Below are 72,089 nucleotides of genomic sequence, written 5' to 3' on the forward strand. Positions count from 1 at the left end.
TAAGATGCAAAAATTAAAACTAATATAGTAGCGTTGCCTCCTGGACAACAAAGCCAACAACTTGATCGCCTCTCAATGTAATAATGTCAAGAGTACGAATACTGCTACTAAAAATAGGGAATTGAGGCGATGTCTGCAAGTATACAAGTCAAGTTGTAATATAATTTTACAACGGATTCGGTAAGTACTCCAATGATCGTACCAAAGGGAGGCGAGTACTAAATTAATATTAACCTAAACGTAAATATATTTAATTATTAATTTAAATAAATTATAGTACGATGAACATAAAGTGAAAAATATTTGTTTTTATAAGAAAAGAACTAAACTTGAATAAAATAATAAAACTGGAGAACTAATATGTCATTCAATCAAATCTAACCATGGGTGATTAGCTTGCTTCAGTAGTCATAACTAATTCCTACTTCGATTTCTAATCAATCAACTAGTCACTAACCTAGCAGGATCTCTCGATCTTCCATTAAACTAATAAGCTGATAAGAACTACTTATCTCTCGACCTCAAAGTCTAGACCGGATTAGGGTAAGGAGTTTACGAATAAGCAATACCAATTTTAGGTTAATTCCCACCTATATGACTTTCTAAGGTTGCCAGGTTTATCAGTATTTCCACTAAGAAGCCCTACATAGAAATTAATTAATCACACGTCCACTCAGTAATCCCTTACAAGAGGATTAGTTTCTCATGGATCCCTTAAACAATATAAGCTTGATGAAGAAAATAAACATAAAGAACGAATCAAGAGTAAAAGTTAAAGAAGAATCCTAAATTGTATTTGAATGAAGTGTAGAAATCCACAAAGAGTTGCTTTGAATGCACAAGTCAGATTCTCTAAAGCACGCAAATGGAAAATAAACTGAAAACAAATCCTAAGTGCAAAGGAAACTAAAAACTAAACAGAAAATTCTAAGTTATAGAAAATATGATCTCTCAAGTCTTTAATGAGCCTATTTATAATATTAGGGTTGGCTATCATCCTTAAACCTAGTTTGGCTAACTTTTTACATTAAATTTCATTATGTGGACCAAAACACACTCAACTCGTTACCAGTGTCGAGATATCCACTGCCTATGTCGCGACACTGAAAACAGTTTGCTTAGCTTAGGTTCAACTTTAGGGGTGTGTCGGGACATCCCCTGTTATGTCTTGACACCAAAGAAAGACTTAGTATTTTGGGTTCTTGTTCACGATGTTGCAACATCGAACCGCTATGTTGCAACATGGCGACCAGTCTCGAGTTCTCCTGCCTCTGAATGGTGTCCTACACATTCACTAAACGGTTAGCCTTCCCTTAGGCCCACTTTGACCCTTAAGGTCATATAAACGGCTCAGATCAAACTTTTTATTAATTGAAAGCTAATATTGAAAAACTAAATAAAATATAATAAATTTGCTTATATTCAAGCTTCATAAGCATGAAAACTAGTTTAATTTGCTACAACGAATTAGATAAAAGTTCATAAAACTATAGAAAGTAATCCATAACATAATAAATTGTTTGGCATATACAAGTAGAAAGTACTTCACAATGCATAGTTCATAAAACTTTAATTGATCTTTCAAGGTAATATTCTTTTAAAGAATGTAAACAATAAGAATTGAAATATATAGATAAAAAATAAGGGCATAATAATTTTTTTATATCTTCAGACCTAAGAGCTCGGGGGTAGCGGGCTTTCTTAAAATTATACGGAATAAGTATATTTTACACTAAATTTGAGGGGTAGATGTCTTTAACCCTATCACTTAATCTCCAACTCTTTTTTATCTTTGTTTTTCTATCATGTGCAACAATTTATCAATTTTGAAACTAGATTAAGGGCTAATGTTATGTTTTGTGAATCAAATACCTTTAAAAATATTACATTATCTAAGAAAAAGTTGGGTTAAGATTGATTTCATTATTTTTTCATTCATTAATATCCAATACAATGATCATCACCTTTCAAATGTGTAAAACCCATGTAAAATTTATCTATTAAATGTGAAAAAAAATTAAAACCAACTTATGAATAATGATTAAAAATATATTAAATATTAATAAATGAAAAATTAATAAAATAAAGTGAAACCGATAATAAAATTATATTTATATTATCAAATCTTAAAACTATTAAAAAATTAAAACACATGCTTAAAGTATTATTCAAAATTCAAACAAAGACCACCGTAGCAAATGCGTGCATATTATTTTTCATAAAGTTATTAATGATAAAAGTACAATACATGTATTTTTATTAGGATTTACGTTACATTTTGTTTTCTCTACTCAAAAAATAAAAAATAGTTTTTATATGTTAGATTAAAAAGTAAATTGATTATTTTTTTAAAAATCATCCATTAGTACTATTAAAATTGATGTGGATGACAAAATAATCAAACAATGACATGTGGTATGCTACGTGTACTTCATACTAACATGTATGAATCAATTTTAATAGTAGAAATATATGAAAATTTTAATAGAATAACTAACTTACTCTTTGCAAAGACTAATTTACCAATTTTTGAAATAAATGAATAATAATTTAATTTAATTTTTAATTAAAAATTTGGATAAATTTGAAGAATATGCTAAATTTTTTTAAATTAGGCCTTTAGGCCATTTTAAATTTTAATTAGGGAAATAAGTCATTTTTAGGAGAGAGAAAGTGAAATTCTCTCTTCAAGGTTAAGACTTTTTATTTTTTAGGGTTGGGGTTTTTAAGGGTTTTAGTTTTTTAGGTTTTGGGATATTTTGAAAGTGTTTAGGGTTTTTGACTGAAACGGTGGAAGTTCTTAGGTAGTTATGAGGGGTCGAGGATATGTTAACGTGCCTCAGCACTTATACATTTCATATGTCATGGCGGGATAGGACCATCACCCTAGAAACCCATCATAGGGAAATCAGGTTTCAAGGTAATAATGTTTGATACGATCAGGGGTCGAAGTCTAGGTGGAGATCCCAGCAACCGGTTGTGATGTGGTCACGGGTTCGAGTATAACCAAGGGGCTAGGTGACAGCCGTTACGCGATCAGGAGCTCAAGCTTTTTGGATACCCGTAAACAAAGCCTTATATATACCATACATAAGATTGATGTCATAATCATACAGAAAAACTCTGGGAACTTCCAATGTAATCAATGTATTTTTTTTCTCTACTTCCAAGTAGCTACTATCTTTAACCTTTCATTCTTGTCTGAAGGTTGACATCGAGGTGGACACAAGAGGGCTCTCAGGTGGAGAGTGGATGTTCTGACATAGTAGATGTCAAACTCAGGTCAGCACGATAGCAGTTGTAGTCATTAATGGGTTATGTAACAATGAAAATTGTCGTCACCCTGAAAGGAGCATCACCTTTACTACATCTCTACAACTGCTCTCCGCTTGAGAGTCCTCTTGTGTCAAGGGCCAAAGTGCAAAGCCCATGACCAACGCAAAAGATGCGCCCTGTGGAGATCTATTGATTAGATGGGGAACATTTAGCCCACGAAAACTAGCCTGATTCAAAGAACTATTGGAAAAGCCTATCAGATTAAAGCCTGGTTGGCCCGATAATGAAGATATGGCAACTTAGGCTATTTTCAGTAAGTAGGGGAATCATATCTTGTAGATTTGATTTGATATGATGTAATCTTGTAAATCCCTAAAATCAACGGATAGGCTAATCTCATCTGTCAATGTAATTTGATCTTGACCGTCGGTTTTTGGGGAGCTCAACTATAAATAAAGAGCCTCCCTCTCATTTTTATCTCATCCATTGTATGTTGAACTCTTAAGAGTAATACAATTCTTTGAGCATTTACTCAAACACTTTGTGTGTATTCTTTCTTTGGCTTTTTGTTGTTCATTTGTAGCTTCCTTTGGCACAATCGTTTCTGCTATACAAATTGATGCCTTAGAGGAATTCTAAAAGAATCATCACTTTTGGGTGTAAAGGCTGACTTAAGCGAGTTTAAAGCAAACGAATTGCCTAAGGGCTCACGGATCGCGAGATAAAAGATCTAGCCCCGTGACACTTACATTTACGACGATGTTAGCCTTTGAATAAGAAGAAAGGTTAAAGGTATCGGTTGCTTGGAAATGGAGGAAAAAATTACATCGATTATAGCAGGAAGCCACTAAGTTTTTCCGTATGAATATGCCATCAAACATCTATATGGTATTATAAGGCATCATTTTCGGGTATTCGAAAGGATTGAGCTCGTGGCCGCGTAACGGTCGTTAACTGGCTCCCCTGTTATACCCTGATCCATTACCACATAACAATCATTGATTAAGACCACTATGTGGACTTCCACCCTTTACCATAGAAAGCTAAATCACCCTATAATCGAATTCCCTAAGATAGGCTTTAGAGGAAATGGTCCCATCTCGACATGATATATGAAATGTGTGTGGCTTAGAGCGATATCGCATCACCGACAACTCAAAAATACCTAAAACATAAATGAAATATTTTTAGTGACCAATTTTTCTATGATCAAGAAATGGTTTATAGCGGAGGAATAGAGAGGAGTGGGGAGAAATTATATGACTACGGGATAATGAAACTTGGTGTGTAAGAACCTTTTCATAGCCGCAAGGAAGGGTTTGTTTACAAAGAAAAACCTTGAAAGCACGCTGTAGGAGTGATGATTATATTCTAAACATGTTTAAAGTGACTGAATTATTCGAAGCATTAGTCTTTTCACGTTAGGGAATAGGAAATTTGTTAGAGAAAGCTTCCCCAGCTCAGTAGGAAAACTCCCCCAGCTAGGCAAGCTTCCTCTAACAAATTTCCTTTCTTATGAGAGTGAAAGTACCTTTTCAGATACTTGTAGAGCACGTTATGCAGTGCATAATCTCTCGGGAGCACAGGCATGATGAAATTATATGAGTTCTGAACACGTTTTGAAAATTTTTTTCACCAAACAATATGCAACAAATGTGTGCATTCATAAACGAAATTCAAAGCACGTATTCTCTTTCTCCGTACATAATTCTCTCATAAAAGGGGCCTAATTTTCATAACATTGACATGCATCAAGTTAATATCAAACAAAACAACCTTGTGTTGTGAGAGTTGTGTGTATTCCTTTGGACAATTTGGACAACTCTCTACTTATTTTCTATATTTGTTCATCCAAGTTGTGACCGACATTGAAATGAGTCGACGAGTGAAATCCATTATATACTACAATGATCAAATCTATAATACAGAGGTCGGGTGGTGTTTGTAGGAGTGAAGCCTATGGAATTTGCGTCAATAGTATCATTCAAAGTATGAGCTAAGGACCAGATTTAAGAGGAAAGTCAGCGGATCGACCCAGGGAAGAAATTGAGCATGCACAACATTTGACGGTAATACTGCAAATTTTGTGCGAGAAACTGTTATTTGCTAAATTTAGTAAATGTGAGTTCTAGCTTCAAGAAGTTGGATTTTTGGGACATGTTATATCAGCGAATGGAATTAGAGTGGATCCAAGTAAAATATCTGCAATTATAGACTCGAAGCCTCCGAGAAATGTCTCAAAGATCAGAAGTTTCCTTGGTTTAGCTGGGTAATATTGGAGATTTGTTAATGGGTTTTCAATGAATACTACACCATTAACAAAGATACTCCAGAAAGACGTTAAGCTTGAATGGTCTGAAAGATGTCACTAAAGTTTTGATCAGTTGGAAGTATTATTGACCGAAGCCCTTATGTTGATTCAGCCAGAGTCTGGCAAAGAATTCGTGATCTATAACAATGTTGCACTTAATGGTTTAGGTCGCATCTTGATATAGGAAGGCAAGCTGGTAGCTTATGCTTCTTGTCAATTGAAACCGCATAAGAGAAATTACCCGATTCATGATTTGCAACTTGCAGCTATTGTGTTTGCTTTAAAGATCTGGTGGCATTATTTGTATGGGAAAAATTGTCACATCTTCATGGATCACAAAAGCTTGAAGTATTTGATGTTACAAAAAGAACTAAATTTACGACAGCGTGGATGGTTGGAACTGCTAAAAAATTACAATTTGGTCATCGATTATCATTCAGGAAAACCTAATGTTATTGTTGACCCTTTAAGTAGAAAAAATTTATTTACTTTGTGAGATTTGAATACTCGATTAATGTTGATTGATCATGATTCCATTTTACCTTAATTAAAAGCTAAACTGACATTTCTACAACAGATTTGTGAAGCTCAGAAAAGTGATTCCGAGTTGATTGCTAAATGAGAAAAAATTGAAAAGACATTTGATTTAGAATTTCATATAAGTTTTGATGGTAGTTTATATTTTTGAAACAGAATTTGTGTTTCGAGAAATTCTGATATTATATAGAAGATTTTACAAGAAGTTCATAGTAGTAATTATTCAATACACCCTGGTAGTAACAAAATGTATAGTGATTTGAAACAAATGTATTGGTGGCCAGGTATGAAACGTGAAATTTCAGAGTTTGTATCTAAATGTTTGATTTGTCAGCAAGTCAAAGCCAAGCATCAAGTACCTTCTAGACTACTACAGCATGTTATGATTCCAAAATGGAAATGGAAATAGGTTATAATGGATTTTGTGTCAAGGTTACCCTTGTCTCCACAGAAGAAAAATACTATTTGGGTTATTATTGATCGTTTAACTAAATCGGCATTTCATTCCAATATGTACGAATTATTCACTTGAAAAGTTGGTAGAATTATACGTTTATGATATTGTTAGACTACATGGTATTTCAGTGTCTATTCTTTTCGATAGAGATCCATAGTTTACTTCTAGGTTTTGGAGTAAATTACATGAAGCTTTGGGTACTCGACTACATTTCAATACAGCATTCCATTCACAGACCGATGGCCAGTTTGAAAAAGTGATACAGATACTCGAGGGCATGCTCCGTTGTTGTATTTTAGAGCTTGAAGGTAGATGGGAGAAATTTCTTCTGCTGGTTGAGTTTGCATATATTAATAATTACCAAGTGAGTATTAAAATGGCGTCGTATGAACCCCTGTATGGTAAAAAATATAGAACTCTGTTATATTGGACTGAATTGAGTAAGAGAAAACTTTTCGGTGTTGACTTGATATGAGAAACTGAAGAAAAAGTTAAAGTTATTTGTGATTATTTGAAAGCTACTTCTAATCATCAGAAATCTTATGCGAATTTGAAAAGAAAAGATATTGAATTTCAAATTGGCGATAGAGTGTTCTTAAAAAGTGTTGCCTTAGAGAAAAGTTCTCCATTTGGCCAAAAATGGAAGTTTAGTCCACGATTCATCGGGCCGTATGAGATCATCGAGAGACCGTTTAGCTTTACCATCTGAATTAGAGAAAATTTACATCGTGTTTCATGTATCGATGTTACGACGGTATCGATCTAACCCTTCACATGTGATTTCTCCTGTTGATGTAGAAATTCAACCATATATGTCATATAGTGAAGAACCAATTAGATTTGTAGCTCGGGAAGTTAAAGAATTAAGGAATAAGCATATAGCTTTGGTTAAAGTTCTCTAGCATCACCATGGGGTCGAGAAAGCTACCTAGGAACCAAAAAAAGCTATGAAAGTGCAATACCCGAACCTATTTTTTGGTAAGATTTTTGGGGACAAAAATTCCTTCATAGGGGAGAGTTGTAATAGCCCAATTTTAGTGGTGTAGGAAACAATGGTTTCGAGACCACGACTCTGACAAGTGAGTTATTATTTTAATATTTATTTAATGTTTATAGGGTTAATTTAAGGTAGTTTTAAATTTTTGTTAAGAAATTTTGAAGTTTAAATGGTTAATTAGGTAAAAAGGACTAAATTGTAAATGATGCCAAAGTTGAATTCTATTAGCTTTGGCTACATATATGGCATTTATGTGCAAGATTTTTGAGTATCCGTTAATATTCCGAATGTTCAAAGGGAATGTCAAAGTTGAGAAAGACTATGGTTATGTTGCGAGTTGGTATAGGTATGTACGTAAATCTCATACGTAATGAGCTCGATATATGACCCTTGGTAAAGTTGTGATTAAGTAAGTTATGACCATAAGATTTTAATAAGCTTTATAACTTACTCCCCTTCCTTTCCTTTGTCTTATAGTGTAACCAAGCTAGCTCAAGGATTAGAGATCATCAGAGATCCACTCACACTATCAACAATTATTTTGGTATCAATGAATTCAACGTTTTGATTTATGGCATGTATAAGGGACTTGGTCATTTTGTTATGTGTCATAATTGATTTGGCCAAATATGTTGGCTTATATTGGTTAAAATTTCATTTTGTATAAGGCCATTTGAAATTGGCTAATATTGGTATAAGTATATGCATATGATGATGCCCTTCATGAATGTGGAAACTTGCATGATTTGAGTTGATAAGTATTTGATGTTTATGTATGATAGATGTAGCATGTGAATGATGTGTGGATGTCTTGGTTGTGGATGTTTTGGTTGTATGAAAATGCCTGGATTGGTGCTATGTTATATTGAGTAGGTGTGTTCAATAAAGGGTGGCAAAATGCCTTGGTAAATAACTTTATTTTTTTCCATGCGAGTCGGCACACAGACGTGTGTCTAGGTCGTGTGTGACACACGGTCTGCCCATGGGCATGTGTTCCGGCCGTGTATCCCCTGCACCTTAATTTTGAGAAATAGAATACTTAGAATTGAGCACATGGGAAGAGACACGGGCATGTGTCTTAGTGTGTGGACGGCACGGCCTCAAACACGGGTGTGTGCCCTGGTCGTGTGAAGTCTGCACCTATTTAATGAAAAAAATCATAAATTTTAAATCGACCACACAGCCTAGCACACGGGCGTGTGACTTGGCCGTGTGTCTTCAATTTGTTCTTGGGTGACAAATAGAGAGTTACACAGGTTCAAGACACAGGCGTGTGTGACCACACGGCCTGCCCATACGGGCGTGTCCATATCCACACGGGCGTGTGACCTCTGTTTAGTGAAAAATTTTCTAAGTTTTGTAAAAATTTCTAAAGTTCTCAGTTTAGTCTCGAACCACTTCCAAAGTATGTTTTGAGCCTCATAGGCTCGTATTAGGGACTTTATGATTGAATGCAAAACGTTTTAATTTGGACGCAAATTGATGACTCGAAATTATATGTAAGTTTGTGTGATAAGTCCGGTAATGCCTCGTACCCTGTTCCAGCATCGAATATGGGTAAGAGATGTTATAGCAAAAATCAAGAAACAATTTTGAAGCATCAAGGAGAATTAATTTTTCAGCCTAAGACAGTCCAAATTATGTGTATTAATTCATGATATAATTAATTTTAATTTATATTAAATTTAATTTGGGTTAAATAAATTATTATTAATTAATTATGAAAAAGGGCCCATTGAGTTTGAATCGAGAAATGCCGAACTGACTGAGTATTGGGTATCCCAAAATCGTCCCACATGCTGACCTAATCAGCTTACTTGGCTGATTAATTAGCTTGCAAAATGGCCCTTAAGAATTTTTCAAATTGCAAACAAACCCCTCCACTATTTGTGCCTTTCTAGATTTGCCCCATACTTAATATAGCAAGTTTGAAAACTTCAAACTTGCCACATGTGTGGCCGGCCATGGGAGGGCTCTTTGGCTGCTTATTTTGGCTATTTTTAGCAGCCCTCTCACCCTATAAAACCCCCCCATTGGCTGCTCATTTCAACACATCTCAACTTTCTCATCTCATCTCTTCTCTTCTCTTTCAACTTTCTCTCTTTATTTTTCAATCCGTTTTCCTTTGTCCTCTTGCCAATTTCACCTTTTGAAAAAGAGTCATTCGTCCATCATTTGGAGCAGCATTCAAGTGTTCATAAAAGCCTTGGTTCGACAAGAACAAGTAAGAAGGAAGAGTGGAGCAACCTAGTCAAGCCACGGAGAAACATCGGATTTGCTTCTTGTTCCTTATCTTTTTTAATTCTGTTGTTGTTACGATGAACATGTCTATGAATATTTATGTTGATATGATTAATTTAATTAATTTAGCTTAAATTTAATTCGTGTTAGTTTGATTGTATTTTGTCTTCTTAATTTATTAAAATTGTGTTTGTGTTGTTATAGGCCTCAGTAAGATGTTTGATTAAGTAAAATCATGACTAAGTTATTCTTGCATTACAATTGTAAGGTAACTATGAATTAATTATTTAAACGGATTGAAATTGTAATTAATTGACACGATACTTAATCAGTACATGTTTAATCATCTAAGGTAGCTAAGGGTTAAATTAGCAACGGTATCGAGCGATACAATTGCCTTGCATAACTTGCAAGATTATTGTGATTAAACTATTTCAAGGTAGAAATACATTGTTACCTCACGTAATCTTTTATGTGCTTAAGTGATTAAATTAATTGTTTGAATTGGCATAGAGATATGTACAAGAGATTATTTTAATTTTATAAGTATGTATGTGCATTAACACATTTGCCTATTAAAGTTTGTTTAATCAGTTGAATTGACATAGAAATATAGTCGAGAGATAAATGGATTTTGGTAGGTGAGTATGTTCATAAGTTAGCAAATTACCGAGTTGCCGTAAACATGAGTTTAATAATTCTAAGTTAAGAAATATAATTAATCTAACACAATTATGTTATCTTGATTAAATCAGCTTTCGACATCGTGCATTAAAACTTTATTTTATTTTATTTATTTACTTTGTTTACTAGTTTTTAATCACTTTTCAAATCAAAATATTTTTTTTTCTTCACCAAAGTGTTTTAAATTGCATTCATAAATAATTCTTTTCACAGTCCCTATAGGTACGATAACTCGGCATTTACTTGTCACTTTATTACTTATTGCGATTGTGTACACTTTCACATTTATGTCGTTCTAGTTCTCGAGTGTGATTGTACACTTGCCACATGGAAGGTGGACAATGTGTGTTTCAGGCCTCCATCTTTCCACCAATGCATTGATTAGTATGGGATCAAGTTTCCAACCTCCTTGCATGTGAGACGCATGCAAGAATCTAGCCTATTCCAGGTACCCCACGAATTTCACGGATTGAAGGCTCCCCTGCATTATGTATAAACGCCTCCAACACATGATCATTCGCCTATTTGTAACATAAAATATTTATAACATAATAATATTTATATTTATAAAAAAATTTAACAAATTAAAAAAAATGAAATTTTAAATTTCATATTATCATTGCTAATTGGGCGGCAAAAATATAGTTGTCGTTGAAGCAAAGAAGAGAGGCTTCCTTTTTTAAGAAATCGATTCGAACGAATACTGTAACAAGCCAATTTTATCCAACCCAACTGAAACAAATAAACCAAACAAATAAATAAAAACCCTAAGGCCCAAATACACCAACCCAAGCCCAAAATCTAAAAAATTTTAGAAACCCTAAAAACTAACAGCTTCAGTGCCACCGCCGCTCTTGCCACATCAACAGGCACGCTCTCTAGAGTTACCCACGCCCTGAGGTTTGCTTCTTCTGTTGTTTCACCAAAATGGTCAGGGGCACATCTCCCCACCATGGTTGACCGAAAAGCCTTTGCCACTGTTGTGAAATACTTGCAAAAAAGAAAGCAGAAGATAGAGCAGAGAAACAGAAAAGAAACAAAAAATAAATATTATAGTTTGGCTATAAAAGCCACAGCCATCACATGTAACAAAAAAAAAGGGAAATTCAATAGAGAAATAAAAAAGAACAAGTTACAAAGGTGGTTTTTTTATCTTTTCGTAAATAACATAAAAAAATAGAAACAAGATTTAAAGAAAACTTACCTCGCCAAAAAAAGGGAAACTGAAATGTTTCTACCCCTTTTGTCGAGGTTCGACTGAGTTTTTCGGGTTAAAAATCCCAGATCAACATCCCATGTGAGAAAATGAGTCAAAGGGGAGCGTTTTGGGTATTTTTCAACCACCGGAGGCGACGGTCGCCATCGCCGATGACCAGTGGTTGTAGCGACCCTTGGGATCAGAAGGGGGATGGATTTTTGAGAGAAAAAAGAAAAAATAAGATTTTTTTTAAAACATAGAGAGGAAATGAATTTTTTTAGTCCTTTTAACTTATATAAAAGGACCATACGACGACGTTTTGGAGTGTAGCTTAAAATGCCCAAAACGGTGTCGTTTTGAAGCGTAACCCAGTGACCCAATTCGGATCAATCTAGGATCCATGTGTTTTCAAATGGGAGGGTCTATTTGCAACTTTGGTCCTTCTGCCTTTTTGCTCCTTTCTAATTTCGTCTGATGCCTTTTATTTATTTTATTTTTTACCTCGCAATTTTAATTTCCTTGTAAGTGGGTCCTTTGACCCACTGTCGGCTTAAGGGAATGACATAAGGTTCGGAAAATAACCCTTTGGGTCCTTGTTTATTTTATTTTATTTTAATTTGACCCTTTATTTTTTTTAAAATTTTACACTTTAAATTTCATTAAATATTCAATTCAGTCCTTAGATTATCAACCTTTTAAGGAATGACATGTACTGGGTTTAGGTTATTTACCCTTTTGATCCCTACCTTTTATTGTTTCTTTATTTTAACCCTTTAATTTTTTCTTAAGGTTCTATCACAATTTCAATTTAGCCCCCTATTCATTTAATTAAGTCCATGTATTTACTCTTTTTTTGCCATCAAATTTCTCAATTATTTCATTTTGGTCTTTTATTTTAATTATTGATATTATTAATATTATTAAGTAATCACTGCTTTTAATTAATATTAGTTTTGTTAAAATTAGCTCAAAGGATCAATATTTTATGAATGTAACTATATTATTATCATACATTTTATATTATTTCACTATTAGTATTATTATAAATATTATTAATCGAATATTTTATTATTTATTTCATTATTTTATTTGTACTCATTATATTATTGTCATTTTATTTTATTATTTATGTTGTTTATTTTTTCATTGTCATAATTTTGCCATCATCGTGTATTGTCAATATTGCTACATATGTTCATCTTTTTTTTTTTGCACAAACGCATAAGAAATAATTTAAAACCGAGGCAATATTCTTTATTTGGGGAATCTGAGAGGTTGTGCTCCCAACTTACGAAGTACGATTTTCTCTTTGAACCTAAGTAATTGAATATCCTATGTAATAGCCTGTTTTCAGTCAAATCAGATTAGTGGTTTTGGGACCACAAATCCAATGTCAAAATATTTATTTTATTATTATTTTAGTGTCTACAGCATGTTAATTGAGTCATATGAACATTTCGTTAAGAAATTTTACCGTTTGCATGCTTAATTTGATAAAAAGGACTAAATCGCATAAAGTGTAAAAGTTGTGTTCTAATAGGTAAAGGTGTCTAATAGCTATAGAATTTTAAATTGGAAGTCCTTATGTGGTAATTAGACCATTAGTGTATTAGTGAACATTTATGAGTTTGGTTTTATGGAAATTATTAAGATTTTTAAAGGTTATAAAGGTAAATTAGTAATTAATGATAAAAATTAACTAAAATCAAAGTACCATCTTCTTCATTTCACCAAATTTCAGCTGAATTTCACCATAGGAGGAGAGCTTAGGTTCGGTCAAGCCATTTTCATGCATGTAAGTGCAATTTTGCTTGATTTTTAATGATTTCTATGTTTTTTGAGTCGTTGTAACTTAATCTAGCTAACCCAGGGACTAATTTGTAAAATTGTTAAAAGTATAGGGTTTGACCATTGATGAATGTGGATGTGTTTTGATGTTTGATGATAGAAAATAAATGGTTGTTGTTAGATAAACAACATTTGTTAAGTTATTTTGGTTGAAATTGCAAATTTAGGATTTATTTGTAAAATATGTAAAATTCATGGTGAAATATGTCGTATAATGAAATATATGGGCTATTATGGATATATATAATTCGGCTAGCATGGGTGTGGGTTAAATTGCATGAATTTGTATTCTTGTGAGCTAGGAACCAAATTGTAAAGAATTTAAAGTTTAAGGGGCAAAAGTGTAATTTTGCCACAATATGATTTTTGGGTTACAATGAATAGAATGATATTTAAATAAGTTAAATTTGATTATATATAGATCAAGAAAAGCAACGTTCGGATTTAGATCCGGGGAAAAACAAAATAGTGGATTGATAGCTCGATTCTTTCCGTATAAATTCGAGGTAAGTTCATAGGTTAATAAACATTAATGTAATTTTTTTAAATGCTTTATTATTACATTATTGATAAATACGACTTCACGGAAATATTCGACAAAGATTTAGCGACATGTGAAATCCTGGTTGAACTTTAGGAATAGATAGGATACAAATGACATGTCATTAGGGGTTATTGTGTTTTGGGTGTTGGTCTGTACGTTCTACTAGTAGGTGAGTTTTTTGACATGCGTTGCGGTTACTCATCAACTTGTGTGAGCAGCACCGTGTAACTATGTTTTGACTTTCAGCTTGTGTGAGTAGACCTAGTGATAGCTCAAGATGAGCATTTATATATGAGATATGAGATTAAGATGGTTTCGACCATGTATTGGCAATTAGGGTGTGAGATTCCCAAGTATCATATATTATTCCAAATGGTTCAACCGGTATGTTGATGGTATGAAAGAATAATTGTTTGATACGTATCATAACATGTGTGTATGTGAATTATATAAGCTTTAAGTCTATGAAACTTGTGAATTACATATCTAACCTTATGAATGAATATGTGATAAGTTTGTGGATCAATATGAGTTATATTATGATATGTTTGATTACTTAAATTATGTTCATATGGTAAGTTGAGTTTATTGTTATACGAACTTACTAAGCTTAATAGTTTACTCTGTTTACTTTTCCGTATTTTATAGTGATTTATAAGCTTACTCGGATTGGGAGTTGTCGGAGATCTCATCACACAATCCAAACGTTGATTTGGTACTTTTGAACTTGTGTACTTGGTTATATGGCATGTATAGGAGTTGTAGTTAATATGGTCTATATGTTTGTAATGTTGATAACCAATTGATTTGGCTTGTAAATGATATATGTTTTTGGTTATGTGTTTAGCCATGTGACTTGGCTTATTTTGGTATACTTGGTTATGTATATATGTGTAAATGGCCTTTGATATTTGGTTTATAATTGCCATGTGAATGCCTTATTGTGAATTGGTATTTGGAGCACAAAATGTTTAATTTGAGAATATGGTATGCTTGTTGATGTAGGCACAAAGTCTAATAGGTGAATTTGATCATTTAGGTGATTTTTGGATATGAATTTGGTATGAATTTGAATGGCTATTTGGGATGCTTAAGAGCATTTTGGTTGTTGGTATTGGTAGTATATGATTTTGGGCTGAAATTGGTTGGTTATAAGTGCCTATTTATGCATTGGTTGTTTGTGCATTGTTGAATCTAGGCTGACAACATTTTGGGTGAGAAATGTGGCTTAAAACATAGCCTATTTTTGTCCACGCGAGCAAAGACATGGGTGTGTGTCTCAGTCGTGTGTGACATACGGCAAGGTGACACAGCTGTGTGTCCCCTGGTACTTATTTAGAAATAAAGTCAGTAGCTTCACACGGATGTGTTGCTTGGTCGTGTGGCATAAGTCAGTATACCCTTCAATTTTCACACGACCTAGCACATAGCCTAGCACATGGTGTGTGAGGCCATTTCGAAAGGTACACAAGCTAGTCACACGGGCATATGGTTGGCTGTGTAACCCAAGTCAGTGAGTTACACGAGGTAAGACACAGGTTGGGACACAGCCATATGATCCTATTTCGAATGTCCACGTGGCCTATGACACAGACGCCACACGGGCAGTATCCCCTGTATTTTGAAAATTTTCTATATTTTTCCAAAATTTCCCTAAGTTATTGGTTTAGTCCCTAGCTACTTCTAATGTTTATTTTAGGCCACGAGGGCTCATATTAGGGACAACATGATTGATTATGAATGACTTTTATTTGGTTATGAAAAATGTATGTGAAATGAAATGTATGTTTGTTTAAGTAAGAAGTTTGATAATGCTTCGTAACCCTATTCCGGCGATGGATACGGGTTAGGGATGTTACATCTTATCTAAAATGGAAACACATAGGATTTAAGTAATAATCAAATGGCGATTATTCTTGTTATCGAGGATTCGAGACATTGTGCCCTAATTTACAGGGTGTGATCTTTTCTTCTCGATTAACTCAAAATAAAACCTTTTTTTCCACAAAATTTAATTTAGTTAACGATATTTTAATCAAATAACATCATGCAAAGAGGGATCGTATTATAAATTCTCTTTGAATTTTTAATTTTTGACATCAAGACATTAAGTAATCAACTAAGTATCAATTTTGGGCGTTATGAGGGTGCTAACCTTTCCTCATACGTAACCGACTCCCAAACCCATTTCTTAGATTTTTTAGACCGAAAATTATCGTTTTAATAAATCTAATATTTTATGACCAAGTTTTAAAGTGATCCAATCACACCTAAATAAAAAGATTTGGTGGCGACTTCATTTTCATTTTAAAATAAAAAGTCGATATCCAAAAAAAGGTTTCAAAAAATAAAATACGATATTATTTAAAAATAATATTTTTAAATGAAAATATAAATTAATATTGAATTAAAAGCTTGAAAGAGTTTCAGAGAAGGATGTAAATAAAAAAAATAAAATTTAGGAGTATTTATAGGTTAAAAAAATTACCATTGAAATTTTAAATTTTTTTATCATTTAGTATGGCAATAGTAAAAAAGTCGTTATATTTTAACGTTAAGAAAAAACGCGTCCAATTACACAAACTTTCTTGCTATCTTAGCCTAACACGCTTTCACTTTCTCTTCCCAATTGTTTTACCAAGTTATAACCCATATAATCTAATAAATATATTTTTATATTCTCTCTCTTTCTTTTCATAGCTGTGATGTTGCCAATGAAAAAAGAGAAAAGCTGTGATGTTGCCCAATTGCAATACGACTTTTCTTTTTATTATATTTCTTCAATTTTTGGTGATTCTCTTGTCTCTTCCCCACACCTTCCCCCTTCTCTCTCTCTCCAATAAATCACACGGGTCCTCTCCTTTACCATCCTCCTTTCTTCTCTCGCCTATTTTCTCGACTCCGTTTCTTTTTTCTTTTTTTCTTTCATTTTCATATTTTTTTTCTATGGTGCTCGGTTTATATTTACCTCCTACTCCAAGAGTTTCTCAAATTACCTGTACAGTTTAAAGTTAAGGTATTACTCTCCTCTCTTTCTTTCTTTCTATCTTTCATGCTTGCTTTCTTTCTATCAGCTCTTCTCTTCGCCTCAGATTTTGTTTTCTTTAGAAGCGACGGCTCTTTTTTTTTTTTTTAATTTCACCATTTTTCAGCTCTTCAAACAACGCCTTTGTTAAGATTTCCTTTATTTCTTCCTCGATCTGAACCATAGAAGTAGCTAAATCTAATTTTAGAAAATTAGAGCTTATTTTTTTTTCTTTTTTACATAACTGGTCTAAGCTTGGTAGATCTGTAAGGAAATCAAATACGCACTTTTTTTAAAAAAAAATCGCCTTTTATTTAAACCAGATCTATTTAATTTTTCTTTGAGTAGATCTGTTGCTTTAGAACTTTTCTAAAATAGTTGTGGAATTTCAATACAGTAATTTTTGTTTTATATTTCAAGACTGTTTAATTAAGCATCTCTTTATGTTAAATAGGGGAATTAATTGTTAATATTAGGAAAGAAAAAGAAAAGCGCCAGAGGAACAAAGATGCAGTGTGGGATCCAACAAAGCGAAATTGGAAGCTGCTCTGACGAGATGCGGAGCTCCGTTTCGGTTACGGTTACGGATCGGAAAGATACCATGGTCTGCCCGAAACCACGTCGTTTGGGTCTTTTAAACACCCCCTTCAACGACCACCCTGTTAGATCCCTGAGATGGCAACTCAGGTAATTTTCTATTCTTTCAATGCCCTTCAATTATCTCTCCCTTATATTTGTTTTTTAATAAATAGATCTAAGAAATAGTAGTTTGTTCTACGTTTTTCAGCCATCAAGTGGAGCTTTGTGATTCAAAAGAGGAGAGTGATGCTTTGGATTTTATTCTTACAAAGGTATACTTCGTTCTCATAATTTATTTATTTTTTTAAAAAGAATTAAAACATATTTACAAGTTGCTATTTCTAAATGGTTTTGTTTTAAGGCACAATAAATTATTCTATAAATTATAAAATAAGAAAACCTATTTTTGGTCCCATAAACAATGCGACATTTCCGTGCGGTTCATTTAAAAATTTAACCCTTGTTTCGTGTACGAGAAAAACTATTGTGGATTTGAGTATATAGAAAAGTAGAATTTGGGTTCATTAAGTTCCTTGTTTTAGTATGTTGTTTCATATTTAAAAAAAGGATTATTATTTTATTCATGGTGGAATTTTAAATTTTGTGAAATTAAAAACTTAAAATTTAAAACATGTGTCTCGTTTTTTAAGTTAAAAAAGTATATGATATGATTATTTGTTTTGAAACTGAACAGGGTGGATGTGGAGTGGAACAAAGTTGTACACAAGTAGCGTTGTCGCCCCCATTTTTTTGTGGGTCGCCGCCGAGCAGAGTATCTAACCCGTTAATACAGGATGCTCGATTTGGGGAGCAGAAGAATATGAGCCCATTGTCACCGGTGCCACCTTCATCGGGCTTGTACTCATCTTCTCCCTCGTCGTCATCGAGGAAAGGAAGCTATGTTAGGGCGAATTTTGGTAGCAAACCAGCGGTGAGAGTGGAGGGGTTTGATTGCCTCGACAGGGATCGTCAGAATTGTAGCATCTCTGCACTGGCGTAGACCCCATTGCAATCCTGAAAACAGTAAATAGATAAAGCCAAAAAAAGGTGCTTAAATATATATCACGTTTAAAACAGAGTAGCAAAAAATGACAGGAACCCTTTGTCATTGTGTAAATATGTTTGGTAGGGTTCCTGATCTCTATGTAAATGATGGTGTCTTGTAAGTAAAGGAGTTTTCTTGGTCAACAAAAATAAGGCTTAGGTGTAGCGTAAAACGCTACGAGCTGCAGATGATGGGAATTAATCTTCGTGGGAAATCATCTTTTCCTACTAGTTTTGGTTTTTATGGGTCGTTGAAGTTTTGATGAGCGGCTTATGGAGAGAAATATGTACAAATTCAAGTTGGTAATTGAGCTAAATTTCAGTAGACACCAAAATGTGTATAAATCATTTTGGGTTCTGTTTTGTTTGTTTTGAGTTTCATTATCTTCCTTTCGGTTTAATTGGGATCCATGAAAACAACATGCATCATACATGTGGTGATGTCTGCTTAGGGGTGATGCCAGTATGGGTGCAAGGTGGGTGCTTGAGAGTGCTGCTGTCCAATTGCTTCTTGTCAGTTCTTTCTAAAAAGTGGCACCAAGCTTGCAAATTACAGTTTTATCCTATCTCGACGTGATTAACGATGATTGTATTTTATTTGTTTAAACTATTATATATATAAGTTTTTGTTATAATAAATTTTGTATTTTATTTTCTACTCAACAAGTGTCGGGGAGAAAAATGTGAAAGATGGTTGATTCGAAATCAGAAGATATTTCCACCGTCCTTTAATCTGCTCTTCCTTCTGCTTTCGGCAAGCAAACATCATAGCAAGGACCGGGAATGGCTGGGGCTTTAGCTTCCTTTTTTTTTTTTTTTTTTTTCCTCTCTTACATGCTGCACATGCACCTGAACATCAATATATATATATTCCGTATACAAGGTAAATTTCATCTGAACTTAACAATTTTGTTTGATTTGTCTTAGATCAAATTTGATATAACTCTTGTAAATAATTCGATTTCATCTTACTCAACATGACAAATTTTAAATGATTTATAATCTAATAATTCAAAAGTTTAACAATAAATTATTAAAATTAAATCAATTTATCTTTAAACTGCAACAACTTGAATGCATAATTATTCGACTTGATTTGATTGAATATTGCATGAAATCCATCAATACCCGGAGCCTTGAGAGGCGCCATGTTGAAAAGGGCACTTTGAAGTTCCTCCAAGCTGACAGTAGTCATGAGACCCAAATTGTCCTCTTCGTCAAACTACGGAAAGAGGCCACACAACCGAAAAGTCTCTAGGGAAGGATTCTCCATCACATATAGTTGTGAAAATAAGTCAACAACAATTCTTTTTAGAGATTCATCTTCATAAAATCAGTTACCATCCTCCAAACAAAGTCCATCAATTTGGTTTATACGTCTTCTGGCCATCGTATGACTATAAAGTACCTTGTATTATGGTATCTATTTGTAAGCCATTCACTTCGCGACTTTTGCTTCCAAAGGACCTTTTATTGATCAAGAATCACTTCCAACTACTTCCGAAGAAACAATTCCTGTTTGCGTAAATACTAAGAATCCCATCGATCAAGTTTCCATTGAAAACGTTTTAATTTTTCCATTGTTTCCTTTTCTTCGATGAAAGATATTTCGAAAAACATCCCCGTTCCACTGCTTTAGTGAGTCACTGAACTCATTAATTTGCTAATAAGATCACCTTCCTTCAACCACTAAGTAAGAATAAATCCTTGACATCCCATATGAGACATTTGTTGGATTAAAATACTCAATTATGGGCACACATGTATAATGTATAATTCTATTATAAAGTGTGATACAAAATTAAGTGACCAATTATATTATAAGTTTCATAAGTATTAAAGTTTCATGGAAATAATATGTAGATACCATAAGTTGTATTTATAATTTGATGATGGGTCAAATTATAAATACTCAAAGCTGATTTAATAATAAGTTATTTTAAAAGGAGGTAGTGATTCCCAAGAAATAGATATATATCTTGTATTTCTTTTTCTATCCCCATCAGAGAGAATTATATAAAGAGAAAAACTATTTTCTTGGAGGTTCAAAACCTTCTGGGTAATCTCCAACAATGGATTCAGGTATGCTTCCGCATTCAATTTTGTTATTGATTTATTTTTTATGATCTAACATGACAGATCTTAGTTTGTTAAGTTTTATATCAAAGTTCTACGGTTCTAAAAAGATCCAACTAGCAAGAAAGTGAAACGAACTGTCACCTTTTTTTTTCTTGATTGCATCAAAGAAGATCATCAATGGTCGATGATCAGATTTAAGCCAGTAAAGATGACGCACTGAACTTAACAGTGTAAGGGAATCCCATGCCTCATTACACACAATGTTGGGAATTGACCCGTATAAACAATGAAATAGTAAAAAGTGGAGAGGAACAAACACAAATATTTTACGTGAAAAACCCTCAAAGAGGGAAAAATCACGGGCAAAGTAGGTATCGACCTTTCATTAAAAGAGTAAACAAACGATAGTACAAAATGGAGAAAATAAACTAAATGTACTAAATGTATAAACCCAAACCCCGAATACTAAGCTCAAAATCTCAAAGAGCAAACTAATAAACAAAAACCTAAACCTCATAGGGCACTCACAATAAGAATATAAAATACTCTCTATAATTACCATGAAACTCTCACCAAAACTCATTGGCGACTACATCTTGTCGCCCTAAAGAAAAGCCCTAGCTAATTAACATATAAAGATATGGATACAATGACCCCTTTAAATAAGCTTATATAGAGTTCTAATTATACTAAAATATCCTTAGAATAATTAGAGTCCATCTTGGAGAAGCAGTCCTACTTGAAGTCTAAAACGTGGTTGCCAAATAAGAGAACAAGTCGTGACATGGCATATCGCCTCGTTGTAATGTCATCTCTGCTTTTCCGTTTCAATGTTGTCGCATCATCCCGACGTCCTGATGCTCTTTGTCATGACGTTAAGCTTATTTTGGGCCTTCTTCGGTTGCTCATCAAAACATATTTCTAAGCGCCTACAAAATGTCTAATAAAAGCGAGGCACACCCTAAAAATCTCTACCTTGGCTCATATTTATCACGCCTCTTTTTCCATGCCCTGTCATAGGTCAAACTCGAATTTCACAAAATACCAAACAAGCTCAAACAGTGCTCGAACTTGTGAAGTGAAAGACTCTTAGTCTTCAAATCAATGTGATATAATGCAACAAGGGTCAGTAATACCCAAACAGGAGAAAAAACATCAACTCTCTCCACCTGATTATAACCCTTTATGACCAACCTTGCCTCAAACACTCTGCGAACTGTTCGAGTCCTAAATGCCAAAAAGGGATGAGATTCTTCTCTAAAATAGGCAAATGTTTGATATTTGACACGACTCTACCTTTAACTGGATTATGTGGAGAGCAACGAATCATCACCCTTATCCTCGGCCACATCAACTACCTCCATGATTATCCAAAACTTCTAGAAACTAAAATTTTTGGTCTGTCAAACTTTTCCATATCTAAAATGTTGTTGAGTCACTAAATGAGTTGATCTACAGAAGCTGAATCATAGCTCTGGTACTAGTTATTTAGGAATCGACTCAAATAAGATAATAAAAATGAAGAAGAATGAACACAAATATTTTATGTGGAAAGCCCTCAAATAGGGAAAAACCACGGGCAAAGGAGGCTCTAACTTTTCACTAACTGAGTAAACAAACGAGAGTACAATATGGACAAAATTAACCTAAATATACTAAACGTATATTACCTAAAACTCTGAATACAAAGTTCAAAATCTCAAAGAGTAAATTGGTAAACAAAACCCTAAATCTCATAGAGTACTCACAAAAGGGGTATAAAATTCTCTCCATAATTACCATGAAACTCTTATCAAAACTCATATGCGACTACATATTGTCGCCCTCAAGAAAAAGCTCTTACTGGTTGGTTTCACAAAACAGGGATACAATGGCCTCTTTTAATAGTCTTAGATTAGAATTCTAATCATATTAAAATATCTCTGGAATAATCAGAGTTTAACTGGGAGAAAAAGTCTTGCTTGAAATGTAACAACCTGTTTTTCAGTGGTGTCGAAAATAGTAGTTTCGGGACCATAATTTTGACGTGTGAGTTTGTAAATATTAATTATTTAATATTTACGAGGTCATTAGTATTGTATTAAAATTTGGTTTATAAATTTTGACGTTTAGATAGTTAACTAAAGAAAAAGGGACTAAATCATAAAAAAGTGCAAAAGTTAATTTCCATTAGTGTTTAAGTACTCATTTGTAGTAATTAGTAAAAATATAATGAATTAATATGACAAATTAGCCAAAATTGAGGATAATGGATGATGAAATGATTGTTTCTTAATGTTATAATATAAAGTGATAAATTTAATTAATAAATATAATGATAAAAGAAATAAATGAATTTAAAATAATTAAACAAAGGTTGGTGCGGGCATCATCTTCATTTTATTAGTTCTCCATCGAAATTGAAGTGAGAAGCTCCATGAAAGGAGCTTGAAATTTTGGTTATATTAAGCTTATGCATGTAAGGGTTTTCCTAACTTATTTTTCATGGAATTGACATTTTTGTGATTGTCATTTTGATATCTAGTTGGAATAAGGGTTATTTTGTGAAATTATTAAAGTATAGAAATTATGCCATTGAAATTTTTGAAGTTTTATAGTTATAATTGGTTTAGGTAGTAACTTAGTAATGATTTGTATTGAGTTTGTAAAGTGATTTTTCTTAATTTCAGGTTTAGTGATTAAATTGGAAATAAATTAAAATGGACATGTTTTTCTTGATAAATTTTGAAATTTAGGGTTGTTTTAGAATGGTTAAAAAAATTAAGTTCAATGGGTTTAAAGTTTAATTGGGAGAAATAGGCTTGTTTTGATCTTAAGGACAAAATTGATTAAAGTATAAATGGTTGGGGCAAATGTACAAAATTTTTAAATATAATGAAATATGTATTGATTTGTATAGTATATGAAATTGATTTTAATAACTGAAATAAATTATATTATAGATCAAGATCAAGTAGAAAATCGAGGAAAAGGGAAAGTTGCTGAATAGTCCCTAAACTGTTGCAAACTCTACAGTTTAGCCCTGGTAAGTTCGTTCGGTTTAATTTACTGTATTTTAAATTGCATATTGAATGAAAAATTTATTTGTCGAATGTTCAATTTACTATATATTAGATGTTATATTAATGAGAATTGAAGTAGTGAATTGTTTATATACTGATTAGCGATGATAAATCCTGAGCCGGATGAATGTAGGATAGAGCACGATTGGCATGCCAAGAGGTTATAGTGCGTATGGTACGAAGATTGATTTTAGATGAGACAATGATACCTATACTGTGATTTTACAGTTAATATACTGTGATTAAAGTATAAACAAGAATGGCGTGTTACTGGGGGCGAATGTAAAGCCTTCGAGTTTTGCATTTAGTGCCCAGACGTGTTTTCAAAGGGATGTTAGCCTACGGGCTAAGCACTTGATGCCAAGGCATGTTATCAGTTGGATTGGCTCATTTGAACGTTTAGTATGTTTCTGATGGATAACTGTGTACTCATATCCATGTATCATTCATTAGGCAATGTTTCTTGTGTTAAATGTCTTGCTATTGAATTGTTGAAAGATTATTCATGAATCTCCTGATAGCATTGTGGCTTGATAATGAATGATCTCGTACTTATTTATGTATAAACTCTCCTGTTGTGTATTGTGGTTGACAGGAAACTCTGACTTTTAATCTTGTTATTAAAATTGTTATGTTTAATTCGGTAAGTTTTATTGTGTTAATCGTTGAACTTACTAAGCTCTAGTGAAGCTTACTCGTGTTCTTTTCTGTACCTTGTAGATAACGTTTTGTGGAGTTGGGGGATCGAATCAACTTGAAGATCACACTATCCAGATTCATTTTAGGAGATTTTAATACGCTTATTTTGGGTTATATTGGCATGTAATTGGTGTGTTTGTATATGTTTGGATACTTACAACAAATGTTATGTTTTAAGCTTGGTATAAGCTTACTTGTGTATGTGTCTTTAATCTTGGTGTGAATATGTTCATCTAAATTTGTTTTGGTCATTTGATATAATCCTTATTTAAGTGTTTGAATCATGGTATGGATGAATATGAATGAATATGAAGAAATGATAAGTTTGGCATGAGTTTTATATATGAACTTATGAATTTGAATGCAAATTAGTGGATGTGTCATGTACATTGAGGTTGATAACTGAATTGTGGTGTCAATGAGGACACATTAGTTAGGCATTTAGGTTGAATATTTTGGCATGTTTTAAGCTTGTGTAAATGTGTTTTTAAGTATGAAAATAGTTGATTTCAATTTGGCTTGTTACCTAAGTTTTGGATGAAAGTTTGCCTTGTTTTGGAAGCTTTTTAAGGTGCACACTACCATGTGACACACACAACCCCGAGTCTTATTAATTTTTAAGTACATGATTTTTCACACAGTCACAATTAGTTACACGGTCTGGCCATACGAGCGAGTGGGGAAGCCACATGGCTATGTATAATGTAACAGTCCAATTTTCAGTGTTGTTAATGAATGAAAAATTTTATATTATAGATCAAAAGCCTTAAGATAAACGTGAAAAAGAGAAATTAACAGATTAGTCCCTGAATTTCTACAACTTCTACAAACTACCCTAGGTAAGTTCATATGGTTGAAATTTCATGATTATTTGTTAATTAGGAATGATATAATGTATTATCTCATATGTTTGTTATTGAATTATAATTATTATAAAGATATGAAAATTGGATCGAAATTTCAAATTAAGTGAAACGCAGGATTGAGTACGATCGTTGCGTGACAAAAGACGAATTGACGGATAAGACCATGGTTGGCCCATAGAAATGTTTAAATGTAAGGCCATAGCTGGGATATGGCATTTTAGTGAAAAGACCATAACTAAGTTATGGCATCGTGAATGTAAGACCATGGTTGGACCATGGCAGTAAATATACGTGTAAAACCATAGCTGAGTTATGGCATCCTAATGACAAAACCATAACTAGGTTATGGCACAACAAGTGTAAGACCATGGCAGGGCCATGACAATATATGTGTAAGACCATAGTTAGACTATGTCATTAATAAAATGATGTACTCAAATCTTTAAGACATTTGATGGTCGTTTTATGGAACACTAAACTAGACTACGATCACGACTACGGCAAGCGCACCTGTTGAATGGTAGTATAGTTATGGTGAGTCCAGAATATTGTATCCACAAGGACTAAAAGTACTAGTATTAACTTTCTTTCTATTATTTAACCTAAATATAAGGGATTTGTTTTGTTCTAATATTAACTAACTAATTAACTACTGAATGTGACAGAGAGTGAAGAAAATAATTGAATAAACCAATAATAAAGACAATACCCAAGGAACAATCCACCTACACTTCACTTATTATTCTGAATCTGAACCAAACGATTTAGTCACTTGTCTTGATCCATAGAAATCCCTAAAATATGTTAATATCTTTTTCGAGACTAAAAACAACTGACTCTAGGTTGATTAATTGAAATTTCTTTCTAATTAAAACCCCTATTGTCGCATTAACTCGATCTATGGATTCCCTTATTAGATTTGACTCTAATTCGGAAGATTTATGTCGCCATGTTTCTAGAGTTTCATGTAACTTTTGCTCCACTGAATAACCACATCAAACTTGGAATAATATCATGAAAATATTAAGGCAAGAATTAATAACTCATAATTAAGAACAAGAACAAGTATTTATCATTAAATTCAGAACTTTAAATAATAAGATTTGTCTTAGGTTTCATCCTCCCTAGGTATTTAGGGAGTTTAGTTCATAATGTAGTAGGAAAACATCTCAAAAATAGAAAAATAACAAAACATAAAGAAACCCAAAAACTTCAAGAGAAAAATTGGAGGGAGATCTTCAGTCTTGAAGGAGATCCTGCTTCCGAGCTGAATCCATTGGCGTTCTTTGAGTAATTCCTGTGTTCTTCTCTATGTGTCCCTTTAGGTCTTCTTCTAGTATGTATTTATAGACTTTTGAATGCTCAGAAACCCTAAAAATTGGCTTTTTCTGCATGTTTGGGAAACAGGGAGCGATATCAACACGGGCTGGCACATGGGCATGTGGCCTGCCTGTGTGGATCCTGAAAACTCCAAATTTGGCCCCCTTTTTTTGCTCTTTTTTCTCCCAAATGCTCTCCTAAGTATAGAAACATGAATTTAAGGGATTAGGAGCATCAAATTCACTAATTTTCATCATTAATCATCCATAAATGCATTAAGAATGGGATTAAAATATGTTACATTTATGGTTTATCAACGTTCTCTAATTTGAAAAAGATTGGTAATTGTAATATGGTACTAATGTGATAGAATTTAAGTAGTTATTGATATTGAGTTCAATTAAGTGAATTCATCATTTGAAGTTGTGAATGGCAGGAATCGTTAATGAAATGCTTGATTAATGATATATATATGTTATAGTTTGTTCGATAAGATTTTTATTTTAAGCCTATGAACTTACTAAGATTCATTAAGCTTACTTGTGTCATTGAATGTTTTTTTATAGATTTTCAACAAGTTCGGAGGATCGGGTCAACACATTAGACTACACTATCCAGATTACTCCGATAGATTTTGTTAAATATCTTATGGTTTATATGGCATGTATTGGGTTGGTTTAGAAAAGAGTTAAACTTGAAACATGGTTGTGAATGATACATATGTATATGTTTGTATGCATATATTTAGTAAAAGTTTTTAGTACTCAATGAATGGAGTTATTAAGGTAAGTTTGGAAATTCATAAATGTATGTGATAATATTTCACACATAATTATTGCAATTGGCTTGGATAATATGTATTGAATTGGTTGTTATATTGTGTAAATGTTGTTGTAGGTTAATGGCAAAGTTGGTTGAGAAATAAATCTAGGAAATTACTTTATTTTGTCTACACGGGTAGACACACGGGCGTGTGTTTTGACCGTGTGTGACACATGGCTTGGAACATGGGCATGTGGTTTGACCGTATGTCCCCTACATCTTAAAATTGAGAAACAGAATGCTTAGAAATAAGCATAGGGCAGAGACACGGGCGTGTGTCTCGTCCGTGTGTGACACATGGCCTAGTACACAGGCGTGTGACTGGCCGTGTGACCCAAGTCAGAGAGTTACACGAGTAAGGACATAGGCTGAGACACGACCGTGTGCCTCACATCTAATGCCCACACGGCCTGAGACATGGGCATGTCACTTGGCCGTGTGAGCCATACGACCTACTCACAAGGGCGTGTGACCCGTGATATAAGAAAATTTTGAAATTTTGCGAAATATTCTTTGAGATCCTGATTTAGTCCCGACTTGTTTCTAATGCTTAAATTGGGCCTCAAGGGTCCATTCAAGGAACGATATGATTAGTTTCGAACATGAATAGTAATTAACTTGAATTATCTGTAATTGTTCTGGAAAATTTGGTAATGCTCCGTAACCTTATTCTGGCGACGGATACAAGTTAGGGGTGTTACATTTATTGGTATCAGAGTTTCTATTTAACTGATTCTCGGAACGAATGTAATATGGAAAGTGTTTAGAAATACATGCCATATAAATCTGTGATAGTGTGATGTGTATGATTCGATTTAATCTTTATTTTTTATAGATTGTAAAGATGTTTGATAGATTCGACCATGCTGAATGTAATGAAGCTAATAGCAGAGTATAGACATCTGAACATGCGATAAGTAGTAATGTCCCAATTTCTCTGATGCAAGAACAGGAACTTAAAAATATGTTCTAGAGGTTTATGAACCAATGGTTTAATGAGATGATGCAAGAAAGAAATCAGGCTCAGCAACCTTCTCCCTCTACTGCACCATCTGTAGCACCTCCTGTTGTACCTCCACCTCATTCGGTAACTGAATCTAAGAAGCGTACTCTGATAGAAAATCTCAGAAAGTTTAGGGCTGAAGAATTCTGGGGTAGGTCAGATGATGATCCTGTGAAAGCTGAATATTGGCTACAAAATACAGTAAGAGTTTTTGAAGAAATGGCTTGTTCTCTGGATGATTATTTGAAATGTGTTTTTTCTTTATTGAAAAAGGAGGCATATAATTGGTGGATGACTATAGTAGCTGTGGCGCCGAAAGATAAAATCACTTGGGAATTTTTCCAAAGTGAATTTAAAAAGAAATATGTCAGCAAGAGGTATCTGAATAAAAAGAAGAGGGAATTTCTTGACTTGCGACAAGGTAGCCAATTGGTAGCCGAATATGAAAGAGAATTTGTATACCTCAGCAGATATGCCTGGAAATTGTATTAACTGAAGAAGAAATGTGTACTCGTTTTAAAGAAGGGTTAAATGATGAAATCAGAATGATGATTGGGGGCATAGAGATACGGGAATTTATTGTTCTGTCAGTTCGTGCTCAGAAAATGGAAGAGGTGTACAATAGAAAAATGCAATGGGAGAGAAGGAATAAAGAATTCTATAAGAGAAGCTCCTCCAAATCATTTTCAGCATATCCAGCTAAAAAGTTTAGAGATGATTCCAGTCGACCTACCTCAATGCTAGAACGATCAAGTAAGAATAAGGTGACTCAATAGGATTTTGGGGTAACTATTAAACCTACAGCTAGTGTTGTCAGTGTACAAAATGCTCTAAGGCCTAGATGCAAATATTGTGGGAAACCTCATTCCGGTGAATGTAGAGGCAAGACAGGAGCTTGTTACAAGTGCAGGGCTACTAACCATTTTATTTGAGATTGTCCTCAACTGCTAAAAGAAGAGGGAGAAGAAAAAGAAAAGCAATTAGCCACTTCTTAAAAAGGTAAACGTTTGAGTAAAAGCAGTGTTACTAGGACTGCTTGTTCGGGTATGAGAGATTCTGCTGCCTAGTCAAAAGCTAAGTCACCTGCACGTACTTATACTATCCGAGTGAGAGAGGAAACTACAGCTCCAGACGTAATTACTGGTATATTCTATCTTTTTGATGTTACATGTATGTTGACCCTGGTCTACGCATTCTTATGTTTGCACTGCATTAGCATCAGAAAAGAAATTGTTTTGAACCTACTGATTATGATGTTTAAGTCACTAATCCATTAGGCCAAAGTGTAATAGTTAATTTAGTTGTTGTGATTGTCCATTAAAAATAAAAGATTATGAATTCCCTTCTGATTTGATGCTACTACCTTTTTGAGAATTTGATGTTATTTTGGGAATGGATTAGTTGGCGAAATATGATGCCATAGTAAATTGTAGAGAAAAACAGATTCATCTGAAATGTCAGACAGGAGAAATGATTACTATTGAGGCTACAAATCTGAAAGAAATTGTTAGAACTATTTTAGCTTTTTCAGCTCAGAGATTAATGCGGAAAGGAAATGAGGCATTTTTAGCCTACATTCTTGATACTCGGGGTTCTGAATTGAAGTTAGAATAGTTACCAGTTGTTAATGAGTTTACTGATGTGTTTCCTGAGGAATTACCGGATTTACCACCTAATTGTGAAGTTGAATTTGTGATTGATGTGATTTCGAGAATAGCTCCTATATCAGTAACACCGTATAGAATGACACCAACCGAGTTAAAAGAATTAAAGACATAGTTGCAAGAGTTACTAGACAAAGGGTTTATCAAACCGAGTATATCTCCCTAGGGTGCACCTGTCTTGTTTGTGAAAAAGAAATACGGATCTTTGAGACTGTGTATAGACTATAGATAGTTGAACAAGGCCATAATTAAAAATAAATACCATTTTCCACGTATTGACGATTTGTTTGATCAGCTGAAAGGTGCTGCACTATTTTCGAAGATAGACCTCAGATCCAAGTACTATCAGTTGAAAGTTAAAGAATGTGATGTGCTGAAGACTGCTTTCAGAACTCAGTATGGTTATTATGAGTTTTTGGTAATGCCTTTTGGTTTGACTAATGCTCCTGTTGCTTTTATAGATTTAATGAATCGGATTTTCCAACTATATTTGGATAGATATGTGGTTGTGTTTATTGATGATATACTGATCTATTCTAAAATAGAATTCGAACATGTACAACACTTGAGAATTGTCTTATAGACTTTGAGGGAGAAGCAGTTGTATGCAAAGTTCAGTAAATGTGAATTCTGGCTTCATGAGGTTGGATTTTTGGGCCATATTGTATTACCTGAAGGGATTCGAGTGGATCCGAGTAAAGTATCTGCAGTGGTGAATTGGAAAGTTTTGAAGAATATAATAGAAGTGCGAAGTTTTCTAAGTTTAGCAGGGTATTACCGCCGTTTTGTTATTAATTTTTTGATGATTGCTTTACCAATAACTCGACTACTATAGAAAAATGTTGAATTTGTTTGGTCTAACGAGTGTCAGCAGAGTTTTGATCAATTGAAGAAAATGTGAATAGAAGCTCCAGTTTTGACTCAACCAGAATCGAGTGTGTCGTATGTTGTATATAGTGATGCGTCTCTTAATGGTTTGGGTTGTGTCTTAATGCAGTCAGGAAAAGTAGTGGCTTATGCTTCTCGGCAGTTAAAACCGCATGAAAGGAACTATCCTACACATGATCTTGAGTTGGCTGCAATTGTGTTTGCTTTGAAACTATGGAGACACTATTTATACGGTGAGAAATGTTATGTGTACACAGATCATAAAAGTTTGAAATACTTGATCACTTAGAAAGATTTGAATTTGAGACAGAGACGGTAGTTAGAGCTACTGAAAGATTATGACCTGGTTATTGACTACCACTCGGGAAAGGCTAATGTAGTTGTGGATGCACTTAGCCGAAAGTCATCTTTATTTGCATTGCTGGCAATGAACGCTCATTTATCTTTTAATGAAGATGGTACCGTATTAGCAGAATTGAGAATGAAACCTATGTTCCTTCAACAGATTCGAGATTTACAGAATGAGGATCCAAAATTGCTGTTGAAATGACAAATGGTTCAGGACAAGTTGAGCTCAAAGTGTACCATTGATGATAATGGTATGTTGCATTATCATAATAGAATTTGTGTTCCAAATAATTCATATCTGAAAAATGACATTCTTTCTGAAGCTCACAGTAGCACGTATTCCATTCATCCAGGTAGTATAAAGATGTATTGTGATTTGAAAAGAATGTATTGGTGGCTAGGTATGAAACGGGAAATCTGTTAATTTGTAGCAAAATGTTTGATTTGTCAGCAAGTGAAAGCAGAATATCATGTACCATTAGGTTTGTTACAACTTGTCATGATTCCTAAATGGAAATGGGAAAATGTCACAATGGATTTTGTATCTGGATTACCTATGAGTTCGAGAAAGAAAGATTCGATTTGGGCGATTGTAGATAGATTAACTAGGTTAGCACATTTTATCCCAGTCAAAACAATCTTTTCACTTGAGAAGTTAGCAGAATTATATATGTCTGAGATTGTAAGGCTACATGGGGTTCCAACATCTATTATTTTAGATCGAGATTCAAGGTTTACATCGAGGTTTTAGAGAAAACTACAAGAAGCTCTAGGTACTAAACTAAATTTCAGCATAGCATTTCATCCTTAGACTGACGAACAATCAGAACGAGTGATTAAGATTTTAGAAGACATGTTGAGATGTTGTATACTTAAGTTTAGAGATAGCTGGGAAAGGTATTTACCTTTGGCTGAATTTGCTTACAATAATAGCTATCAATCCAGCATAAAGATTACACCATTTGAAGTTCTTTATGGTAAAAAATGTAAGACTCCATTATATTGGTCCGAATTGAGTGAATCCAAGTTAGTGAGAGTTAATTTGATCCAATAAATCGAAGAAAAACTTTGAATTATCCGGGATAGTTTGAAAGCTGCTTCAGACCGTCAGAAATTATATGCAGATTTGAAAAGAAGAGATATAGAATTTGCAGCTGGCAGTCAAGTGTTCTTAAAAGTTTCACCGTGGGAAAATGTGTTACAATTTGGTAGAAAAAGGAAATTGAGTCCAAGATTTATTGGACCGTATGAGATAATTGAAAGAATTGGCCCTGTGGCTTATCGAATAGCTTTACCTCTGGAACTTGAGAAAATTCATAACGTGTTCCACGTATCCATGTTGAGATGGTATAGATTAGATCCTTCACACGTGATTCCTCACACTGAAATTGAGGTTCAACCGGATATGACTTATTCAGAAGAACCGGTAAAGATTTTAGCTTGAGAAGTTAAAGAATTACGGAATAAACGGTTACCGTTAGTTAAAGTGTTGTTGCATCATCATGGTTTGGAGGAGGAAACCTGGGAAACAGAAGAATCAATGAGATCACAGTATCCGAACTTAATCTCAGGTAACAAATTTTGAGGACAAAATTTCCTAAAAGTGGAGAGAGTTGTAACAGCCCAATTTTCAGTCGTGTCGAAAATAGTGATTCGAGATCACTAAATCCAATGAGTAAGTTTGAAATTTTAATAAATTAATATTTATGAGTCAAGTGTGATTTTAGAAATATTCTTAAATTAGTGAAATTTGTGATTTAAAAGAATTTATTAGGTAAATTGGGTTAAAAACGAGGTATCGAGACCTCGATTTTATAAACCGAACTGTAAGTATTTTTATAAATATTTAAAGAGTGTCATTAAGCTAGTATTAAATTTTTGTTAGAAAATTTTAACGTTTTGATGGTTTATTAATTAAAAAGGACTAAATTGAAAAAGGTGTAAAATTTGCTAAAGTGATTAAATAGTTTAAGTGACAAATAAGGGAGGACTTATAGGGAAAATTAACCCAAAGGGGATGGCTGAGGTGGCATTAGCAAAAAAAAATCTGAAAATTTGGTGAAATAAAGGTAAAATTAGAAATTTTGCAAAATTAAGTAAATGAAATAACAATTAAAAAAAATCTAGACAATTCTTCATAAACTTTCAGCCAAAAATGCCATTAAAGGGTCCTCTTGAGCTGGTTTTTCATATTTTTGCTACAATTGAGTTTAATTCTTGCCTTTTTCTTGTAATTTTTGTATTTTTAAGACTTTTACAATTAGGTCTAACCATCTATTCCATTAGTTTTTTATTCTATAGGTAATTTTGAAAGTTACCATTGATGAGTGCTGGATGTTTATGATGAATTAACATGGATTTGAAGCATTAATTTTGTTATATGATGATTTTATTAAGTAATTTTGATAGAAATTGATTTTAGGACCTAACTATGAAAAAGTTTAGAATTAAGGTTTGATGTTGAAATTATAAATATCAAAGGAAGTATAGTAGCCTAAAATAATTAGATAACGTGTTAATTGAGAAAAATTAGCTCAATTATGGGTTAATTGATCAGGGACTAATTGTAAAAACTGTAAGAGTTGGGGTAAATGTGTAATTTCAAAAATTAAAGGGCATAAATTGTTAAGTGAATTAGAATTGAATTTCATGTTGAAGAATGGAAAATTTTATATCATAGATCAAGAACATGAAGATAAACGTGGCAAAGAGAAATTAATAAATTAGTCTCTGAATTTCTACAACTTCTACAAACTACCCCGGTAAGTTCATATGGTTGAACTTTCATGATTATTTGTTAACTTAGGAATGATATAATGTATTATCTCATATGTTTGTTATTGAATTATAATTATTGTAAAGATATGAAAATTGGATCAAAAGTTCAAATTAAGTGAAATGCAGGATTGAGTACGATAGTTGCGTGACAAAAGATGAATTGACGGATATGACCATGGTTGGACCATGGTAATGTTTAAACGTAAGACCATAGCTTGGCTATGGTATTTTTAGTGAAAAGACCATAACTGGGTTATGGCACCGTGAATGTAAGGCCATGGTTGGACCATGGCAATAAATATACGTGTATGACCATAGTTGGGAAATGGCATCCTATTGATAAAACTATAACTGGGTTATGGCACTACGAGTGTAAGACCATGGCAGGGCCATGACAATATATGTGTAAGATCATAGTTGGACTATGGCATCAATAAAAGGATGTACTCAAATCCGTAAGACGTTCTCTAATTTGAAAAAGATTGGTAAGTGTAATATGGTACTAATGTGATAGAATTTAAGTAGTTATTAATATTGAGCTCAATTAAGTGAATTCATCATATGAAGTTGTGAATGGCAGGAATTGTTAATGAAATGCTTGATTAATGATATATATGTTATAGTATGTTCGGTAAGATTTTTATTTTAAGCCTATGAACTTACTAAGCTTCATTAAGCTTACTTGTATCATGGAATGCTCTTTGTAGATTTTCAAAAAGTTCGGAGGATCGGATCAACACATTAGACTATATTAACCAGATTACTTTGGTAGATTTTGTTAAATATCCTCTGGTTTATATGACATGTATTGGGTTGGTTTAGAAAAGAGTTAAACTTGAAACATGGTTGTGAATGATACATATGTATATGTTTGTATGCATGTATTTAGTAGTAGTTTTTAGTAATCAATGAATGGAGTTATTAAGGTAAGTTTGGAAATACATGAATGTATGTGATAATATATCACACATAATTATTGCAATCGGCTTGGATAATATTCATTGAATTGGTTGATATATATGTGTAACTATTGTTGTAGGTTAATGGCAAATTTGGGTGATAAATAAGGCTAGGAAATGAATTTATTTTGTCCACATGGGTAGACACACGTGTAGCACCTCTTACCCAATGCCAAAATAGGGCTCGAGGCATTACCGGACTTTTATCACAAACAAACATACAAATCGAGTCATAAATTTTGCATCCAAATTAAAACCATTTGTATTCAATCATAACGTCCCTAATACGAGCCTACGAGGTCTAAAACATGCTTTGGAAGTGGTCCGGGACTAAACATAGAACTATAGAAATTTATACAAAACTTAGAAAATTTTTTGCTATAAACAGGGGTCACACGCCCATGTGGACAGGCCGTGTGGTCACGCACGCCCGTGTCAGAAAATTTTTTGCTATAAACAGGGGTCACACGCCCATGTGGACAGGCCGTGTGGTCACGCACTCCCGTGTCCCTAACCCATGTAACTCTTTGACTTGCAAGTCATGAACAAATTAAAGTCACATGGTCTAGTCACACGCCCGTGTGCTAGGCCGTGTGGATAATTAAATTTTCATAAAATAGATGCAGAGTTCACACGCCCCGGACACACGCCCGTACCTGAGGCCATGTCCCTCACACGGCTGAGACACACGCCTGTGTCCCTACTCGTGTGCTCAATTCTGAGCATTCTGTTTCTCATAATTTAGGTGCAGGGGACACACGGCTAAAACACATGCCCATGGGGCAGCCCATGTGTCACACACGACCTAGACACACGCCCTTGTGTCTACCCGTGTGGACAAAATAAAAGCTATTTACCAAGCCATTTGCCACCTTCATTTACACCTACACTTTCACAATTTCAATGGCACAAACCATAGCATACTTAGACAACCAAAACATTCACATATCATAGCTAGAACATGCGCAATACCATCATCTACAATGTTCATGACATTTCATTATGCCAAATCAAACATACCAATTTCCCATTCAAAGGCATCCACACACATACTTTCATCATGCATAATATTCTACTTAGATTTTCTAGAATACCAATGAACTATACTTAACCATCCATCAAAAACCCATTAAGCCATACTCAACCATTTTCCAAGCATTAATATACCACATCACCAACAAGGCATTGGCACATGCATACATATAGATATAATATATAAGTTTACAACCAATTCCAACCAAAATGAGCCAAGTTAAATGGCCAAATTAAAAATGACACATATAACAAAATGACCAAGTCCCTATACATGCCATAGACTCAAAATGCTAAATTTCATCAATACCCAAAATGATAGATTTGATAGTGTGAGGCGAATCTCTGATGATCCTTAATTCGAGCTAGCTTGGCGACACTATAAAACATGGAATAATAAACGGAGTAAGCTATATAGCTTAGTAAGCTCGTATGAAAGAAACAAGCAACCTTACCATACATTGATCATGCAAATAATATAACATAAGATAATGTAATTTACCAAATTCTCATGATCATAATTCATTCCATCACAAACTTACCTTGTAATCATCAGATCATAAGCTTAAAGTACATACTTGTACCATATCGTATTAATTTCATATTTAGTATCATGGTTGCCATACCCAATGAACCACTCAGAATAATAATATCGAATACACAGGAAAACCTTGCACAAGAGGTGCCACATATGTATCCATTGCTACCTCTATCCCATAGGACATATATGCTCGTTCTCGAGCCATTATTGGGCCTGCTCACACAAGCTGTCAGTTGAGACGTAGCTACACGGTGCTGCTCACACAAGCTGTCAAGTAACTGCAACATATGCCGATATACTCAGCCACCGATAGGACGTACAGGACCAGCACCCAGATCACATGACATAAAACCCTAATGATATGTCACTTGTATCCTAATCTATTCCTAAGGTTTGAACGGGATTTCTTACTTGTCGAATCATCGTCGTACTCGTTCATAGAATTAAACTCATCTACGTAGTCAATCATAGAATTCATGCAATACTAAAGCATTTAAATACAATTATATTAAAGCTTATTTAACATAAGAACTTACCTTGGATGCAAAAACGTCCAAACGAGTCTATTCGTCAATTACTTTGGTTGTCCCCTCGATCTAGACCGAACTTCATTTTTCTTGATCTATAATACCAGATTCATCTCATTTAATTATCACATTATTCAATTTAGCCTAAAAATAAATTATGGAAAATTACATTTTTTCCCTTAACTTTTCAACATTTTACAATTTAGTCCCTAGGCTCGTAAAATGAGTTTCATTCTATTTCTTCTCAACCCAAGCCTAGCCGAACCTTACTCATACTCATACCAGCCCACATTTTTCATTTATTTACACTTTTCTACACATTTTACAACTTTTTTACAAATAAGTCCCTAATCGACGTTTTTACCGAAAATCACTTCGTAAAAGTCGTTTAACAAACAATAAACATGCATTTTCTACCATTAAACATCAAAATACAAAATATTCATCATGTGTAAAATTTTATACTTTAGTTTTCTTTCAAATTAGTCCTTGAAATAGCTAAATTAAGTGACAACGATTTCAAAAATATAGAAATCGTTAAAAATGGGATAAGAACGAACTTACAATCGAGCTTGAAAGTGGCCAAAACCCTAGCTCTGTCTTCTTATTCAAATTCAGCTTTGGGGGGACTAAATTGAGAAGATGGAAACTTTTATTTAGTTATTTTTGTCTTTATTTACTAGATTACCAAAATGCCTTTCACTTAAACTTTGAAATTTTTCCCTAACCATGTCCATTAATGTCCATACCAAAGTATAATGGTTTAATTGCCATTTTAGGACCTCTAATTTAGAATTTCATAACAATTTACTAACTTTAGCCTACAGAACTCAAATTTTGCACCTATTGCAATTTAGTCCTTCTAATTAAATTGAGTACTGAATCGATAAAATTTCTTAACGATGTTTTCACTCAATTAATCTATCATGTTGTAGACCTTAAAGAAATAGTAAAACAAATATTTCTACTTTAGATTTGTGGTCTCGAAACCATTTCTCCGATTTGACCCAAAAACAGGCTGTTATAACTCTCCCCCCTTTAGGGATTTTCGTCCCCGAAAATCTTACCAGAAAAGAGGTTTGGGTATAGTTTTCTTATAGCTTCCTCAGGTTCCCACATAGCTTCTTTGATCCTGTGTCTTCTCAACAAGACTTTCACTAGGACTATGCTTTTATTTCTCAATTGTTTAACTTTCTGAGATAGCACTTTAATCGTTTCTTCACCATATGTCATATCGGGTCGAATTTCAACCTCTGTCTACGAAATTACATGCGAAGAATCTGATCGTTAAAGGTGCAACATCGATACATGAAACACATTGTAGATCCTTTCTAACTTTGTTGGTAAAGCTAACGATATGCCAACGGCCCTATTCTTTCAATAACCTCATACGGACCAATAAAACACGGACTCAGTTTACCCTTGCAACCAAATCTAAGGATTTTCTTCCACGGTGATACTTTCAGAAATACCTTATCACCAACTTGAAACTCAATTTCCTTTCGTTTTAGATCCGTGTACTATTTCTGTCTGTCCGAAGTTGCTTTCAAACAATCACGAATTACTTTCACTTTTTCTTCGGTTTCTCTAACCAAATCAACCCCATAAATCTGTCTCTCTCTGAGCTCAGTCCAGTAAAACGAAGTTCGACACTTGCGGCCATACAATGCCTCATACGGTGCTAACTTTATACTTGACTGAAAACTATTTTTATAAGCAAATTTTACTAAAGGTAAATATTTTTCCTAGCTACCTTCAAACTCTAAAACATAATAGCGAAGCATATCTTTGAAAACTTGAATCGTTCTTTCAGATTGATCGTCGATTTACAGATGAAATACGGTACTAGAGTTCAACTTTGTGTCCAAAGCCTCTTGCAACTTTTTCCAAAATCGAGACATAAACCTCGGATCTCTATCCAAAATAATAGAAATAGACACTCCGTGCAATCTAACAATCTCAATAATGTACAATTCAGCTAGCTTATCAATTGAATAGTCGATACGTACCAGAATAAAATGACCCGATTTTGTCAATCTATCAGCAATGACCTAAACAGTATCTTTCTTCTTCGGAATCAGAGGTAATCCAGTTACGAAATCCATCGTAATTTTATCCCATTTCTGCTCGAGAATCATCAAAGGCTGAAGTAAACCCTAAGGTACTTGATGTTCGGACTTGTTGAAAAATTAAACATCTCAATGCGAATTCAGAAATATCTCATTTCATACCCAACCACCAAAACAATTTCTTCAAATCATTATACATCTTAGTACTTCCTGAATGAACAGACAGACAACCATTGTGTGCCTCATGAAGAATTTTCTGAATAAGCTCGGTATTTCTCAGCACACAAATCCTACCTCGTAACATCAAACAATCATCAATCCCAAACTGATAGTCTAAATCACTAGTTGATTTGCACTGAACTCTTTTAGCTTGAAGTTCTTTGTCACATTTCTATGCTTTAGAAATTTGCTAAAGAAATACCAGTCTAGCTTTTAACTCAGCCAAGATCGATCCATTATCAGAGAAGGTTGACCGCGTATTCATTGATCTCATAGCAAACAAAGATTTCCTACTTAAAGCATCAGCGACTACATTCGCCTTTCCCGGATGATAATCGATTACCAACTCATAATCTTTTAATAGCTCGAGCCATCTCCATTGCCGCGGAGTCAAGTCCTTTTGAATCATCAAATACTTAAAACTCTTGTGATCGGTGAAGATATGGCATTTCTAACCAAATAAATGGTGTCTACAGATATTCCAAGTCATGCGTCTGATAATTCTTTTCATACAGTTTTAACTGTCTCGAGGTATAAGCTATCATTTTACCCTCTTGCATTAGTACACAACTAAGACCATTCAATGACGCATCAGTGAAAATCACAAACTCTTTCCCTGAGTCAGGTTGTACTAACACTGGTGCCTCAGTCAACAACACTTTCAACTGTTCAAAACTCTTTTGGCATTTCTCACACCACTCGAATTTCACATCCTTTCGTAACAATTTGGTCACAGGTGTAGCAATCATTGAAAATTCTTTAACAAAGCGTCAATAAGAACTAGCTAAGCCCAAAAAGCTTCTAACTTCAGATACATTCCTTGGTGGTTTCCAATCAACAATTGCTGAAATCTTACTCGGATCAACCTGTATACCTTAAGCTGAAACAATATGCCTAAAAAATCTTACTTTTAGGAGCCAAAACTCACTTTTGCTGAACTTAGCAAACAATTTCTTAATTCTCAAAGTCTGCAATACAATCCTTAAATGTTCGGCATGCTCAGACTCATCTCGGGAATAAATTAGGATTTCATCAATAAACACGACTACAAACTTGTCCAAATACGGTCTGAAGATCCGATTCATCAAATCCATAAAAATGGCAAGAGCATTAGTTAATCCAAAAGGCATAACAAGAATTACATCAAACTTATCAAACGGTAAAAGCATTAAGTCAGCCAGAAAACAGTGACCCAGAATCATTAAAGGACAACTTTTACAAACTTTATCAACTAGAACATATTTTCCTAAGGGGTTCGACACTATAATCACATACTCAATAGACTCAACAGGCAAATTCTTACTAGATACCAGATTCATGCAAATATAAGAATGAGTCGATCCAGCATCAATCAATGCAACTACATTAGTATCATAAAGAGCAAATGTACTAGTGATAACATAGGGGATGACGTATTTTCACGAGCACAAATAGCATAAGTCCTAGCAGGTGCTCTAACCTATGATCTCGCAGTTAATTCTTTCATCACACCTCTGCAACTATTTACACTTCCAATATTTCTCGGTGGCCTCCCTCTAGTGGCAGTATTACTCAACCTTGCATTCTAAAAATTATCTTTCTCAGTCATTTCCGAGCAATCTCGAATGAAGTGATTTTGGGAGCCACATTTAAAACAATCTTGGTTATTCATCCTACATTCATCGGAATGTCGTCTACCAAAGTGTTCACATTTAGGTCTATTTGACCTAGCGTTACCAACACTCGCCATTGACGTAGCTTGGGCCTTAGAACCCGAATACTGCTTCCCACGATCTCTATTGGGATACCCGACTGAAGCATTCAAACAAGTATACAAATCCCTTAATTTCTTTGATTAAGATTGAAATGACTTACTCATTGGTCTTTTTCTTGAGTCTCTAGCCTCAAACTCAATTTTTTTCTTTTCCTTTCTCAACTCTTCAGCTTTGCAAGCTCGGTCGACTAGACGAAAAATTCTTTCAACTCTAAAATCCCAACTAACAGTCTGATATCTTCATTCAACCCATCTTTGAATCTCTTGCACATGGTAGCCTCAGTGGAAACACATTCCTGAGCATATTTACTGAGCCTGACAAACTCTTGCTCATATTCAGTCACAGACATGCGGCCCTGTTTCAGCTCTAAAAACTCTTTACGTTTCTGATCAATGAACCTTTGACTGATATATATCTTTCTGAACTCTTCTTGGAAGAAATCCTAAGTAACTTTTTCCCTCGGTACCATAAATATAAGAGTATTCCACCACTGATATGTCGAGTCTCTCAAAAGTGAGATAGCACATTTCAAACACTCTTCCGGTGTGCAAAAAAGCTTATCAAATACCTTGATAGAGTTCTTTAGCCAAAACTCTGCTCTTTCGGGATCATCATCAATATTGGCTCTAAATACTTTAGCCGCTTATTTCCAAATCTTATCAACTGGAGGCTTATTTAGTCTTAACAATTCTACACCTTGGGGAGCTATAGGAACAGGTTGGGGGTTAGCTGGAGGTGGAGGATGTTCGGCTGTCGGATTTGTTCGAACAAACTCAGCAAACCACTTATTCATCCTTTGGGAGAAGGCTTCTCTAGCCTCTCCTCCCCGACTAACCGTTACTGGTCTACTTCTAGATGGCGTTGTCCCTTTGGCGGGAGCTAGCGCATTACTTTCAACATCATCAACTACCTCTCAGTTGGGATCCATTTACTAGATGAAAACACAATTTAAATTATCAAGAGTCGTCACACTATCACAAATTATATCTGGCATGTATAGCTAGACTCTTACACGCGCTAGGTTAGTCCGAGAATCAATTAAATCATAGCTCTGATACCACTACATGTAACACTTTTTAGCCTTATTCAATGCCAGAACAGGGCTCGAGGCATTATTGGACTTTTATCACAAACAAACATACAAATCGAGTCATAAATTTTGCATCCAAATTAAAACCATTTGTATTCAATCATAATGTCCCTAATACGAGCCTACGAGGCCCAAAACATGCTTTGGAACTGGTCTGAGACTCAACTGAGAACTTTAAAAATTTTTACAAAACCTAGAAATTTTTTTGCTATAAATAGGGGTCACACGCTCGTATGATTTTGGGACACGCCTGTGTGGGTAGGCCGTGTGTCCATGTACACCTGTGTCCCTAACCCATGTAACTCTCTGACTTGTAAGTCATGAACAAATTGTAATCACATGACCAAGCCACACCCCCGTGTGCTAAGCCATGTGGATATTTCAATTTTCATAAATAGGTGCAAACTTCACACGTCTCTGACACACGCCTATGCCTGAGGCCGTGTCTTTTACACGGCTGAGACACACGCCCGTGTCTTTGCCCGTGTGCTCAATTTTGAGAATTCTGTTTATCAAAATTTAGGTGCAGGGGACACACGGCCAGAACACATGCCAATGAACCATGTGTCACACCTAGACATACACTCGTGTGTCTACCCGTGTGGACAAAATAAAAGCTATTTTCCAAGCCATTTGCCACCCTTATTTACAACTAAACTTTCACAATTTCAATGGCACAAACCATAGCATACTTAGAAAACCAAAACATTCACATATCATAGCTAGAACATGTTAATGCAATACCATCATCTACAATGTTCATGACATTTCATTAGGCCAAATCAAACATACCAATTTCACATTCAAAGGTATACACACACATACTTTCATCATGCATAATATTCTCCTTAGATTTTCTAGATACCAATGAGCTATACTTAACCATTCATCAGCAACCCATTAAGCCACACTCAACCATTTTCCAAGCATTAATATACCAAATCACCAACAAGGTATTGGCACATCCATACATATAGATATAATATATAAGTTTACAACCAATTCCAACCAATATGAGCTAAGTTACATGGCCAAATTAACAATGACACATATAACAAAATGACCAAGTCCTTATACATCCCATATACTCGAAATGCTAAATTTCATCAATACCTAAAATGATAGTTTTGGTAGCGTGAGGCGAATCTCTGACGATCCCCAATTCGAGCTAGCTTGGCAAAACTATAAAATATGGGAAAATAAATGGAGTAAGCTATATAGCTTAGTAAGCTCGAATGAAAGAAATAAGCAACCTTACCATACATTAATCATGATCATAATTCATTCCATCACAAACTTACCTTGTAATCATCATTTCATAAATTAAAGATCATAAGGTTAAAGTACATACCTGTACCATATCGTATTAATTTCATATTTAGTCTCATCGTTACCATTCCCAATGAACTACTCGGAATAATAATATCAGATACACAGGAAAAATTTGCACACGAGGTGCCACATATGTAGCCATTGCTACCTCTATCCCATAGCACATATATGCTCATTCTCGAGCCATTATCAGGCCTACTCACACAAGCTGTCAATCGAGACATAGTTATACTGTGCTGCTCACACAAGCTGTCAAATTGTAACACCCTAAACTCGGCCTAGACATTATGGCCGAATCTGGCGAAGTCACATGAGAATGTATTTAAAACCCTATTTACTCAAAAACCATTTTAGTTACCATCTTTTACTTAACTCAAAAAACATATATTGATTAATTTGCTTGAAAACATTTCTTAGTTCGCGGAAGGTTAAGAACAAATAACGTTGCAGTTCCAAAATCCATAAACAGTATTTCAATATTCTGAACTTAAACCAAATAGTCTGAAACCAGAAATTACATAATTACTTCCAACTATAGCAATTAAAATAAATAAAATATTAACAACCTTTAAAACCAAAGTGTATGTAGTAGTGGTCACCGTCGAGCCCTTCCGCTACACCGATCCACCTACTGCTAGGGATTACTTGATAGACAAACAAAATAAGCAGTGAGTTTTCGCAAACTCAGTGTGTACATCCCCATAGTAAAGCATGCATGTAAACGGATAGCAGCCAAACAATCATAATCGAACCTGAGCTCTTAACAAGATCAGTGTAGGCCTTAGTCCACTCAGAATAGTATCAAATACATTCGGGCCTCAGCCCATACAGACATACATGCATATCAATCAGAACAATAATGCCCACCAACCCTACACACCATCTCCAACCAACCCAACACACCATGTGAGGATAAAATCGACCCACTCAGCCCTACACACCAAGTATGGGGATAAAATCAACCCATCCAACCCTACAAACCAAATGGTACCGTATACAGCACGTATCAGATATATGCAGCATAGCTGCCAGATGACAGGCTAATAGCCTTTCAGTCTTCCTTCTCTTCAATAACATACCCAACCCAATGCAATGCAAAATAAATAATAAGGCATGCTCATATGCAAATATCAAATCATAACATCATCATCAAATCAGAACAGATACATATGCTTTAATTATCATGCTTTTACATACATCTTAGTATTAGATCAGAGTATAGGGGTCTAAGTAACGCTTATCAACCCTACAATCAGGTCACAATCGACTTGGGCGACCTGTGAAACCTTGCAGAACATTTCAAACAAATCGAGCTCACACGCCCGCGTGCCCTGCCTGTGTGGGCCTACACTCCCGTATGGCTTACACAGCCTAGATTGGCCTTACCCGTGTGGATCACACAGCCTGGCCAAAGATCCCACATACCCATGTGGCCCACATAGCCTAATTGGTCAAGCCCGTGTCTCGCACACAGCCTCTCTAGCCTCACACGGCCGTGCCTCGCCACACGACCTCCACACGGGCAGTCTATACGTCCGCATGGTGTCGATAGAAGCGTTTTTGGCTTTTACTGAAACGTGGTTTCAGATCGATTGGGGTACACACCTGGTTTTAATTAAAGCCTAACACAATGCCGAGCACTCCAGAACCTATATTCCACAATGTCATGACCCATTTCAGTCACTTAAACAATTTTCGATTGAAACTAAATGAGGTATTTCACCCTGAAATCGTTAAATTTCTTGCCTCAAGCGAAAACCAGTAAATACAACGCGCTTAATTCACTATTCAGGAACTAAGAACAGCCCCTTGATTGGTACCTAAACACCCAAAGAAAATTCCCCTTTAATCTCTTAATCAAACGATGCTTACGAGCGACAAGCAGAAACTTACCAATGAAGAGAACGTCAATTAATCGTAGAAGCCCGTTAATACAAAATCAAAATGAATGGGAGGAAGGCAAGGGAAATTTTGGCAAAAAGAAAAGAAAAAGAACGTGGAGAGGGGAAAAATAGTAGAGAATTTTGGCATAAAGAGTTCTTTTGGAGGAAACTGCTCAGAAAAATCTGATAAAGCCTACCACTTCAGTGTTTTAGCTCACGTCTTATTCTATCACGGTCTTAGTGGCAAAAATAATGCCCAATCCAGGATTCGAACAAAGGACCTTTAGCATAAACCCTTGCCACTTAACCACTAGACCAACAGGCCCATTCTGTGAAGTTATTACCAATAAATTTGTAACACCCCAAATTTGGGCCTAGAAGTATTGGGCCTTGAGTGGGTGTCCGTAAGGAGGTTGTATATAGGTATTTAATTGTGCAATGAAATGAAACAACTAAATGTTTACTTTAGTGGTTAATGGCTTTGAGAAGTGTTGGAGAAATCTTGGGTTCAAACTTGGGCTTTAGTAAAAATTTTGGTATTAAGTGAAAAAAACCTAGATGCTTGGATGAGGGCCTTTTAAATTATTGTGTTAAATAAATGACACAATGAGCAATGTGGTCTAGTGGAAGTGGCGTAATTAAGGTTGTATGGGAGCCTGGGTTCAAGCCTTGGCTCTTGCAATTTATTCTGTTTTTTTTAAGGGAACCTGGACTTTGACCTTTAGACCTTATAATTAATTGGGAATAAAATATGACACAAAAAGAGCCTGTGGTGAAGTGGCAAGGTGGCGTCATAGAGTTGGCAAGGAGGTCCAGGGTTCGAAACTCATGGCAATCAAAGAGCATTTATTTTGCTAACAGGGAGCGGTAAGAGTTGGTGTTGAATTTAAAATCTGATGTTGGAAGGATCCCATATCGGGAAGCTAACATAAGAGTGGATGCGAAGCTGGCTTTAAATAGAGAGAACCATGAGGAGAGTAAAGGTACCTTTTTTGGCTAATCCCTTTCGTTGTATGGCGTGCTCGTTTGGGTTGGGCGTCGGCTAAAAGTGCTCAGAGCGTGGATTAACTCTAGTCTCCTATCAGGTGTGTATTTCTCACTACTCTAGTTGTAGGATGGTTACTTCGGGCCGCGATGGGCCGAAAGGGGCTATGTGGGCCCAATGGGCCTATGAGCCCAATTAGATAAGTTGTTTGATTGTGTAGTAAATATTGGACTAGGCTAGGTGAATCTCATATTTGTGGCTAGATTTGGGCTAAAAGGGCCACACGAGCGGGTGGGCCCATTTGGGCCGAGAATGGGCTTTAGGGCCATTTGTATTGCTATCCCTATTTAGAATACTTTAGTTTACCAATTACAGAAATGCCCTCGACTTATAAAATTACCAAAGTACCCTCGATTTATAGAATCACTATTTTACCCTCGACTTACAAAATTACCATTTTACCCTCGATTATGAAATTACTGAAATACCCCTATAGGGTAGAATTACCAAAATACCCCTAGTTTGTAAAATTACCAAAATACCACTGGTTTGTGAAATTACCGAAATACCCTCAATTTGTAAAATTACCAAAATACCCTTGATTTACGAAATTACAGAAATACCATTGACTTTCTAAAAATTATAGAAATACTATTGGTTTACAAAATTATTGAAATACCCTTGGTTTGTAGATTTACCAAAACACCCTTGTAGGATGAAATGACTAAAATACCCCTAATAGGTAAAAAGACCGTAAAGCCCCTGTAGGGTAATGTGACCGTAATACCCCTGTACGGTAAAATGACGAATATGTCCTTATGTTCCGTATGACTGATGTGCTTAGGATTTACATATATTGATATTGAATTAGTTAAGTTTAAGTGATAGGTGGTGGTTATCGTAGGTGATTGATTTTGGAAACGTTTCAACTTCAACCCTAACAGGTGTGTAATAACCCTCGCAGTAGCTTAGATTAATATTCGCCGAAATGCTAAAATTTTGGCATTTCGGGAACTTGTGATTTTGCCTTTGCGATAGATACGATATGATCGGTGTTTGGATCGATGGAGCAGGTAAGAGCGCATTTTGTGCACGATGGTAAGTTGGGCCTCAATGGGCTAGAATCAGGCCCAATGGGCTTTCGGGCCCATTTGGGTAAAACTGATAGAAAATGGAATCTGGAAAAGTTGCATGTTAACACGGTTAGTACTGTTGTAAAATTTGAATTAAGTAGGCTTAGTGGGCTAAATCAGCATTCGTAGCGCCCATTAGGGGTTTTAGGCCCAAAAGCCCGAATTTGATAAAGTGGGTTAAAGATCATTGTTTAAACACTCGGAAATATTGATAATTGTTAATGAAAATGGAAAACCCTGATATTTGGTAAAATTACGAAATTACCTTTATAATATGAAAAATGATTGTTTTGCCCTTGTGGGCAAGTGACTGACTTGGACTGTGTGGCTGATGGATTTGATTGTGAATATATGTTGGTGATATGAATGACTTGACTGTGATTGTTTGATTCAAATATGGGCATGACATTCTGCATACATGACATGTTGCATGGGTTGGGTTTTATAAATGGAGGAAGTGCTAAAAGGGCTATGCCCCAGTTTACCGAAAAGGGCTTTGCCCCAATTTATCAAAAAGGGCTTTGCCCCAGTTATTAAAAGAGGCTAGGCCTCCAGTTATATGATAAAGCAGCTATGCTGCCAGTGGAGAGTTTGGTTTGGGTGGGTTGAGTTATTCCCCACATGGTGTGTTGGTTGGTACGGGTGGAGAGTAGTAGATGGTGGGTTGAGTAGTCTCCCCAAATGGGCTTGCATACATTCATTGATATTACATGTGATATTGAAATGGGCCTATGGGCCATACCGCTTACAGTAAAGGCTTCGGCCAGGGATATGATTTATGAAAAGGCTTCGGCCCAGTTATATGATTTATGAAAAGGCTTCGGACCAGTATATGTCGAGACTAAATTAGGGCTTAGGCCCATACTGCTACTGTTTAAGGGCTAAGGCCTAGACTGTATTGTTACTGAATAGGGCTTTGGCCCAGATTGTACTGACACTATGTTATTCACTGTTTGTTTGTTGTTTGGGATTACACACTGAGTTATCGTAAACTCACCCCGTTTCTAACTGTGCAGGTAATCCCTAAGCTTAGATGGTTTGGAGCTACAAGGGACTCGGAGATGGCCACACTACTGTTTCTGTTTCTTTTAATTGCAATTAGATTTCGTTTTGGGTTTTTTTTATGTAATAAGGTCGTTGGTGGGTTTTAAGTTTTAATTTGGATTGTGATTTCTTATTATAAACTGCTAGTCTAGGAAAACTCGAGATTTCAAAATGGCATGATTTTTCTAAGGAATAGAAGCTTCCAACAACAAAGTTTTCAAAATGCTTCCGCGATTTTAAATGACGTAATATACCAAAGGCAAACAAATTGGTAAAAGTTTTGATGGGAACTGTGGTTTAATAATAAATTTAGATTCAGTAATGGATTTTCACCAGAAAGATCAAATTTGAAAAATGGTTTGATGTGACGCACCATATTCGGCCATAACGTCTAGGCCGAGTTTGGGGTGTTACAAAATTCTTATAAGTCCACTAACCAAAAACCAGGCTTTATTTAAATAAAAAACCAAAATTTTGCCCAAGTTGAGACTTGAACTTAGGACTTCCCTAACACACCCCAAAAGCACTTAAACACAAAAGCAGACAGATATTATGCAAATTCATGCAAAAACATATTCAGATATTTTCCTATGCTACAATTTCAAAAAATTCGAAATTACATAAATTTGGGGTGTTACAACTCTACCCCCTTAAAGAAAATTTGTCCTCAAATTTTACTTGGTCAAAAAAGGTGACGGTACTGCTGACGCATTGAATCTTCTGGCTCCCAAGTAGCCTTCTCAATGCTATGATTCTGCCACAACACCTTCACTACGGGAATAGACTTTCTACATAGAACTTTGACGTCGCGATCCAAAATTTGAACTGGCTCCTCCTCGAACGTCAGATCTGGTCTAACCTCAATTTCCTCCACAGACACAATGTGCATGGGATCAGAGCGGTAATGTCTCAACATCGAGACATGAAAAATATCGTGAATATGATCTAACTCTAGAGGTAACTCTAACTGATACCCGACTGGCCCAACTCGCTTCAGAATCCAGTACGGCCCAATAAATCGAGGACTCAACCTACCCTTGCATCCGAACCTCAGAACCTTATTCAATGGAAAAACTTTAAGGAAGACCAAGTCCTCCACAAAATACTCAATGTCATTCCTTTTCAAATCAGCATAAGACTTCTGTCTATTAGAAACCGCTTTCAGATGCTCTCGAATCAACCAGACGTTATCCTCAGTCTCTGAAATTAACTCCGGACCCAAAAGACGTCGCTCACCCAACTCAGTTCAACACAGCCCCTCAACATATCTTCCAGTATCTAAATCACCTTCTCTGACTGACCATCTATCTGAGGATGAAATGTAGTACAGAAGTCAAGTCGTGAACCCAAAGCCTCATGAAGCTTCTGCCAAAATCGAGCAGTAAACCGAGGATCCCTATCAGAGATAATTGACACTGGTACCCTATGCAGTCTTACTATCTCTAAGATGTAAAGTTTAGCCAACTTTTGTAAAGAGAAGACTGTCCTAACAGGAATGAAGTGTGTAGACTTGGTCAATTGATCCACGACGACCCAAACAAAATCCTTCTTAGTGGGTGTTAGGGGCAACCCACTAACGAAATCGATCGTCACTCACTCCCATTTCCACATCGGTATCTTAACCGGCTGTAGCAACCCCGAAGGCAACTGATGCTCAGCCTTAACCTGCTGACAAGTCAAACAACAAGCAAAGAAATCGATCACCTTATGCTTCAACCCTGGCCACCAGTACAACTCTTGGAGATCTTTATACATCTTATTTCTACCACGATACATAGCGCACAGACTACTATGCGCTTCCCTCAAAATCGACAGCCTCAAATCCCCATCATTAGGTACACAGATCCTACCTCAGAAGCACAATACCTTATCATAATTTAGCCTAAAATCTGTAGTAGTCCCAGTCTCAACCTGATGAAATCGTATCTCGAGAGTCTTATCCTCTAACTGATTAGCTCTAATCTGCTGAATCCATGTCGACTTCACTTGTAGCTCTGCCAGAAGACTCCCATCATCATAAAGACTCAGTCGAGCAAACAACGCTCTCAAATCAGCCACAGCCCTACGGCTTAATGCATCAGCCACCACTTTGGCCTTTCCAGGGTGATACTCTATACTGCAATTGTAATCTTTAAGCTGCTCAACCCATCGTCACTGCCTAAGATTCAACTCCTTCTAAGTGAGGAGATACTTGAGGCTCTTGTGGTCAGTGTAGATGGTACACTTTTCACAGTACAGATAGTGCCTCCAAATCTTTAATGCAAAGACAACTATAGCCAACTCTAAATCATGCATTGAATAATTAGCCTTGTAAGTCTTAAGCTGTCGAGACGCATAGGTAACTACCCTACCGTCTTGCATCAAGACGCAACCCAAACCCACATGTGACGCATCACTGTAAACCACGAAGTCCCTACCAGGATCAGGCTGTATCAGAACTGGAGCTTGAGTCAAAACTATCTTGAGCTTCTCAAAGCTCTCCTGCTGTGTGTCAGTCCAAACAAAAGGAACTCCTTTACGCAGTAACTTAGTCAATGGTGCTGCGATCAACGAGAACCCTTTTACGAAGCGTCGATAATATCCTGCCAGTCCCAAAAAACTGTGGATCTCTGACACATTCTTCTGGTGTTTCCAATCCAACACAGCCTCAATCTAACGAGGATCAACACGAATTCCCCTAGCAGACACCACATGTCCCAAAAAGGTTACCTCCTTAAGCCAAAATTCACATTTAGAGAACTTCGTGTAAAGTTGTTTCTCACGAAGGATCTGCAGAACAACCCTGAGATGCCCATCGTGTTCGTCTTCATCTTAGAATACACCAGAATATCGTCTATAAACACTACAACGAACTGATCCAAGTAGGGTTCGAACACACGGTTCATCAGATCCATAAATGTCGCTGGTGCATTAATCAACCCAAAGGGCATAACTAGAAACTCGTAATGTCCATAACGAGTCTTAAATGTAGTCTTATGCACATTGGCCTCCTTGACCCTTAACTGATGATAACTTGATTGCAGATCGATTTTAGAGAACACAGAAGCCCCTGTGAACTGATTGAATAAATCATGTATCCTCGGAAGTGGGAATTTATTCTTAATCGTCAACTTATTCAACGACGGTAATCGATACACATCCTCATCGTACCATCCTTCTTCTTTACGAACAGAACATGTGCTCCCTATAGAGACACACTGGGACGAATAAACCTACTACCAATAGCTCCTGTATTCCAGCCTTCAATTTTGCTAGCTCCTTCAACGCCATTTGATAAAGGGCGATAGACACCGGAGCTGTACCAGAAATCAACTCGATACTAAGCTACCTCACGACTTGGAGGTAATCCTGGAAATTCCTCTAGAAAAACATTTGGAAAGTCTCTCACAGTACGGATGTCCTTAACCGAAGAGTCTACAGAATCGAAAACACTAATGTAGGCCATAAACGCCTCACATTCTTTCCTCACCAACTTCTCTACCACTAACGCAGATATCACATTAGATAAATAATTCCGCCGTTCTCCAATCACGACTATCTCATTATCCTCCTTGGTCCTCAGAACAACCCTCTTTTCAGCACAAACCAGACTTACAAGATCATTCACCAACTAGTCCATACCCAAAATTAAGTTGAACTCCCCAAATGGAAGTTCCAATAGATCAGCCAAAAATATCATCCATTGGACTTCCAACAGAACGTATCTAAACAATTTACTAACCCTAATGGACTGCCCCAATGGACTTACCACTAAAATCTCACTAGAAGTGCTCTCATACGGAATTCCCAAAGTCTCAAACACAGAACATGCAACATAGGAATGTATAGAGCCTATGTCTATCAGTGGAACATAAGTTACATTGAGGATTAAAAATATACCCGTGTTGATGTCCGGAGCATCTCCATCTTTACGACGACGTGCAGAATAAACAAGTGTAGGCTGCCTCGCCTCAGTCGGCCCAACACTTCTGTTGGTGCTATCTGACCTCGACAAATATCGTTACCACCCCTAGCCTGTCCTCGGCCACTAGGTGACTACTGTACCCCTCTCGGCGGCTATGCAGTCTCAGCAACCGAAGCTTGCATCTGATTACCCCTCAGTGGACAATCCTTAACTCGATGCTCAGTCGACCCATACCTCAAACAAGCTCTAGTAGCTCTCCAACACTCACCCGAATGGCGTCTATTACAAAGCTGACAGATCGCCACCCCAGTAAGTGCAGCAATAGGCCCAATTCTCGTGGGCCTGTCAGTCTTGGCCTTTTTTCTAGACCTCATCCCAGCACCAGAAGACTCAGAATCCCTCTTAGCCTTCCCTTTTTCACGGTTTTGGCGCTCAGAGTGCTTCACCTCCTCGGCTATCTTGGTCTTCTTGACCAAGGCTGAGAAATCCCAACTCCTTCTGAGGAGCTATCAAAACTCGCACACTGTCTCAAAGACCATCCTCGGATCGAACACAGCGCTCATACTCTGCTGCCACCATGCCCCTCGCATAACGGCTCAGTCACAGAAAATCAGCCTCATACTCGGCCACCGAATGGTCCCCTTGAGTGAGATTTAGGAACTCACGTCGCCTAGCATCAGTGTAGCTAACTCCCACATACCTACTCTAATAGGTGGTCTTAAACAAATCCCATGACAACCAATCAGGATGAGTATCCTCCTTAACAGTCAACCACTATTAGTATGCCTCATTGCAAAGAAGAGACACTACCCCCTTGAGCTTCTGCTCACCAGTGAAGTCCAAATCATCCATTATGCGCTCCGTGGCCTCCATCCTGTACTCGGCCACATTCGAAGCAACTCCAGCGATGCCCCTAAACATTTCAGCCCCATTCGACCAGAATCGTTTCGTAACTGACCCACGGCCTCCAGATCTAGTATTTGCTCCAGCGACCCTCTCCAAAATTCACAGCATGGCCTGGAACAGTGCGTCATCCCTAGCTGCATGGTCATGAGACTCAGCACAAGCCTCAGTAACAGGTGACACCAGTGTCTCACTAGTGTACAAATTAGGAATCGTATCAGATGTGAATGACTCAGCTTGAATCCCTCTACAGCCTCTACCTCGGCCTCTAGTACCCTGTCCACGGGTACCACGTACACTCATCATAACTATCGAATTAATCTGTATTTAGAAGTTTTATGCACATCAGTTTACAGTTTCGATAATTATTAGCAGATATTTTATGCAGAACAGTATCAGAGTTTCAGAGTCAATTATCACGAGTAATAAGCTCACTACGGTTTTCAGTTTACACTACCTAAGTTTCAGTAACTTACTACCCATAGTAGTCTCATAACACATACACAGTATTTCAGACAGATTCAGAAAAAATTTTAGTATAAACATGCTTTCAGACAGTACATATTAGAGTTTCAAAGAACTTATAGGATCAGTCTTGGAGCCTCGATGTACCACATAGTCGTTATCAAAATTATTTCAAATCGCTTTACAAATCATTTTACAAAAACCAAATTTTGAAACCTAAATCCACAGCCAAGTTTTACAACCTGTCTCTAATTCCACTAAATGTAACGCCCCAAACTCGGCCTAGACGTTATGGCTGAATCTGACGAAGTCACATGAGAATGTATTTAAAACCGTGTTTACCCAAAAATCGTTCCAGTTACCACCTTTTACTTAACTTAGAAAACATATATTGATTAATTTGCTTGAAAACATTTTTTAGTTCACAAAAGCTTAAGAACAAATAAAGTTGCAGTTCCAAAATCCATAAACAGCATTTCAAAATTTCGAACTTAAACCAAACAGTCTGAAAACATAAATTACATAATTACTCCCAACTAAAGCAATTAAAATAATAAAATATTAAAAAACTTTAAAACCAAAGTGTATGTAGCAGTGGTCACCGTCGAGCCCTTTCGCTGCGCCGATCCACCTACTGCTGGGGATTACCTGACAGACAAATAAAATAAGGGGTGAGTTTTCACAAACTTAGTGTGTAGATCCCCACAGTAAACCACGTATATAAATGGATAGTAGTCAAACATTCATAATCAAGCCTAAGCTCTTAACAGGATCAGTGTAGGCCTTAGCCCACTCGGAACAATATCAGACACATTCGGGCCTTAGCCCAGACAGACATACATGCATATCAAACAGAACAGTCATGCCCACCAACCTTGCACACCATCTCCGTCCAACCCAACACACCATGTGGGGATAAAATCGGCCCACCCAGCCGTACACACCAAGTATGGGGATAAAATCAACCCATCCAACCCTACAAACCAAATGGTACCGTATACGGCACATATCAGATATATGCAACATAGCTGCTAAATGACAGGCTAATAGCCTTTCAGTTTTTCTTCTCTTCAACAATATACCCAACCCAATGCAATACAACATAAATAACAAGGCATGCTCATGTGCAGATATCAAATCATAACATCATCATCAAATTAGAGCAAATGTACATGCTTTAATTATCATGTTTTTACATACATCTTAGTATTAGATCAGAGTATAGGGGTCTAAGTAACGCTTACCAACCCTACAATCAAGTCACAGTCCACTTGGGCGACCCGTACAACTTTGCAGAACATTTCAAAAAATTTGGGCTCACACGCCCATATGCCCTGCTCGTGTGGGCCCATACGTCTGTGTGGCTCACACAGCAAGATTGGCCTTGCCCGTGTGGATCACACAGCTTGGCCCAAGATCCCACACGCTCGTGTGGTTCACCCATGTGGCCCACACGGCCTAATTGGTCAAGCCCGTGCCTCGCACACGGCCTCACCAGCCTCACATGCCTGAGTTCGTCGTGCCCGTGTGGCGCGCACATGGCCTACTTTGTCGACCACACGGTCGTGTCTTGCCACACGGCCTCTACACGGGTAGTCCACACGCCCGTGTGGCGTCAATAGAATCATTTTCAACTTTTACCGAAACACAGTTTCAGATCGATTAGAGTACATACCTGGTTTCGATTGAAGCCTAATGCGATCTCGAGCACTCCTGAACCTATATTCCACAATTTCATGACCCATTTCAGTCACTTAAACAATTTTTGATTAAAACTAAACGAGGTATTTCACCCCAAAATCGTTAAATTTCTTACCTCGAGCAAAAACCAGTGAATACAACGCGCTTAATTCACTGTTCAGGAATGAAGAACAGCCCCTTGATCAGTACCTAAACACCCAAAAAAATTTCCTCTTAAGCTTTTAATCAAACGATGTTTACGAACGACAAGCAGAAACTTACCAATGAAGAGAACGTCAATGAATTGTAGAAGCCCGTTAATACAAAATCAAAACGAATGGGAGGAAAGCAAGGGAAATTTCAGCAAAAAGAAAAGAAAAAAAATGTGGAGAGGTTGGCAGAGAAAGTTCTTTTGGGGAAACTACTCAGAAAAACCTGTAAACCCTACCACTTCAATGTTTTAGCTCACCTCCAATTCTATCATGGCCTTAGTGGCAAAAATAATGCCCAAGCCAGGATTTGAACACAAGACCTTTAGCATAAACCCTTGCCATTTAACCACTAGAGCAGTAGGCCCATTCTGTTAAGTTTTTACCAATAAATTCTTATAAGCCCACTAACCAAAAGCCGGGTTTTATTTAAATAAAAAACCAAAATTTTCCCAAGTTGAAACTTGAACTTGGGACTTCCCTAACACACCCCAAAATCATTTAGACAAAAAAGCAGACAGATATTATGCAAATTCATGCAAAAACATATTCAGATATTTTTTTATGCTACAATTTCACAAAAGCTGAAATTACAGAAATTTAGGGTGTTACATAAGTAACAGCAACATATGCCGGTATACTCAGCCACCGATAGGATGTACAGGACTAGCACTCGGATCACATGACATAAAACCCTAATGGTATGTCACTTGTATCCTAATCTATTCCTAAGGTTCAAACAGGATTTCTTACTTGTCAAATCATCGTCGAACTCGTTCATAGAATTAAACTCATCTACATAGCCAATTATACAGTTCATGCAATATTAAAGCTATTAAATACAATTATATTAAAGCTTATTTAACATATAAACTTACCACGGATGCAAAAACGGCCAAACGAGTCTATTCATCAATTACTTTGATTTTCCCCTAATATAGACCCGAACTTCATTTTTCTTGATCTATAATACCTAATTCATCTCATTTACTTATCACATTATTCAATTTAGCCCAAAAACACAATATGGAAAAAATTACATTTTTGTCCCTAACTTTTCAACATTTTACAATTTAGTCCTTAGGCTCGTAAAATGAGTTTCATTCTATTTCTTCTCAACCCAAGCCTAGCTGAACCTACTCATACTCATACCAGCCCACTTTTTTCATTTATTTACACTTTTCTACACATTTTATAACTTTTTACAAATAAGTCCCTAATCGACATTTTTACCGAAGATCACTTTGTAAAAATCGTTTAACAAACAATAAACATGCATTTTCTACCATTAAACATAAAAATAAAAATATATTCATCATGGGTAAAATTTTATACTTTATTTTTCTTTCAAATTAGTCCTTGAAATAGCTAAATCAAGTTACAACGATCTCAAAAATATAGAAATCATTAAAAACGAGACAAAAACACATTTATAATCGAGCTTGAAAGTGGCCAAAACCCTAGCTATGTATTCTTATTCAAATTCGACTATGGGGGGACTAAATTGAGAAGATGGACACTTTTATTTAGTTATTTTTGTCTTTATTTACTAGATTACCAAAATGGCCATCACTTAAACTTTGAAATTTTTCCCTAATCATGTCCATTTTTGTCCATACTAAAGTATAATGGTCTAATTACCATTTGAGGACCTCTAATTTAGAATTTCATAACAATTAGTAACCTTTAGCCTATAGAACTCAAATTTTGTACTTATTGCAATTTAGTCCATCTAGTCAAATTGAGTACTCAATTGATAAAATTTCTTAACGAAGTTTTCATACAATTATTCTATCATGTTGTAGATCTTAAACAAATAGTAAAAAAATATTTCTACTTTGGATTTGTGGTCCCAAAACCATTGTTTCGATTTGACCCAAAAATGGGCTGTTACAACACGGGCGTGTGTTTTGACCGTGTGTAACACACGGCCTGGAACATGGGCATGTGGCTCGGCCATTTGTCCCCTGCATCTTAAAATTGAGAAACAGAATGCTCAGAAATAAGCACACGGGCAAAAATACAAGCGTGTGTGTAACACCCCTAACCCGTATCCGTCATCGGAATAGGGTTTTGGAGCATTACCGAAACATTCAGAACATTTTACAAATAATTTATGTAAATTACTATTCACTAATAGAAATCATTCAAAACGTCCCCTAATTGGACCCTCGAGGTCCAATACGACCATTAGAATCAAGTCGGGACTTAATCAAGTATGGCCTAAGGACATGCCCGAGTGGTCAGGCCGTGAACTACACACGCCCGTGTACTGACTTTTAAGGCATGAAGGCATTGAAGTCACATGCACGTGTGCTAGGCCGTGTGGCGAATTTAAATTTCAAAATTTAGGTGCAGTTTTCACACGGCTGTGTGACACGCCCGGGCCCAAGGCCGTGTCAACCACACGGCTGAGACACACACCCATGTCTCTGGCGGTGTGCCCAATTCTGAGCATTCTGTTTCTCATTTTTAAGATACAAGGGACACACGGCCGGACCACATGCCCATGGGTAAGCCGTGTGTGACACACTCTCGTGTGTCTGCCCATGTGGACAAAATAAGGCCATTTTCTAGCCTCATTTGTCACCCAAAAACTCACCATTTTCCTGCACAAAAACATACAAACATATTCCAACTATTTTAAGCATTCAAATTATGAGATTTTCGCCATTCAACATGACATTATCATTATTCTTTCAAGACATTATCATTTCACCTCATAATTCTCATGCCATGTCAAGAGTTTTGTGTCAGTTGAATCATTGAAATTTCAGTGGATGCTCAAGTAGTACACTCGAGGTGTACGATTCCATAATCCAAAAATTTTGTTTGAGGGTACCCATTAGGGCATTTAATCAAGGAACACACTCTCGAGCCACATATTGTATAACAGGATTACAAGTCCTTTATATAACATATGCTCAAAGAGCTCAATTAGGATTACAAGTCCAGGTTAAACCCTTATCGTAACATATACTCGAGAGGCATTATATTAGGATTACCCGTTCAGGTTAAATCCTTTCTATGACAAGGTCAATAGGATTACTCGTCCAAGCTAAATCCCTTCTCCAACAAATGCAGGACTTTATTAGTTTCAGGAAAGCGCATATAATCATCGAAATTCAATATTCAATCAAGACTTAACCCTTTTTCATCATTTCAAGCATGTATTCAATTTTTCTTTATAGAAATCAAATAATTCAGATCAATTGATAATAATATTTCATACAATCACAACATTCAATTTAAACACATTTACATGCTCAATTAGGTTACACGAACTTACCCCGACACTTATTCGCGTTAGAAATCTACTAATCCGAAACCTTTTCTTTTCCTCGATCAAATCTCGAATTAGTGTTGTCCAAATCTACATAAATGAATTTAATCATCAATTTCACACATTTCATATTTAAATGGACTCAATTTACTTCCTAGGCAAAGTTACCATTTTGCCCCTAACTTTTTCATACATTTCGATTTCATCCCTAGAAACGGAAAATGACACTTTTGCAATTTACTCCCTATTCCAAGCCTAACCAAAATCCTATTACAAATTTTACAGCACTTGTATTCATAAAATTCAGAATTTTTCTTCAATTTCTCAAGTTCACATTTTAGTCCCAAAATCATGTTTCTATCAAAAATCACTTTGAAAATGTTGTTTATGTATTAACAACCTTTCATTTTCTACCATAAATTTCTAATTTCAACATATACATCCTTGACCCATTTTCTATACTTTGATACCTTTTCAAATTAATCCATCAAATGGAGAGATTAAGCTATTTTGGTTTCAAAAATATCAAAATTACTAAAAACGAGACAAGAAAACTTACCCAATTAGGTCTTGAAAGTTTCCTCTCTCTCCTAGGGTTTCCATGTGTTTTTAGGTTGAAGATGACGAGAAAATAAGATGATACTTTCTTTTCATTTTTAATTAATTAAGTATTTTACAATTTCTAATTTAGTACTTGCCCTCTTTCTATATTTCCATGGATGAGTCACCAAGAATCTACATACTTTTCTTTAATGGTCTAATTACCATATAAATACCTCTAGATTTGAATTCCATAGCTATTTAATCCTTATAGCTACTAGAATTCAACTTTCGCATTTTATGCGATTTAGTCATTCTCGTAATTAAACAATTAATCGATAAAATTTTTAAATCAAATTTTTCACAAGACATGCCTATTATAATACGGACCATTTAATGAAATAAAAATAAACATTATATTTTGGTCGAATTTGTGGTCCTGAAACTACTATTCCTATTTTACTGAAAAATGGGATGTTATAACTCTCCCCCATTAGGTATTTTCGTCCTTGAAAATCTTACCAGTAAAAAGGTTCGAGTATTGCTTCCTCATAGCATCCTCTGGATCCCAAGTGGCTTCTTCAATACCATGTCGTTGCCAAAGAACTTTTACTAAAGCTACATTTTTATTTCTTAACTCATTCGTTTTCCAAGCTAAGATTTTGATTGGTTATTCACTATAAGTCATATCTTGCTGTATCTCCACCTCTGTCGGAGAAATAACGTGTGAAGGATCGGATCGGTACCGTCGTAACATAGACACATGGAAAACATTATGAATCCGATCAAATTCTGGAGGTAAAGCTAACCGATAAACAACCGGTCCAATTCTTTCTGTAATTCCATATGGTCCAATAAACCGTGCACTCAATTTTCCTTTACGACCAAACCAGAGAACTTTCTTACAAGGCAACACTTTAAAGAATACATTGTTACCAACTTGAAACTCTATTTCTTTTCGCTTCAAATCAGCGTAGGACTTTTGACGATCAGAGGCTACTTTCAAACTGTCCCGAATTACTTTCACTTTTTCCTCAGTCTCTGAGACTAAGTCAACTTCATGTAACTTTTTCTCACTGAGTTCTACCCAGTACAATAGTGTTCTACATTTGTGACCATACAAAGTTTCATACGATGCCATTTTAATACTAGACTAATAACTATTATTATAAGCAAATTCAACCAAAGGCAAATACCTTTCCCAGATACCTTCAAACTCAAGTATACAACACCGAAGTATATCTTCCAAGATCTGTATTACCCATTCAGATTGACCATCTGTCTCGAGATGAAATGCAGTGCTAAAGTGTAACTGAGTACCCAGAGCTTCTTGTAATTTCCTCCAGAATCGAGATGTAAACTGAGGATCTCTATCTGAAATAATGGAGACAGGCACTCCATGCAATCTGACAATCTCATAAACATATAATTCAGGCAATCTATCCAAGGAGTAATCCATATGTAATGGAATAAAGTGTGCAGACTTTGTCAACCGATCAACAATTACCCAAATGGCATCTTTCTTCTTTGGAGACAGGGGTAATCCCGTTACAAAGTCCATGGTAATTCTTTCCCATTTCCATTCTGGTATCGTAACTGACTGTAATGGTCCAGAAGACAACTGATCTTCTGCTTTTACCTGTTGAAATATCAAACACTTAGATGCGAACTTAGAAATATCTCATTTCATTCCCGACCACCAATACATCTTTTTCAGATCATTATACATTTTATTACTACCAGGATGAATAGACATGTTACCATTATGAGCTTCATTCAAAATCTTCTGTACTAGTTCTGAACTTTTCAGTACACATACTATGCCTCTGAATAACAAAAAACCATCAGTCCCGATCTAAAATTCTGAGGCAGAAGTCGATTCACTTTATACCCATTTGGATGGAAACTTACTATCATTTTTCTGAGCTTCAAAGATTTGTTGCAAAAACATTAGTCTAGCTTTTAACTCAACTATGATTGAACCATCATCAAACAACGATAACCGGGTATTCATTGCTGCCAAAGTATATAGGGATTTTCTGCTCAAAGCATCCGCCACTACGTTGGCTTTTCCCGGGTGGTAATCAATAACAAGATCATAATCTTTCAATAGATCAAGCCATCTATGCTGTCTCAAATTCAAATCTTTCTATGACATCAAATATTTTAGACTTTTATGATTGGTGAATATGTGACATTTTTCACCAAATAAGTAAATGCTGCCAAATTTTCAATGCAAACACTATGACTGCCAATTCAAAATCATGTTTCGGGTAGTTCTTCTCATGTGGCTTTAGGTATCGTGAAGCATAAGCTACTACTTTACCATCTTGCATCAAAACACAGCCTAAACCATTCAATGATGTATCACTGTAAACTATAAATTCCTTACCCGATTTTGGTTGAATTAACACTGGTGCTTCTATTAAAACTCTATTGGCATTTATCAATCCACTCAAACTTTACATCATTCTATAGTAAACGGGTCAATGGAGAAGCTATCATTGAGAAACCTTTTACAAATCTCCGATAATAACCAGCTAGTCCCAAAAAACTTCAGACTTTAGACACATTCTTTGGTGGCTTTCAATTAACAATAGCTGAAATTTTATTAGGGTCTACTCTGACACCTTCAACATATACTATATGCCCAAGAAAACTAACTTCCCGTAGCCAAAATTCACATTTACTGAATTTGGCGTACAGTTGTTTCTCTGGTAGAGTTTGCAACACTATTCTCAAATGCTCAGCATGTTCATTTTCATCTCGAGAGTAAACTAAAATATCGTCTATAAATATCACCACAAACCTGTCTAAATATGGGCTGAAAATTTTGTTTATCAGATCCATAAACATACAAGGTGCATTTGTCAAACCGAATGGCATTACAAGAAACTCATAGTGTCCATACCTGGTTCTAAAAGCTATCTTTGGCAAATCTGATTCCTTTACCCGTAGTTGGTAATAACCAAAACGGAGATCAATCTTTGAAAATATAGTGGCACACTTTAACTGGTCAAACAAGCCATCGATTCGAGGCAACAGATACTTGTTCTTTATAGTAACTTTGTTGAGCTCTCTATAATCAATGCATAGCCTCAACGATCTATCCTTTTTCTTTACAAATAGAACCAACGCACCCCAAGGTGAGAAACTAGGTCGAGCAAAACCTCTGTCAATCAATTCTTACAACTGTACTTTTAGCTCTTTCAATTCAGTAGGACCCATCTGCATGGTGCTATGGATATAGGTGTTGTACCTGGAACAAGATCTATAGAGAACTCCACTTCTCTATCCGATGGTAAACCAGGTAACTCTTCTGGGAATACATAAAGAAATTCACATACAACTGGCACTGACTGAATCTTTGAAACAAACACTTTAGCATCCAACACATATGCAAGATAAGCGTCAAAACCTTTTCTGAAATATTTCTGTGCTGATATTGCTGAAATCACATTAGGTAATCTATCCAGTTTATCGGATTCAACATGGTGTAATTCACAATTCTCACATTTCAATACAATATATTTCTACTTACAATTCCCCACTGCATCATATTGGGTTAACCAATCCATTCCTAAGATCACATCAAATTCATCAAATGGCAATAACATTGTAACACCCCTCACCCGTATCTGACACCGGGATAGGATTCGAGGCGCTACCAGGATTTCACTTTTGCAAACATACCAAATCGGGTCCTTGAGTTTCGCCCAAATTTAAAAGTTTTCAAACATGTGCATGACATCCCATATATAGGCTTTTGAGACCTAAAACATACATAAAGCCGATTCGGGATAAAACCAAAAACATTCAATGAACTTTGGGCACTAGAGAAAAATTCCCTTACCTTGAATAGTCACACGCCCGTGTGGGTGAGGCCGTGTGGTCACACACGCCCGTGCTCTCAGCCTGTGTGCCACACTGACTATAACCTTATCATACAATTAGGGACACACGGCCAAGAAACACGTCAGTGTGCTTAGCCCGTGTACAACACTAACTTAAAATTTTGGGTGTAAGGGACGCACGGCCATACCATACACCCATAGGGGTGAGCCGTGTGTGACACACGCCCATGTGTCTAACCGTGTGGATCTTGCTAGGCTATTTTCCAAGCCTTTCATCATCCTCTTATCAACCAATCATGCTTTTAGGCTACTTTAATATATACTAAAGCCCAACTCATACACTTATACAAAACTTTGATGAACCTCATTGCATGTAAACCTCATATCATTGGTTTCATAAATGCTAGGTTAATTCCCATATTGTATTTAAGGAGATTCCTTGTCTCATTGACATGTTTGAGATTGGCTCATTCTTGTGACTCATTTCCCAATTAAAAACAAACCATCATATGAAGTATAAACATCCATAGATTTGTAGATCATAGCCTACTTCAAAATAAGCCAATTCTCATGGCCATATACAAAAAGATAGGTATATCTTTACATGCCTTCATTTGGAAAATTAAGTGACACATATAACAAAATACTTAAAAAGTCCTATACATGCCATTGTACAAAATAAAAATGTCTTTATACCAAAACTGGTCTAGTTGATAGTGTGCTGACTCTCCAACTGTCTTCTAATCCTTACAAGTCCTCAAGCTCTGTAAAACAGGGTAAAGGAGAGGGGTAAGCATTTACATGCTTAGTAAGCTCGAATAACCGAAAAGTAAACTTACCAAGTAATTAGCATACATCCATAATAGATAATGAAACCAACAAGTATGAAATGGTTGCCTATCGCACGCACTCAATCAATGAGTTAGTCACATAACAAATCACCATGTAATTTATCTTAGATGAACTCATCATCCATCATTTCATTGATATACATCCTTCTCATGTTAATCCCATTGGGTTTTCAGGAAATCTCGATGGAATATCCATTAACCGTCAATTCATAAGGATAATCATTTCAAGTGTGCAATCTCGTGAACCTCACATTTTATGGCGAAATTACCAGTCCAGGATAAATCCCCGTATAACAACAAACACCTTTATTAGGCTCGGATCTGAATTACCAGTCCAGGCTAAATTCAGACCCTAATTGGATTACCCGTCCAGGCTAAATCCATAATGCACATGTATTCTTCGGGAGGCTCGATCATCCAAAAGAACACCCGTCCGGGCTTGATCCTTTTTATAATTGAGATCAACGGATTACCCTTTTGGGCTAAATCCTTTCTGCAACACATGCAGTGTAACACCCCGAACCCGAGACCGTCGCCGGAGTCGAACACGAGGTGTTAACAGACTTCAAACCACTTATTAAAAATTTCCCAGACAAACTGCCAATCTGCGCACTAGTCGCTTCAAAAATCATATCTTGAGTTCTGAAACTCAAAATCCAGTTCCGTAAACTTTCCCCGGAACTAGACTCCTATATCTATATGGTAGAATTTTTGTAGAATTTTTGGTTGGGCCAATTGGTACAATTTATTAGTTAAATTCACCCCTATTTCAGGGTTCAACTACTCTGACCTTCATGCATTACGACTTAGATATTTCCCTTTACAGTGCTTCAATGCTTATGCCGATTGTTTCTAATGAAACTAGACTCAAAAGGGAATCTATACATATAAGGCATGACTTCTAATTGTCTCTGATTAATTTATGGTGAATTTATAAAGTCGGAACAGGGGATCCAGAATTCGCTCTGGCCCTGTTTCACAAGAGTTTAATTATCTCCTAACATACAGCTCATATGGTTGTTTCGTTTCTTCCATATGAGAATAGACTCATCAAGCTTCGATTACATAATTTACTCCTTATTTAATTCCATTCCTACTATTTTTAGTGATTTTTCAATCTCACATCACTGCTGCTACCAGCATCTGTTACTAAAGCAAACTATGCCTATTTTGTGATTTTTCCTTAATCTAACTAATAATTCATCATACATATCATGAATTTAACACCGAGAATAATCAGCCATGACAACATTATCAAACCAATTTTTACTAAGACTTATGACGAAGTATCATAGGACCAAAATTCAACTTAATATTTATGCCATTTTCGCATGGCTAAAGTTTACATACCAAAGTTCAACAAAACACAATAGCCTATACATGCCGAAATGTTCTCCTAGACCAACTAAGAAGAAGATACCCCAAAAAGTTGCAATCCGGTGTGATGACTTAGATGACGGTCCGAGCACGCAAAAAGACGAGTCCAAGGAACCTAAAATAGGTGACAAGCAAACATCGAATGAGTATATAACTCAGTAAGTCATAAGCAATGCACTACCATCCATTAATAACATTATCACAAGAGGAAACAAAATGGAACGAGGCTAATTACTCCATCCAAACCGAACTATACCATAGTTCCTTAGACCTTCGGTTCAATCTCATACCAAGTTACACATTCACATTCCATATACTAATCAATAGGATATTTGAGGCATTTTATACATCATTTTGTTTTCGTTACAATCATACAACTAAATGACCTTTCACTTATTCCACGATAATTCTTATGTACGTGACTTCAATTAAAATTGTCACATAGGTTCAAAACTTACCAAGCTCAACTCCAAATATAGACATAGCGCCTATTAGCCATGAACTCAAGGTACTTACCCGATCCGCTGTCCGTGATCAACTTAATAATGTCACACACTCAGTGTCAATAGTGATTCAAAAACATATAGTGAGTCCGCACACTTAGTGCTATATAATCAACTCGCACACTTAGTGCTATATAATCAAACTTGCACACTTAGTGCTGTACAAATTTTAAACCCGCACACTTAGTGCCAATCTCATGATCATAAATGTTTATACCCGCACACTTAGTGCCGAAATCAACAACTCAATACATCTCACCTCTTTTCTTTTCATTCAATACTTTCATCACCACATACATACATGTATATAAATTTATCATTCCTTTCGGCATAATTACATAGACATTATGTCTATTTAAATCAATACAAAATATATGCTTAGTGACTTACCTTGTGTTGGGTAAAATAGTTCCAAGTCGGCTACTCGATGACCTTCGTCTTTCCCTTGCTTGATTCTTCTCCTTTAACTCCTTGAGCTTAATCAATAAATCAACTAGTTTAACCATCTTGCTAAACATTCATAATTCAATTACACATGCATATGTATGTTTGTATATTCGGCAACCATCCTCACTAATTACCCATTTAGTCGATTATAAACATAATTAAAGGTAACATCACGAACAGGCATACTTATGTATATTTATATATATATATATATATATATATATACACTTCCAAATGGGCATCACAATTAGATTTAACACCACCTTCATACTCAATTAGATGGCGAATGTATGTATATATATACAATGTCAACTATAACATCTTTTAAACACCTAATTTCATCTCATGAACACTTAATCAAATTTTCCTAATCTAGCATATATTTTCACATCTATTTGTAACATCATGTAAATTCACATATAACTACATTTCTTAAGTTCTACATCTTAATGCCCATTATAGCCACTCCCATGGTCTAAATCTAACAATCGGCAACACCTACCTTTTCACTATGTTAGCCAGAATACTCATTCTCTTCTTAGTCCTAAATTCGCACTTCCAACAAATTAGCTTAACAATTCCAACTTTCATGCTAACATCCCAAGCAACTTAACACATCCATATAACTAGCATGCTAATAGCATCAAGGTATCAACCAAAATTTTAGGCTCCTTAGCCAAATTCTAACTCTCCATCAACCCCAAATCCAACCATGAGATAGATAGAATTTAGACTCATCACCCAAAGGTTGTATATACTTCCAAAGATACCCTTGAACATACCTTAATCTAGAGGACCACCTTGGCCGAATCTTCCTTCTTCCCCTTCCTCTAGTTACGGCAATTGCAAAAGAAAGAAAACATGAACACTCCTTCTTCTTCTCAAGTCACGGCAATGGAGAAGAGAGATGAGCATTTTTTTCTTTTCCTTCTTTACTAACATTATTTTATTTCCAATAACCCAATTTCTTATTATAATATCTAATTAAACATATGTATTGCCCATCAACATTCCATCTTGGCCGGCCACTATAAAGAAATTGGGCAACTTGACATGCAAGTCCACCTTTGTGTTAACATGCATTAATAAGCCATTTAAAATTAGCCTATCATATTTCACTATGTCTCATATTGATCCCTATTTAATAATTTCTCATGCAATTGGCAAAATTAGAGAATGAAACTTCCACATACTCATGTACACACATAATAAGCATAGAATATAGCAATTAATTATTTTTTTATGACTCAATTTTGTGGTCCCGAAACCACTTTCCGACTAGGGTCACACTAGGGCTGTCACATGCAGGATCTCAATTCACTTGTAAATTATGGTTTATCTATCGAATTCCCTTTTTAAACCTCAACCGAGACATTTTTCAACATATCATTATCAAAGATGCATTTCATGAAATTTTTATGTCATTAATAAAAGAAAACATCATTCATTCATAAATCATATAATTAGGCATATTAGGATTTTGCTTCAAGTTATCCGAACTTACTTGGTATTCGTTTCGGTGTCGTGTTTTGATTATTTCGAAACCTTTCGCTTTCCTCGATCGACCTCTGGAATTTGTTCCTCGGGGTCTATAACAACAGAATTAAATCATTAATACTCTACATTATACTTTTCAAGTCTAAATTCCACCCCCGGTCTAAATGACCATTTTGCCCCAAACCTTTCATATTTTTACCATTTAGTCCCTAGGCTCGTATAATGAAACACATGTAATTTCTATCTTACCCAATCCTAGCCGAACACTTTTTCCTCTTATGGCAGCCCACATTTTCCATTATTTTCACATTTCTACCACACATTTAACAACTTTTGCAAAAAGGTCCCTTTAGGGGTTTTTCATGAAAATAACCAAGGAAAAGATGTTTAACACACATCCAACTTTCATATTCCTCCATAAACCATCAACATACAAGTAACTCATGCATGGGTAAATTTTTTAAACATAAACCCTAGCATGAAATATGGGTAGAAATGGAGAGAGTAAGCTACCAGCATCTCAAAAATGTAAAGAACATTAAAAACGGGGCTTAGGAGTACTTACTAATGAGCTTGAAAAGCTTGAAAACCCTAGCTATGGAGGGCTTGAGAATTTTGGCTAGTACAAGGGAGAAGATGACTGATTTTTGGTTCAATTTTCCCATTTTATTTCATTAAAATGCCAAATGACCAAAATGCCCTTAAGCCATTTCTTTAAAATTTCATGCATGAACGCCTATTTTTGTCCAAAAACTTAGAAATTGGGAAAATTTCTCTCCAAGACCTTCTACTTTATAATCTAAAGCAATTTCATACAAATTGCTTCTAGAGTCCAAGTTTTGCAATTTATTCAATTTAGTCCCTAATTTCCAATTGAACACCTTACTCAAAGAATTTCTTCATGAAATTTTAACACAAGCATATTCTCATACTCTAAACCTCATAATAATCATAAAATAAATATTTTGATGTCGAATTTGTGGTCCCAAAACCACTGTTCTGACTAGGCCCTATTTTGGGATGTTACATTTCTCCCCTCTTAAGGAATTTCGCCCTCGAAAGTCTTACTAGTAAACAAGTTCAAATATTGGTTTCTCATGGTTTCTTCCGGTTCCCATGTAGCCTCTTCCACACCATGTCGATGTCATAAAACTTTTACTAAAGCCACGTCTTTATTCCTCAACTGTTTAATCTCACGGTCCAAAATCTTAACAACGTCTTTATTCCTCTCCATAGGTCATCTCCGGTTGAATTTCAATCTCTGCCGCCGAAATCATATGAGAGGGGTCTAATCGATATCATCTTAACATAGATAGATGAAACACATTGTTAATCTTTTCCAGTTCGGGTGGCAATGCCAAACGATAGGCTAATGGTCTAACTCTTTCGGTGATCTCGTACGGTCCGATAAATCGCGGACTCAGCTTGCCTTTCCGACCAAGTCTCAACACCTTTTTCTATGGAGATAATTTTAAGAATACTTTATCTCTAACTTGGAACTCAATTTCCTTTCTTTTCAGATCAGCATATGACTTTTGCCTATCCGATGCCGCTTTTAAACAATCCCGTATCACTTTAACTTTTTCTTCAGTTTCCTTAATCAGATCAACCCCATGAATCTGACTTTCCTTGAGTTCTGTCTAGTACAATAGAGTTCGACACTTCCTGCCATACAAGGCCTCATAAGGTTCCATCTTCAAACTTGTTTGAAAATTGTTATTATAGGCAAATTCCACCAGTGTAAAATATTTTTCCCAGCTACCCTAAAATTCGAGGATGAAACATCGCAACATATCCTCGAGAATCTGAATCATCCACTCAGACTAACCATCGGTCTGAGGGTGAAAAGTTGTACTAAAGCTCAACTTCGTACCCAAGGCTTCTTGTAACTTCTTTGAGAATCTCGAGGTGAATCTCGGGTCTCTGTTTAAAATAATCGACAGTGGTACCCCATGTAATCTCACAATCTCTGACATGTACAAGTCGACCAACTTATCAAGAGAGTAATTTGTTCTTACCGGAATGAAATAAGCCGACTTCATCAACTTATCCACTACAACCCATATAGTATCTTTCCTTTTCGAGGTCAATGGCAATCCTGTCACGAAATCTATGGTAACTTTGTCCCACTTCCATTCGGGGACCATTACAGGCTGTAACAAACTGAAGGTACTTGATGTTCAGCTTTAATTTGCTAACATACCAGGCATTTTGATCCAAATTCAGAAATATCTCTTTTCATACCGTTCCACCAGTGCATTTTCTTCAAATTGTTGTACATCTTGGTACTTCCCGTATAAATTGACAAACGAATATTATGTGCTTCTTGCAAGATTTTCTGTACAAGTTCATCATCTTTGGGCACACAAACCCTATATCTGAACTTAAAACATCCATCAGAACCAATCCAAAATCTGATTCAATACCCGACTTACATTGAGTTCTTTTAGCTTGAAGGTCACTATCTTTAGATTGAGCATTGTAAATCTCCTACAGAAATGTCGACCTAGCCTCTAGCTCTACCAAAACTGAACTATCATCAAGCAATGTCAATCGAGCATCCATGGCCCTCAGTGCAAATAAGGATTTTCTGCTTAACGCATCTGCGACCACATTCACCTTTCCCGGGTGATAGTTGATGATCAGATAATAATCCTTGATGAATTCTAACCATCTTCGCTGTCTCAAATTCAATTCTTTTTGAGTCATCAGACACTTCAGACCCTTGTGTCTGTGAATATACATCAAGTCTCACCATATAAATAATGCCTCCAAATTTTCAAGGCAAAAACAATGGCGAAGAGCTCTAGGTCGTGCATCGGATAGTTCTTTTCATGTGGCTTCAATTACCATGAAGCATAGGCTATCACCTTGCCATCTTGCATAAGTACACAACCCAATCCATTTAAGGATACATCACTGTAGACCACAAATTCTCTTCCTACCAGCGAGGATTAAAATGAAGCTTCATCAAGAATGTCTTTAACTTCTCAAAACTTTGCTGACACTTTTCCGTCCATTCAAACTTAACGTCTTTCTATAGCAACCTCGTCATCGGACTCACTGTCATGGAGAATCCTTCCACAAACCTTCGATAGTAACCGACTAATCCCAAAAAGCTTTTAACCTCAGTTACATTTTTAGGCGGTTTCCACTCGACGAAAGAAAAGATTTTACTTGGATAAACTCGGATGCCTTCACCTGAAACAATATGACCCAAAAATCTGACTTCTTGGAGCCAAAATTCACTCTTGCTAAATTTAGCATACAGTTGCTTTTCCTGCAAGGTCTGCAGCACAGTTCTCAGGTGCTTCGCATGTTCTGTCTCATCTTTGGAATAAATCAAGATGTTGTCAATGAACACAACGACAAATTTATCCAAGTATGGCCGAAAGATCTATTCATTAGGTCCATAAATACGGCTAGTGCATTCGTTAACCCAAACGGCATGACGAGAAATTCATAATGATCGTACCTCGTTCTGAAAGTTGTTTCAGGTACATCTGATTCTTTAACTCGCAGTTGATCATAGCCAAACCTCAAGTCTATCTTAGAGAACATGGTGCTTCCTCTCAACTGGTCAAACAAAACATCGATCTTTGGTAAAGATATTTATTTTTGATAGTTACCTTGTTCAGTTGCCGATAATCTATGCATAGTCTCATTGAACCATTTTTCTTCTTTACAAACAGTATGGGGGCACCCCAAGATGAAAAACTTGGCCTTGTAAAACCTTTA

At 35.8% G+C, this 72,089-nt stretch overlaps 2 protein-coding genes across 3 annotated transcripts; both read left to right on the forward strand.

Annotated features, from left to right (window-relative positions):
* The first annotated feature begins 16,776 nt into the window (after nt 1-16,776).
* On the forward strand, nt 16,777-19,076 carry LOC108474484 (uncharacterized). Of its 2 annotated transcripts, none has more exons than XM_017776423.2 (4): nt 16,777-17,109; nt 17,595-17,805; nt 17,906-17,969; nt 18,392-19,076. In XM_017776423.2, exons 2-4 carry the CDS (start codon nt 17,627-17,629, stop codon nt 18,695-18,697), a joined length of 549 nt encoding a protein of 182 aa, XP_017631912.1. In that variant the 5' UTR covers nt 16,777-17,109; nt 17,595-17,626; the 3' UTR covers nt 18,698-19,076. The 2 variants fall into 2 exon arrangements, with proteins under 2 accessions (XP_017631912.1, XP_017631911.1); XM_017776422.2 differs by having other exon boundaries at nt 16,780-17,109; nt 17,573-17,805.
* A 9,513-nt stretch (nt 19,077-28,589) lies between these two features.
* LOC108475147 (uncharacterized) lies at nt 28,590-29,368 on the forward strand. Its single transcript, XM_017777140.2, has 2 exons — nt 28,590-29,013; nt 29,118-29,368. The coding sequence occupies exons 1-2, from the start codon at nt 28,590-28,592 to the stop codon at nt 29,366-29,368; spliced, it is 675 nt and encodes a 224-aa protein (XP_017632629.2).
* The last annotated feature ends 42,721 nt before the right edge of the window (nt 29,369-72,089 follow it).

The sequence above is a fragment of the Gossypium arboreum genome, chromosome 3, assembly GCF_025698485.1.
Source record: "Gossypium arboreum isolate Shixiya-1 chromosome 3, ASM2569848v2, whole genome shotgun sequence".
Lineage (NCBI taxonomy): Eukaryota > Viridiplantae > Streptophyta > Magnoliopsida > Malvales > Malvaceae > Gossypium > Gossypium arboreum.

Excerpts from the sequence above, each read along its gene's own strand:
- LOC108474484 (XM_017776423.2), top strand. The coding sequence starts at position 17,627 with ATGCAGTGTGGGATCCAACAAAGCGAAATTGGAAGCTGCTCTGACGAG. Across the intron at positions 17,806-17,905 it reads TCCCTGAGATGGCAACTCAG|CCATCAAGTGGAGCTTTGTG; the intron begins GTAATTTTCTAT and ends TACGTTTTTCAG. Across the intron at positions 17,970-18,391 it reads TGGATTTTATTCTTACAAAG|GGTGGATGTGGAGTGGAACA; the intron begins GTATACTTCGTT and ends GAAACTGAACAG.
- LOC108475147 (XM_017777140.2), top strand. The coding sequence starts at position 28,590 with ATGATGCAAGAAAGAAATCAGGCTCAGCAACCTTCTCCCTCTACTGCA. Across the intron at positions 29,014-29,117 it reads ATTTCTTGACTTGCGACAAG|GGTTAAATGATGAAATCAGA; the intron begins GTAGCCAATTGG and ends GTTTTAAAGAAG.